This window comes from Sturnira hondurensis, unplaced genomic scaffold (assembly GCF_014824575.4).
Source record: "Sturnira hondurensis isolate 20B ecotype Veracruz unplaced genomic scaffold, ASM1482457v3 Scaffold0009125, whole genome shotgun sequence".
Classification (NCBI taxonomy): Eukaryota; Metazoa; Chordata; class Mammalia; order Chiroptera; family Phyllostomidae; genus Sturnira; species Sturnira hondurensis.
This window is the reverse complement of record NW_028081756.1, coordinates 453,852-525,940: the sequence shown is the minus strand read 5'-3', so window position 1 is coordinate 525,940 and position 72,089 is coordinate 453,852. Positions and strand designations below refer to the sequence as shown.

The 72,089-nt window shown below is 42.6% G+C and overlaps 2 protein-coding genes across 3 annotated transcripts; one reads left to right on the top strand and one right to left on the bottom strand.

Annotated features, from left to right (window-relative positions):
* Window positions 1-20,707: 20,707 nt before the first annotated feature.
* Window positions 20,708-31,788, top strand: RBP3 (retinol binding protein 3). The gene is made up of 4 exons (XM_037056658.1): window positions 20,708-23,884; window positions 26,012-26,202; window positions 28,003-28,145; window positions 29,790-31,788. The coding sequence occupies exons 1-4, from the start codon at window positions 20,780-20,782 to the stop codon at window positions 30,206-30,208; spliced, it is 3,858 nt and encodes a 1,285-aa protein (XP_036912553.1). The 5' UTR covers window positions 20,708-20,779; the 3' UTR covers window positions 30,209-31,788.
* Window positions 31,789-37,959: 6,171 nt separating this feature from the next.
* Window positions 37,960-41,917, bottom strand: ZNF488 (zinc finger protein 488). Of its 2 annotated transcripts, none has more exons than XM_037056659.1 (2): window positions 41,898-41,917; window positions 37,960-39,307 (listed from the first exon to the last, which is right to left on the bottom strand). In XM_037056659.1, exon 2 carries the CDS (start codon window positions 39,152-39,154, stop codon window positions 38,165-38,167), a length of 990 nt encoding a protein of 329 aa, XP_036912554.1. In that variant the 5' UTR covers window positions 39,155-39,307; window positions 41,898-41,917; the 3' UTR covers window positions 37,960-38,164. The 2 variants fall into 2 exon arrangements, with proteins under 2 accessions (XP_036912554.1, XP_036912555.1); XM_037056660.1 differs by lacking the exon at window positions 41,898-41,917 and adding an exon at window positions 41,830-41,844.
* Window positions 41,918-72,089: the final 30,172 nt, after the last annotated feature.

Genomic DNA, 72,089 nt, shown 5'->3' with positions numbered 1-72,089 from the left:
CAGGTTGCGTAGTTCTAAGAAATTTTTGGATATATACGCGCAGAGTCCTAGAGCTATTAGAGGAGCCTGAGCTCTCCTAGGCATGGGCCTGCATTGTATCCCTGCTGGGTTCAGTCATTGGCTGGTAGCAAGGGTATTTTCTCTTCCATTTGGAGTGGATTGTGGTGGTGGCTGGTGGGCCCACAGCAGTCTCCCCTTCAATTACACTCCCTATTGTTAAAGAGATCTAAGTAGTACGTTTTCATGGTCCCCACAATGTAAATGGGCTTGACTTACAAGATAAAGACAGAATTTGTCAAGTTTGTTTGTTTTTAATTTTAGCTATATGTTTTTTAAAGGAGAAACATCTAATACATAAGAACGCAAATAATTTGACTGCAAAAGAATGAAAATACATATGCTAGAGATGCTGAGCAACCCAAAAGAAGTCTGAAGTCTACAACACGTGAAAAACAGTATTAGGGTTAAAGAGAGTAAATTCTTAAATAATAGTTTTATTTTCCAGAAAGCTACCAAAAATTTAAATTGGCATGCGCTTAATAAACCAAAAATAATAAACAAAAATGAGACATAAATTAGGAGAAATTTGTCAAACTCATTATTACAGTGAAAACTTTCAATACTCATTTGTCAAGAAGATAAAATATTACTTAAAACATGGATTTGAACAATAAAGTAAACACTTTAATTGGTTTTTAAATAATCCTCCACCAGAGAAATAGTACCCCACAGTGATGTGGACCCCGGCTTGTGGGGTCCACCACATTGTGGATGAGATGAGAAATTCACACGGACTACCGAGTCCTGTGGAGGAAAAGGAACAGCATGGCTTCTCTCTCAAGGGGAGAAAAAGCCTCCACCCTTGTCTTGACCAGCCTTTATTTCTTTTCTGGGCACATTACATGATGGTCCTCATTTACTATGCAGGGATTTGCTTTAGGTGGTTACCTTTTACAGAAAACAAAGGAGCCAATGCAGCTAATCACATCCCAGAAGGGGGATATTTGCAAATGAAAAGGCAAAAGTGGTTGAACCGGTTACACTCATCCTTGGAAAGTTTAGCATGGTTTTTAGGAAGTTACTTCGCAGTAAATGTTTGCCACAAATCCGGGTGAGAGTTTTTAGCAAAAAGCAGGACTTAAAGTGGCCTAGGCATATTGTAGGCCTGATTCCCCATGGGAGAAACTATCCATGGGCATGGGTCCTGTGCATCTCCAAGTGGGATCTGGGTCCATGCCACGCAGAACAGTCTCCCACACCCCAGGGTTTAAGCAAGAAGACCACCATGCCATTCCCCTGTGCATGTTGAGGAGGCCCCGAGGCTTCTCTGATTTGTGACCAAAGGTAGCAACCTTGTTCATCTCTCAAAGGCTGGCCTATTCCATTCACATGGTAGCTCCTTGGGGGCAGGGGGGACCAGGTTCCTGGAAAAGTCAGGAGTAGCCTGATGTGAGGGGGTCTTGCTTTTCCCAGATTCACCTTAATGAGGAGCCTGGAGACTATAGACAGGCAGGGAGTATTACACACAGAGGGGCTCACAGTTAATCAAGATGAAGAAATTTTGGGGAACCTCTTTCCTGTTCAAATCAAAGCATCTGCCCAAGCAGAACTCTCACACTCTTGTCTTCAGTTTCCCTGAACCCTTCTCACACAGGTGAACACTATCCACAGAGGAAAGGTGTTTTATTAGTGGATGAGTCTGCTCACAGGGAAGATGTCCCTGAGCTGTGGCCAAAGTCTGCTTCTCTGTATCTCCCTTCTATGAGGTTTCTTCTGACTGGGTGTTCCCTTCCCTGATATACAAGCTGTCTCCACGGGGAGCTGCAGGATCTCTGCTGAGGCAGAAATGGCCAGCATGGGTCTATGAGGGTCCAGGGGCCTTCTTCAGTCTGGATCCAGTTCACTTCTTCAGTTCACTTCTTCAGTGAACAAAATTTGGCCAACAAAATATTTTGCAAAAGCCAAATGTAATTTGTGGGGTTTTCAAATATTCCCCCCTTTCTAAGGAAAGGATGGGGAGCACAGGTAACAGGTCTATAAAAATAATGTTTATCTTTGGAAAAATAAAATACTGACAACTCTGCATTGATTTTCATAATGATTTTTGATCAAGTATGAAATCCCATATCCCTGGATCCTCCTAGGTTTGGTTCCCATGCATTCACCTGGGAGTCCCACAGCCAGCTGTGCCTTTCAATGCCAACATATCTGTGAAAGGAACCAGTTCAACCTCTACCAATAGCTTGTCAACCTCTGGGCCAAGCTGCAGCCCTGGTCTCCAGAGTCCAACCAGATTTCCACTGTGCTCTCTCTGGCCTTCTTCTTCCATGCTGTGAGAACCCTTACCTTTGTACTTCTGCTCCCAGCATCTGCCCACCATAGACAAACATATGATGCCTACTTGCTCATTCTTCTGACGTCAACTGTGGCCTTCACTCTCAGATATGATTTGGGACATATCCTATGTGTCCTTACATGGCCAGGCTTGCCCTGCCTCCTACCCAGCCCATGGGACCCATACCAGCTCCCCACCTGTCTACCTGACTCCCTGCCAGGGAGAGAAATGAACAGGACCTGTGTCCAAAACTCCAGAAAAATACACATATCAACCAAATGCAGCAGGCAGGGCCAGGATCCACAATGACAGAGACACAAGGTCAATGGGGCAGAAAAGTAAGGCCAGAAACACTGAAGTGTCACCACCAGAAGAGGTTTAGGAAATGGTTCCTGGGCCCCCAATCTGGGTCTCTGAAGCTCAGGATTCGGGTACTGTGTAAGGCCTCAGTGAAGGTGGCTGTTAGCAATATCAAACAAAAGAATGCAGGTAAGAAATGGAAATTTCTGTAACAGAGGCTCACAATGCTCATACTCTTTGATACAGGAATCCTGATGTTGAGTCATCATATTGCTTTCTTTTAATTAATTTTTGTATTTAAGTGTAGTTGGTATACAGTCTTATATAGGTTACATGACTTTCAGGTGTACAATATAGTGATTTTATAAGTTTTAAGTGTATTTTATTGATTATGCTGTTACAGTTGTCCTAATTTTTCCCCTTTGCCCCCCTCCACCTGATACCCTCCCTTTCCTCCAGCAATCTCCCCCTTAGTTCATGTCCATGGGTCATGCATTTGGTTCTTTGCTCTCTCCATTCCCTACATTATTTTTTTAAAAATATATTTTATTTATTGTCCTGTTACAGTTGTCCCATTTTTTCTCCCCTTTATTCCCCTTCACCCTGTACCCCACTCTCACCATCATTTCCCTGCCTCAGTTTCTGTCCATGGATCATACATATATGTTCTTTGGCTTCTCCATTTCCCACACTATTTTTAACCTCCGCCTGTCTGTTTTATACCTACCATTTATGCCTTTTATTCCCTGCACCTTTCCCCCCATTCTCTCGCCTCCCCATCCCCACTGGTAACCCTCCATGTGATCTCTATTTCTGTTCTTCTTCTAGTTTGTTGGCTTAGTTCATTCTTGTTTTTGTTTTTTTTAGGTTCAGTTGTTGATAGTTGTGAGTCTGTTGCCATTTTACTGTTCACAGTTTTTTATCTTCTTTTTCTTAGGTGTGTCCCTTTAACATTTCATGTGATAATGGCTTGGTGATGATGAATTCCTTTAACCTGACCTTATCTGGGAAGCACTTTATCTGCTCTTCTGTTCCAAATGATATCTTTGCTAGATAGGGCAATCTTGGATATAGGTCCTTGCCTTTCACGATCTGGAATACTTCTTTCCAGCCACTTCTTGCCTGCAAGCTTTCTTTTGAGAAATCAGCTGATAGTCTAACGGTAACTCCTTTATAGGTAACTGTGTCCTTTTCTCTTGCTCCTTTTAAGATTCTCTCTTTATCTTTAATCTTGGGTAATGTAATTTTGATGTGCCTTCGTGTGTGCTTCCTTGGGTCCAACTTCTTTGGAACTCTCTGAGCTTCCTGGACTTCCTGGAAGTCTATTGCCTTTGCCAGATTGGGGGAGTTCTCTTTCATTATGTTTTCAAGTAAGTTTTCAATTCCTCGCTCTATCTCTTCTCCTCCTGGCAACCCTATGATTCGGAATGTTTAAAGTTTTCCTAGAGGTTCCTAAGCCTCTCCTCATTTTTAAAAATTCTTGTTTCTTCATTTTGTTCTGGTTGAATGTTTATTTCTTCCTTCTAATCCAAATTACTGATTTGAGTCCCAGTTTCCTTCCTGTCACTGTTAGCCTCCCATACATTTTCCTTTATTTCACTTTTCATAGCCTTCTCTTTTTCCACTATTTGTAACTATTATACTCAACCATTTTTGTAACTATCCTGATTGCCAGTGTTTTGAACTCTGCATCTGATAGGTTGGATAGCTCTTCTTCGCTTAGTGGTTTGTTTGTTTTTTCTGGAGCTTTGATCTGTTTTTTCATTTGGGTCATATTTTTTTTATCTCGGCAAACCTGTTATGCAGTAAGGGGAAGAGACTTAGATGTTCACCAGGGTGGGACAACCCACATGGATGTGTTGTGGTGCTGTATGTGGGGCAGGGGTCTGAGAGGGAACCATGCTGCTTGCTCAGCTCTCCACCAGCTTTCAGTCACTTCCTCCACTACCCACAAGCAAATTGGGACTATTTGGTGCTGATTCTTGGGTAGGTGAGTTTATGTACATTCTAGGACGCTGTGGGTCTCTCTATTGAACTCTCCTGTAAGGCTGGGAGTTTCTCCTGCCACCTCAGCCCCCCACAGGTTTTTTTCAGTCATAGGTTTGGAGGCTTTATTTCCCCACAGTGGAACCCTGGGGTGCACAGTCTGTCTTGCTTCCGAGTTGTTTCTCCCAGTTTATCTGCATGCAAATGTGGGACCAGCTAGTCCTCCAGCGGCTGCCCTACCATGAATCCTGTCTGCCCCAGCTGCCCTGCTCTGCTCCTCCTACTGGTCTGGATGAATGTTTCTTCTTTAACTCCTTGGTTGTCAGACTTCCATACAGTTAAATTTTCTGGCAGTTCTGGTTTTGTTTTTGTTTTCTTTTATATTGTTGTGTAAGGAGGCAAAGTGTATCTATCTACGCCTCCATCTTACTCAGAAGTGTGATTTGACGTTTTTGTACCTTACAATGTGATCATGCCACTAGTTTCAATAATCATCTGTCACGGTGTAAACTTATCACAATATTATTGACTATATTCCCCTTCACCTTTTCATTCATCCTCCTAACCCCTCCCTTCTAGTAGCCATCCCTTTGGTTTGTTTCTATGGATTTATTTTTGTTTTATTTGTTTTTTGTTTGTTTTCTTTTGTTGTTAGATTTTACATATAAGTGAAATAATACATTTGTCTTATTTGTCTTTCTCGGCCTGACTAATTTCACTTAGCACAATACCCTTTAGATCTATCCATATCATCTCAAATGGAAAGATTTCATTCTTTTTACTACTGTGAAGTATTTCATTTTGTATGCATATATCATATCTTCTTTTTATTTTATTTTTTATTTTTAGAGAGAGGAAGGGAAAGGAGAAAAAGGGGGAGAGAAACACTGATGTGTGAGAGAAACATCTACCAGTTGTCTCTTGCATGCCCCCAACCTGGGACCTGGCCTACAACCCAGGCATGTACCCTGACTGGGAATTGAACTGGTGACCTTTAGGTTTGTGGGACAACATCCAACCCACACCAGCCAGGATTATATCATATCTTCTTTGTCCCTTCTTTATTGATGGATACTTAGGTTGCTTCCATATCTTGGCTATTGTAAATAATGCTGCAATGAATATAGGAGCGCATGTATCTTTTTAAATTAACTTTCTCATTTGCTTTAGGTAAATACTCAGAAGTAGAATTGCTGGGTAATGCCATGCTATTTTTATTTTTGTGTGTGTGTGGAATGTAAATACTGTTTCCATACTGGCTGTACCAGTTTGCAGTCACACCAACAGTACACAAGGGTTCCCTTTTCTCCACATTCTTGCCAACATGTTTTATTTGTCAACCAGTTAGCCATTCTAACTGGTATGAAGTGGTATCTCATTGTGGTTTTGATTTTTATTTCCCTGATGATTAGTGATGTTGAGCATCTTTTCATGTGTATTGGCCATCTGTATGTCCTCTTTGGAGAAATATATTTTCATGTTCTCTGCTCATTTTCAATTAGATTTTGTTTTTGTTATTGAGTTGTATGAATTTCTTGAAAATAATCCCATTCACTATTGCATCAAAAAGAATAAAATACTTTGGAATAAACTTAACCAAGTAGGTGAAACACTTCTACCCTAAAAAGTATAAAACATTAAAGAAAGAAATTGAAGAAGATGCAAATAAATGGAAAGCTGTACTGTGCTCATGGATAGTAAAGATTAATAGTGTTAAAATGATCACACTAGCCAAAGCAAATTACAGATTCAATGCAATTCCTACCAAATATCAATGTCATTCTTCTCAGAACTAGGACAAATATTTCTAAAATTTATATGGAACCAAAAAAGACCCTGAATAGCCAAAGCAATCTTGAGACAGAAAACAAAGTTGGAGGTATTATGCTATCTGATATCAAACTATGATACAAAGCTATAATAATCAAAACAGTTTGGTACTGGCACAAAAACAGACACATACATCAATGAAACAGAATAGAGAGCTTAGAAATAAACCCTCACTTGTGTGGTCAAGTAATCTATGACAAAGGAGGTAAACATACACACTGAAGTAATGATAATCTTTTCAGAAAGTGATGTTAGGAAAGTTGGACAGATACATGCAAAAAAAAATGAAACTAGACCACTCTCTTGTACCATATACAAAAATAAGCTAAAAATGAGTTAGAGACTTAAATGGAAGACACAAAACCATAAAAGTCCTAGAAGAAAACACAGGAAGTAAACTATTTGACGTTAGTCTGAGTAATATAGTTTTGGACACATCCCCTTCAGCAACAAAAACAAAAGAAAAACAAACAAATGGGACTACATCAAACTCAAAAACTTCAGCCCAGCAAATGAAACCATCAACCAAACGAGAGTCAACCTATTGAATAGGAGAATGCATTTCTAAATGATATATCCAACAAGGGGTTGGTATCCAAAATATGAGTTTCCATCTTTAAATCTATTAAATACAGAGAAATCTTTGAACATTGCCTTGCATAGTGAAAAACAGGAAACTAACTTAATGAACTATGATTACTTCTTTTTTTCCCCTCTTCTTTCCTGGGCCTGATTCATGGTTAGGATAGAGAACATCAGGTTTTTCTCCATTAGTTGCTGGAGCAATAGCTAAGAGGCAACAGGAAGACAACTGCCTTACTGCTGAGCTTAGAAAAAAAAATATGGCAGAGTGTTTAGTCTCAGGTCACCACTAGAAAGCCAGACTCTGTTTAAGCTTAAAATGACACAGGTTTGAGTTCAAGCAGAGCCAGACAAGGAGTGGTACCCCTCACCCACACCCACCCAGTGCCCATGGATGGATATGTGGGCACACATGTATATGTGCACACCACATGTACACACCCTCATATAACATACTACACCCATGTGCACATCACACTGGTATACACACACACACACACTCACATACATGTGTGCCTTTGATACAAAAATAAGCAAAATCACCATGAATTGCTGATGCATTTGGCAACTTCTGAAACTACAAAATGGTCCAGAGGAGGCACCCCTTCTTAGGTGAACAGAGAAGGGCAGAGAGGGAGGAAAGAAGGCATGAGGATAGTCCAGTTTATAGTCAGAGGTAAAGTATGATATAAATGATATACAACCAACAGTTTTGGGTGTTCAGTCTTATTCATAATCATGGAAATGATAATGCAATTCCATCCTGTATATACTCATTAGATATGCATGAATGGAACCATGTGTGGTCATAACAAGTGGATACTGGCAAGGGGGACAATGATCACTGTTATAGGTGGCTGGAGAGACTGCCAGAGGGTTTGGACTCCCTGGGTTCCAATTCAGCAGCATCAGTTAGAGCTGAAAGATTCAGAAATTTTATTACTTCAAATCCACTCTAAGAAAGGCACAAGAGCAGAGAGGCACACTCATAGATAGCATTGCAACATCGTGTTAACTATGAAAAACTGGCAATGGCCTTGCAGTGGGTGTGGAGCACACACCCAGTTCTCCCGTCAGGACTGTCTGTTGACAGCTCACACTTGGCTCTCCTTAAAAATTGACCCCAGCTGCCTACAGGGATTAAGTTGCTCAGGCTATGCCACCTCTCTATGGACAGCCTCTATTCAATGACTGGTTGTGTGGGGTAACAGGGCCTGGTCCCTGGCTTCATTTTGGGGTAATTCCCAAGGGTCTTCCTGCTTCAGAGCTCCCTTTGAATTGGCTGAGGCCCTTGTCGCAGCTCTATCACACTCAGCTTCTCCCTCTGTCCAGTTCAATTTGTTCTCTCTCTGTCAGAGCAGCTTCTGGAGCACTGCCTGTGAGCTTCCAATCCCAGCTCAATCTGTTCCCCTGGGACCTGTGTTGGACCACATATCCAACAGTGGGAGAATAGCTGATGAAAGGGTAGTACATGCATTTAGTGGAATAATGTTGATGTGCAGCAGTATGTCTAAATATCAAAAATATAATGTTGAGTGAAAAAAGCAAGTAGCAGAAAAAAATGCATAGTGTTAGTTACATAAATAAAAACATCACACAAAGTCCACATGTATCCTTGGGATATGCTCACATATAAAGAAGTATTTTATAAAAATACTAGAAAGACACACAATAGCAGGAAGATGAGGAATGTCAAAAAGTCATTTTGCACACAGGAAAAATGGCGGCGGAGTAGGACAGAGCGACTCCAGTTCTTGTACCCCTGGGAGAAAATCCTGGTAGATCTACTGAGGAACAGCGCAATCAATTCCCCAACCAACAATTCTCCAGCATTTATGAAAATAAGAGACCAGAGATAGTGACGGACCAGACAGCTACAGGTCGGTGGGGTCTCAGGGACGTGAGTGAGGACGGAGGTGGCAGGGCCTGCAGCCCTGGGCTGGCGCATAACGGCCTCAGAGCCTCCACTGCCACAGTGGTCAGGGCCCAGAGGCTTCCATCTGCTCCCAGCGACAGGGGCATCTGCCACAGAGGGCTCATTGGGAGCCTGGAACCTGGCACCTGGCGGAGCTTTGGGCTGGCTGCGGGGTCCTTGGAAGAGAGCTGGCTCCCTCCCTCCCCATCTAGGCAGGGCTGGGCGGCACCAGGCAGAGTCCTGTCTGCCTAGGTTTGCAGGGAGGGTGGCAAGGACAGGGGGCTGTGCCTGGGATCTACTGGCCAACCCTAGCTGCAACAGAGGTTTCAAATGAAAAACTCCATTTCCACATCCTCTGTGATAATAAGAAACCAAGGGAAAGGAGATGGGCATGATCACTAGGGTCTTCATCCAAGAGAAGTTGCAACAGTACACACACACATTATCTATGGCCCAGATCCAGGTCTACAGCTCTGTCAATCCTCTCATTATTCCTGCTCTCTGCTCCTAGAAGGGAGTGCCCATTAGGCCTTCCACAGAGTCTCCATAGCATTCTGCAGCATCTCCATAATCATCCTTGCAATAATTTCTTGGTATATTTGTCCTCCCACTTGTGGGCTTGATTTGTCTCTGGGTCCCCAGCACTGAGCCCAGGTGGGGGAAACCAGCATATAGCTAGATAAAAGTCCATTACATCTGCCCTTTGCCTGTCCACACTGTGCATGTGTCTACCCATGACTCTTCCTCACCTGTCAACACTATGAGACTGACTAGCCAGATAAGTGGGGAAGACAGATTTCAAAGTTGGGTTAAACTTCTAGTCTCTAGGTGTCTAAACTCCCCTGCACACATTGCCTACTCTTCTTGGTGCCTAGGACAATTGGAGGCATCAGCACTTGGAAAACAAAGGCTACCATTGCCCAGGCCAAACTGGACTTTGCATCTCTGACTCACAGCAGTGAGCACAAAAGAGAAGTTGAGACCCACTTCTAGGAAGCATGAAACTGCAAACATAGCTCATATCACTGACAACATCCAAGGTGAAACCTCCCTGTGGGAGCTGGATTGCATTCCTGGGTCTTCAGATCTAGACAATGAGTGTGTGACCTCTGCTTTCTCAGGATCCCAGTGTCACACTCACTTTGTGGAGGCCACACTGGGTGCCACCCTCCAGAGACATCAGGGTCATCCATGTTAGTGCCTGAACTATACTTCTTTTTCCTGGACAATGTTTCTGCTGTGCAGTGCTTAATAAGCCTCTTCCTCTGACTTAGTGACCATCATCTTGGTTTTCCAGGGATGGTCATGCTTTATGCCTGGTGTTCCTGTGTAATTAATATGAGGGCTCTTGTTTGGACAATGTGTTATGGTGTGTCCAGTGTCAGAGATATCTCAGAAGCAAATAGTGGAGGTCAGTTGGGAACAGCAAGCTCGTGGAAAGGGCATGGGGTGTGGGGTCATGTTCCTGGTTCATGTTCCTGTCAAGGAAACAGTCTTATTGAGTCTTGATGTCTCTGCTTATCACCCCTAAATGACACAGAAATGCTTCCCAGTTACTTAGGACAAGTGCATTTGGGCCCTCCCTTGTTCCATGTAGTGCTTAGGGAAATGTCAGAGCCATTTCACTGCCTTCTATTACACTCTTTTATTCTGAAACCTTCATTTCTATATCCTTATTATCCTTTTTACCTCCAATTCTTCATTTTGTCTCACTGTACCTGGCGTGCAAGTGAGGGTGTGGCTTGCCAACATGTGCCCTCCCCACGAGGGGTGCACCAGAGGTCGTCTTCCATATATTTAGCACCCAGACTGAAAACCTGGAGCCCACAGAGACACTCTCCACTAGCCTGATTTGCCTGGGTCCAGGGACCTCACAAAGAAGGTTCAGACATGTACAAATATGTCTGATGGATCTGGGAGAAATGGAAGAAAATACAATAATAATGGCTGAGTCTTAGGGAGAATACATCATAAATAAAGATGGAGTCTTGGGGAGTCTTGGGGAGAAATCATCATAAATGAAGATGGCAGGCAGGCCCTTCTAAGCAGCAGGGTGTTGGTGACTCAACATACAGAGTAAGGTCACACCAGATGAGACAAGACAGTCTGGGAAAAAGATGACTATGGGTAAACCAAGCTGAAGAGAACCATTGAGAACATTGAGAGGGGAAGTTGGTAGAGTTATAGCAGAAGGGGCACTAGTTTTTAATATTGCAGAAGAGGAATGGGCACTAGAAAAGCATATCTTTGCTTAGTGGAGAGAGAGAGAAGAAGAGAGAGAGAGAAGCAGATGTTCAAGGGACATCAGGTTAAGTCTTAATGACCTTTTATTTGGCAAAGAGTTCTTAAGTATAAAATCAAAGAAAGACCAACATGATAGAAACTACATTAAGATAACCTTGTGCTTCAAAGAACACCATCAAGAAAATGAAGAGATAACCCACAGAATGGGAAGGAAACATTTGCAAATTATATATCTGATAAGGGACTTACATCTAGAATATATAAAGAACTTTTACAGCTCAATAATAAAATGACAAATGACTCAAATTAAAAATAAATAAAAGATCTGAATAGGTGCTTATCCAGGGAAGATATATAAATGGTTAATGAGTACATGAAAGATGCTTGATATGTTTAGTTATTAGAAAACTACAAATCAGAAGCATTTTATATTCACTAGAATGACTAGAATCAAGCAGAGAAATGATAATGAGTGTTGGCAAGGATGTAGAAAAATTGAGACCCTCATACACTGATGGTGAGAATGTGAAATGGTGCAACTGTTTTGGAAAACAGTGTGGCAGTTCCTCAAAAAGTTAAACACAGGCTACCATATGATGTAACAATTCCACTCCTAGGCATATACCCAAGAGAAATGAAAATGCATGTCCACACAAAAACCATATATCAATGTTTATAGCAGCATAATTTGTAATAGCCAAAAGATAGAAACAACTCAAATGCTCATCATAAGATAAATGGTTAAACAAAATATGGTATAAACAGACAGTGGAATATTATTCAGGCGTTAAAAAGAATGAAGTACTAGCACACGCTAAAACATGGATCAATCTTGAAAACATTATGCTAAGTAAAAGAAGCCAGTCTCAGACTACATGTTATATGACTCCACACATATGAAAGTACAGAACAGTGAAATCTGTAGTGACAGAAAGTAGAATGACTTCTTAGGGCTAGGAGGAAGACGTGGGGGACGACAGGGGGTAACAGCTAAAGGGTGAAGGGTTTCTTTCTGAGGGGATGAAAATATTATGATAATGGTTGTACATTTATTTGAATATATTAAAAACACTTAATTGTGCAGCTTAAGTGGGTGAATTGTATGCATGTGAATTATATCTTAATAAAGCTGTTTTTAAAGTAAGGATTAAATAGGACCATGTTCATAAAAGTGAGACAACATGGTATAAATGAATGATTATTTTTCAAATTCATTCTGCCTTCAAAAGCCATTTCCCTCTATCTCCTGCACCTTTATCTTCTCAGGATGCTAAGCATTTCCTCCACCCCTCCTGATTAGGACCCCCTCAGAACCTCAAGCCAGGCTGTCCTTCTCAGAGCCAGGCCCGAATTCCCCCAACAGGAACCAGATTCTCCCACAGAACAAGCCCTCTCTGCAACCTGGCTCAGAACACACAACCCAGGTGTCTCTAGTATAGGAATCTGCACTCAGCCACCAGAAGCTCATGGGCCTGCTTGATGGAGAAGCACTCATGGGAGGAAGAAGACTCAGGAGTGCTCACTCAAGACTGGCTTGTTTTAGTCTATCCTTAGCTCCTGAACCAGCATTCCCACCTCTCAGGATCAATTGTACGACTTGGACAAGAGATGTAGAAGGACTTGCCTCCTGGCCTGGTCCCTGCCCTTCTCTGCTCCCTACCCCTCTTCCATGTCCCAGAGCCAGTCTTCATATTGAGCCTGCATCCTGGTGAGCAGTCCCAGCCTCACTTCCTGGATCTGAGGCATCCTTAGGCCCCAGGCCCCTCAGGGTCTGCCACTACCTGTTCCCAGGCTTTCCAAGTGGCCCCTGCTCTTAGATTTCCAAGACTGATCCACTAACCACTCCCACAATTCTCAGTCACTCTCCCAACCTATGTCATCCTGTCTTATGGCCTGGATTCTCAGAAGGCAGGGGACAGTGGTTTCACCCTAGCATCAAGCAGACTCAAAATCATTCTGAGTTATCAGAGACCTGACATTGCTGTGGTTACTAGTCCTCACTCATGCTGCCTCCTCCACAACTGCAATTTCATGTCTGTACTTGACAGATAGGAACTACAGACCAAATAGGTAGGTGCAGAGTCCCTAGAGGGTGATGATATGCTTCCTTCCTTCAGCCAGTCCCTGGATCCTCAGCCCCGTGATCTTGGGCAAGTTCTGTGAATTCCCCTAGTGTCAGCTTCCTTATCCACAAAGCAGGAGAAACAGTAGCATAGGAGAAATCACCTTAGGTGAAGAGTGTGAATGAGGCCTATCACTGAAGGCATCACCCAAGAACAAATATTGTACACGGTCCTGTGGATCTGGGGCAGCAGGAAATGGCTAGAGCTTGGTTACTATACTTACTGTGCTGCCTGCCTGTTAAAAATGATTTCTTAGGCATGAATTTTCTCCAGATTCAAAAAGTCTTCCTATTTACTTGTGAAAATCATGTGTTCCAGAACTTCCACAGGACCTGCATTCCTGTGCTTCATCTCATGGGTGTTTCTGGACACAATTTAATCTCATTGTCTATAAACTTGAATTTGTGCCCCAGTACAAAGAAATAGTTTGGTGCAGGGAAGAGGCAAAACAACCATGTTCTTCAAAGAAGTTTTCATCCTGCAGAGAAAGCATGTGGGCCATGTTCCCACTGATCATAGTACCTTGACTACAATTCTGAGTCTGAGCTCCTGACATACTTCAGAACTGATCTGAGTTATAGGGCACCTGACAGCATCAGGCTCACTGCCTGACATACAATGCACCCTGGAGGGAACTGCTCCTGCAGTTGCTCCAGTTCCCTTCTCCCTTCATACTAGGCGAATGATGACATCTTAGGGGCTGTGAACACTATCTAATATGAATGATTAACAGCAGGAATAATATATATTCTAGGACTTCAGTTATTCTTTAATAACAGAACCAGCCCTCCTTTCTTGCCTAGATCAGTACTTCTCAGCTCCTCAAATAATTGAAATAATATTAATTCTGCATAAACTGTTCCATAAAATAGAAAAATGAAGGAAAGAATAGGGAGATGATGAAATATTTCCCAATTCTTCTTATGAGTTCAGCATTGCCTTGATATCAAAGTCAAAATCAAATGAAACCTCAGGTCTCCCTCATGAGCACTTAGCTAAATGCTAGTCAACCAAATCCAACAACATGTAAAAAAGATAATGCACATGACCAAGTAAAATTTATACCACAAATGCAAGGCTGGCTGAAAATTAGAAAACTGGTGTGATCAACCACATTAACAAGCTAAAGAAGAGAAAGTCAGGGCACATGCCTGGGTTGCAGGCCAGTTCCCAGAAGGGGACGCATGAGAGGCAACTATACATTGATATTTCTCTCCCTCTCTCCTTCCCTTCCCCTCTAAAAATAAATAAATAAATTCTTTAAAAAAAGAATAAGAAATGAAGTCTGTATTTGGGAAATAAAGAAATACAACCTGAATGCACACTTAGAAAATTTCAAGGAATCTCCAACAACATGCTAGGGTGAATAAATAAAATTCTTATGCCCTGTTGCAGGCATAAGATTAATACAAAATTAATTACTGGAAATGAAAACTTAAAGAAAAACTATCATTTACAATAGTGCCCAAAATAACAAGAAATACTTAGGTATCAATTTAACAAAATATCTATATGATCTGTAGACTGAAACCATGCAACACTGATAAAATAAATCAAAGAAGACGAGATATACCATATTTATGAATTGGAAAACAATTTATGAATTCTTCTCCAAAATACAACTCAATCTCAATCAATTGTTTGATTATAAAATTAATTCTTTGAATCTAAAATTTGTATGGATAATCAAAAGAACTATAAAGGTCAAAATGATTTTGATGAAGAATAACAAATTTGGAAGACTCACACTATATAATTTCAAGATGTACTGGGTTGGCCCAAAACCCATTATGTTTTTTCCATAAAATAAAAGGCACATTTTACATTTTCACCAATAACTTTATTGATTTGGATATTTTAAGTATGTCAGCTCTCTCCTGCTACTGGCTTCTAGTGAGTAGATGCCAGGAGTGTTGCTAAATATCTTTCAATGCATAAGACAGCCCCACAGGAACAAATTATTTGACTAAAATGTCAATAGTACCGAGAAACTTCACACACCACTTTTGACATGTTTGATCAGTCATAGCACTTTTTCCATACATGACACAAATCTTTTTTTTGTATTTCAGTTGCATTTTTACCTTTCATGAAATAATAAAGCATAAGACACCAAGAATGTTGCATATTTTCTTCCATCTTAAATATTAAGATGCATAAAAATTCACTAATTTTGAAGCTTTTAAAAAATGCATGCTGATATGACAACTGTCACAATACAATCTAATGAAATTGTTTCAAAGGAAGATAAAAACAACTAAGTACTGCTAGAGCCATTGTATGGAAAAAAACATAATGGACTTTTTGGCCAACCCAATACTATAACTACAGTAACCAAGACAGTGTGGTATTGATGAAGAGACAGACAAATGAATGACTATAACAGAACAGAGTGTACACAGAACAGAGTGTACACAAATAGACCCACACATATGTGGTTGATCACATTTTGGCCAAGTGCCAAGGCAATTCAATGGAGATCTTTTCAACAATTAGTGCTAGATCAACTGGGTATTCACATGGGGGAAAAATGGACCTTGACCCCTTACTTCACACTATACACAAAAATTAACTCAAAATGGATTATAGATGTGAAATCTAAAACTATAGAACTTGTAGAACTAAACATTAAGGACACGTTTTGTGACCTTGAGATAGTCAAAGATTTCTTAGATATGGCACAAATAATAAATCACAAAAGAAAAATTGATAAATTGGAATTTATCAAAATTAAAAAGAATTAAATGTATTTTAAGAGCATGAAAAGACAAGCCACAAATTGATACACATGCAATACATGTATTAGGCAAAAGGCTCATATCCAGAATACAAAAATAACTTATTTTATTAACAATAAAACAGAAACTTCCACTCTCTTTTCACTCCTAAAAATGAGCAAAAGATTTAAATATTTTACCATAGGATATATACAAATGGCTAATAAACATATGAAAAGATGCTCAACATCATAAGTCATCAAGGAAATACAAATCAAAATCACAGAGAGAAGTTACTATATGAATAGCTAAAATTTAGAAAAATATGACTATACCTATTGTTGGTATTCATGTTAGAGAATTGAAAGCCTCACATATAGCTGGTAGAAATTCAAATTTTTAGAAAGCAGGTAGCCTCTTAAGATATTAAACATGTATACCTGTTTTACCAAAAATAAAAACATGTCCACAAAAAGACTTAGAGTCAAACTTTCAGAGCAGCTTTATTGTATGAGTCGTACATTGGAAGTAATCTATGTCTATCAAATTGTGAGTGGATAACAAATCGTGGTATAGCTATAGATTGGACTACAACTCAGCAATAAAATGAGTGGATTAATCGTACACTCAACAATATGGGTGAATCTCAAAATCATTTAAGTAAAATAAGTGAGTAAAAGAAGACAGAAATAGTACATATGCTATAATTCCATTTATATTAAATTCTAGAAAATACAAACTAATCTATAGTGTTTGGAGATGAAGAGCATGAGGAAAATTTGGGGTTGACGACAACATATGTTATCTTTTTAAAAATATTTTATTTATTTATCTTTAGAGATGAAGGGAAGGAGAGAGGAAGAGAAACATCAATGTATGGTTGCTTCTCGTGCATCCCCTGCTGGGAACTGGCCCCTGCCGGGAACCGGCCTGCAACCCAGGCATGTGCCCTGACTGGGAATCAAACCGGGATCCTCTGGTTCACAGGTCCGCGCTCAATCCACTGAGTTACACCAGCCAGGGCCATATGTTACCTTGATTGTGGCAATAGTTTCATAGGTGTATACTTACATCAAAACTTACCACATTCTACACTTCAAATATGCACAGCTTATTGTACATCACGTTGTAAGAAAAACAGAAAATTATATACATTTGTTAGATAATTTAGAAGTCACTGAAAAATATAATATAGAAAAACAATCAAATAAATAAGTGCACATTCCCTTTGATTCAGCAAGCCCAGGTTTGAAATTTTATTCTATAGAAACAGAAGCACCAATGAGTTAGAGGACAATTATAACAAGGTTGTTTATAGAATCAAAAACATAAACAACTTAAAATACTCCTCATTAGGGGAAAAGATTAGTAAGCCATCAAGGATTATTACACAGTCATTAAAAGAATAACTTTATGCATATGCTTCAACTTGGAAGGATGTTTCTGCAGTATGTTTAAGTGAAAGACAAAACACATATATATTACTGTTCATATTATTATGAAATGGCATGGGATAGATGGACAGGTGGATAGGTATCTATAGATGGATGGACAGGTAGATTGTCTACATATGTGCTTCCATGTATGAACATATTAAATTTTTGTGACTGGCTGGGCTAGACAGTATTTGAAGAAAGATTTTTTACCCATTTATGAATTATTTAACTTGTAAAAATAAGTATGTTTTACTTTTATTCTTTAAAAGTAAAAAATTAAAATTAAAATAAAATAAAGAGAAGATTCAACATGCTTTGAAATGCATCCAAAAATTTGTTGGGTTTGAGGGTTAGAGAGGGGGCCAAAGAGAGAGAAGTTAGGTAAAGAAAGGATAATGAAATGTCAGTGGCAGAACTGAGGTAGATAGTACATGAATATTTGCTGTACCACTTGAAAATGTGCTCCATGACCTTTGAGAAAAAACTAACTTGAGGTGATGATGATGATGATAGATAGATAGATAGATAGATAGATAGACAGATGACAGATATAGATAGATGTGGATGAGTGGGTGGGTGAGTGGATAAATAACCAGACCAGGCCTCTGACCACAGCAAAAAGGGAATTCATAATGTGACAGGTGACTTGTTTCTTCCTGCATTGATCAAGCTCCAGGCATGCTTTTTTTGACCATCCCAACAGCACACCTATGTATTGCGTCATTTAATCTTATGCTGGGGCCACTGCAGGGTGTGCTCTAGAGTGAATTCTAAGACTGGGCAATGCATAGATCTACGAAAGGTTTGGGGCCTCAGAAGCACCTGGTATCCCAGGGTGGTAAGGGCAACCCCTGCCTCTTGGAGTATCTCTTCCCAATCCACAGAGGAGCCCTGATCACAGGCCACCACTCACCAATTCCTATAGAGTTCTCAGATTTTTCATTACCCGCTACCACTGTTGCAACAATACTGTGAGGTTTTTCTCCTTTTAAGAAAGCCAAGGCACAGAGTGGTCATGTCACCTAATTTGGGTCTCTACCCTAGAAAGCAGTAGAGTTTCAGTTCCACACTCCTAAGCTCACACTCTTGACACTCTGCCCATGTGGCTGTTTGTATAGGTGAGGGGGAGGCAGGAGTTCTGTCTCCATCCCAACTCCAAACTCAACCTCACAGATCACACTGGAACTCTCTGTAGCCCCTGGGCCAATGGCCAGCAGGGCCAATTGGAAGATGGACAGAGCCACTTGGATCCCAGTCTGGGACTTGCACAGAACACGCTCTCCTCAGCTGCTGCCTCCTGGGGGCCAGGAAAACCTAGCTCCTGGAAAGTATAGAGCACTCTGGGGGCAGAATTTTCTCCCACTAAACCCAGACCACACCCAAGGAGGACGAGTTGCTGCTCATTGCAGACACTATCTAACTTAGGCAACCCAGTGACTCATAACAAACTCCAGTTCGGGGGCTCCTCCATGAGGCTCTGGGCCATTCACATCAATCAAAGCACAGCAATAGTTCCAGGCATCTCATCCTGAGACTGTATTTTAATTAAGAGTCCAGGGGAAACACATTCCTCCAAAAGAGACTTGTTTCAGTTAACCTTCACAGCTACCTTTCCTGATCCACAGGCTCTGCCTGGGGCCAAGCAGTGTTGGGAAAGTATCCTCAGAAGACCAGAATGCTCAGAGCTGTGATTACTCATATGAAGTGGAGCAGAAGGACCAGTTTTGCAGTGGGGACTAAGGAGGCTTATTATTATTATTATAAATCAGGCTCATTTCATTGGCTGCAAAAGGTGGAGTGATGTGACCATATGTCACTTGGGCATTAAACAAATCCTAATGAGCTAAAAATATGTTTCTTTTAGCTAATTGACCTCTTTGGCCTTCATAAACCACTTGGTAAACATTCTCAGATAATGATTTCCAGAGAGCAGATTGTGGCTCTCAAGTATGCTGTGAAAGACTTCCACCTTCGTCTCCTAGGCCACCTCCTCTGGCTGCCTGCTGAGGCACACATGTTGCCTGCCTGCTGTCTGTACACCATACGAAGTGTGTGTTGGAGGTGACAGAGAGAAGTGAGAGGAACAGATCCAAGCCACTTTCCTGGTTCTGTCCTAGGGCACTTTCCCAAATGTGTGATTGTGATTTGAGTGGTAGTTGTCTCTGAGCCATAGTTGTCTCATCTGTTAAGGGGATGTTAAGTGAAGGAAACGCCCAACCCTGGAGGGATAACAGAGAAAACAAAGGGCTTCTAAGCTGTAGGCAGGACCCACATCACCTCTGTGTGAAGGAGTAGAGACTGGGAACATGAGGGTGCAGCAGTTGATTCAGCAGTTGATGCATGTGCTTCATGCAGGTGAGGAGAGTGATCTAGATACCAGTGAGGCCTGGGACCACAGGGACCCAAGCCCTCTACTCAGTTCTCCCTGTGAGCAGTGGACAGTGGACCAAGCTCTCAACTAATATAAGGATGGATGCTCCTCAGGTCCAAACTAACTTCATCTGACCTGGAATCACTGGATCCATGATGTCCTCACTCACCAAACCCCCCACTGAGGGTTTGGACTAGACATGTCATTCCTATCATTTGAAAACTGTTGGGAGGACCACTTTTGTTCTGTGGAGGCATTAACAGGACATAGGAATAAACTTCAAGCCCCGAAGTTCATGGGGCCCTAGGACTCAACCTCTGCACTATCTGAGGAGATGACCTTACAGGCTTCTTCTCTCCACCCCTACATCCTCCCACTTACTAAACTGTTTCTTCAGCTGTAAAACAGAGTTAATATCTAATAGGGAGACTGTATCAGTAATTGAGTGCTTCCTTCTTGCTTGATGTTGTGAAGAACTTTACACATGTTTTCTCACTTAATTACACGATAAGTGATTCCTAAGTCCACAGAGCAGAGAGTGGCAGAACCAGACCTCCAACAAATTCTCCCTAATTCCAGAGGCATGAATTACCCAGTGCAGTGGGCAAATGATATTTACTTGCAAGTTAATAACTTCACTTTGCAAGGAATACTGTCAACCTATAAAGTGTGGAGCACAGTGCCTGCCTATGGCAGAAACCCAAAATAAATGGTAGTTATTCAAATTATTGGGCACAGAAGTGACACAATGAGATTCAATATAGCTTCTGGGTCAAACCACCCCTTCTGCCCAGCCCTCAAGGCTGATGAGCTTGAATTAGACAGGATTAAAGGCTTACTGGAGGTGGAAGCTGCACCTCAACTCCCACATTTAGCCTCAGGCCTTCTGTCTGACAGCTGAGAAGGACAAGGAAGGAAGGCAGCCACACAGGGCAGTGCTATGGCCTTGCCCATGGTCAAGGGACCTTTGTGCAGGAGCCAGCCCTCCTGGTTTCCCATGAAGAGAGAATGGGCTCTGCTCTTGACCACGCTGCTCTTTGGCCTGGCTGGCCCCACACGTCTCTTCCAGCCGAGCCTGGTACTGGATATGGCCAAGGTCCTCTTAGATAACTACTGCTTCCCGGAGAACCTGATGGGGATGCAGGAAGCCATCGAGCAGGCCATCAAAAGTGGTGAGATCCTGGGCATCTCAGACCCTCAGACACTGGCCCGTGTTCTGACAGTCGGGGTGCAGAGCTCCTTGAACGACCCTCATCTGGTTATCTCCTATGAGCCCAGTGCCCTCACAGCTCCTGAGAAAATCTCAGCACTCACCAACCTCACACAAGAGGAACTGCTAGCCCAGTTGCAAAAGGGCATCCACCATGATGTTCTGGAGAGCAACGTGGGCTACTTGCGGGTGGATGACATACCAAGCCAGGAGGTGGTAAGCAAACTTGGGGACTTCCTGGTGGCCAATATCTGGAGAAAGCTCCTGGACACCTCCGCCTTGGTGCTAGACCTCCGACACTGTACTGGAGGCCATGTTTCTGGCATCCCCTATGTCATCTCCTACTTGCACCCAGGAAACAAGGTCCTGCATGTGGACACCATCTATGACCGTCCCTCCAATACGACCACTGAGATCTGGACCCTGCCCCAGGTCCTGGGAGAGAGGTACAGTGCTGACAAGGATGTTGTGGTCCTCACCAGTGGCCACACTGGAGGAGTGGCTGAGGACATTGCTTACATCCTCAAACAGATGCGCAGGGCCACCATCGTGGGTGAACGGACCATGGGGGGTGCCCTGGACCTCCAGAAGCTGAGGATAGGCCACTCTGATTTTTTCCTCACTGTACCTGTGTCCAGATCCTTGGGGCCTCTTGGTGGGGGCAGCCAGATGTGGGAGGGCAGTGGTGTGCTTCCTTGTGTGGGGATACCAGCTGAGCAGGCCCTAGAGAAGGCCCTGGCCATTCTCACGCTGCGCAGGGCCCTGCCAGAAGTCATGCGACACCTGCAGGAGGCCCTGCAGGACTACTACACCCTGGTGGATCGTGTGCCTGCCCTCCTGCACCACCTGGCCAGCATGGACTTCAACACGGTGGTCTCTGAGGAGGATCTGATCACAAAGCTCAATGCTGGTCTGCAGGCTGTGTCTGAGGACCCTAGGCTCCTGGTACGGCCCATCAGGCCCAAAGAAACCTCTTCTGGACCTGAGGCTGGAGCCGATGACCTACCAGAGGTGGCCCCAGCAGTACCAGAGGATGAGGTTGCCCGGCAGGCCCTGGTGGACTCTGTGTTCCAGGTGTCGGTGCTGCCAGGCAATGTGGGCTACCTGCGCTTTGACAGATTTGCTGATGCCTCTGTGCTGGGGGCACTGAGCCCATACATCCTACGCCAGGTGTGGGAGCCTCTGCAGGACACAGAACACCTCATCCTGGACCTGCGCCAGAACACTGGGGGGCCATCCTCTGCTGTGCCCCTGCTGCTGTCCTACTTTCAGGGCCCTGAGGCCAGCCCTGTACGCCTCTTTACCACCTACGATCGCCGCACCAATGTCACCCAGGAGCACTTCAGCTGCACGGAGCTGCTGGGCCAGCGCTACGGCTTTCATCGCGGGGTGTACCTGCTCACCAGCCACCGCACCGCCACAGCTGCTGAGGAACTGGCCTTCCTCATGCAGTCACTAGGCTGGGCCACGCTGGTGGGTGAGATCACTGCAGGCAGCTTGCTTCACACCCACACGGTGCCCCTGCTGGAAACCCCAGAGGGTGGCCTGGCACTCACAGTACCTGTGCTCACCTTCATTGACAACCATGGTGAGTGCTGGCTTGGAGGTGGCGTGGTGCCTGATGCCATTGTGCTGGCTGAGGAGGCCCTGGACAAAGCACAGGAGGTTCTGGAGTTCCACCGCAGCCTGGGAGCCTTGGTAGAGGGCACAGGACGCCTGTTGGAGGCCCACTACGCACGGCCAGAGGTTGTTGGGCGGACAGGAGACCTGCTACGAGCCAAGCTGGCCCAGGGGGCCTACCGCACAGCTGTGGATCTGGAGTCACTGGCCTCCCAGCTCACAGCTGACCTGCAGGAGATGTCTGGGGACCACCGTCTGTTGGTCTTCCACAGCCCAGGTGAATTGGCAGCAGAGGAGTTGCCCCCACCACCCCCTGCCATTTTCTCTCCAGAGGAGCTCTCCTATCTCATTGAGGCCCTGTTCAAGACAGAAGTGCTGCCTGGCCCACTGGGCTACTTGCGTTTTGATGCCATGGCTGAGCTGGAGACAGTAAAAGCCATTGGGCCACAGCTGGTGCAGCTGGTGTGGCAGAGGCTGGTGGACACGGCTGCTCTGGTTGTTGATCTGCGCTACAACCCTGGCAGCTACTCCACGGCTGTGCCCCTGCTGTGCTCGTACTTTTTTGAGGCAGAGCCCCTCCAGCACCTCTACTCTGTCTTTGACAGGGCCACCTCGACAGTCACGGAGGTATGGACCCTGCCCCAGTTGGCAGGTCAGCGCTATAGCTCCCACAAGGACCTCTACATCCTGATGAGCCACACCAGTGGGTCGGCAGCTGAGGCTTTTGCTCACACCATGCAGGACCTGCAGCGGGCCACAGTCATCGGGGAGCCCACTGCTGGAGGGGCACTTTCTGTGGGCATCTACCAGGTGGGCAGCAGTCCCTTATATGCCTCCATGCCCACACAGATAGCCCTGAGTGCCAGCACAGGCAAGGCCTGGGACCTGGCAGGGGTAGAGCCTGACATCACAGTGCCCATGAGTGAAGCCCTCTCCACAGCCCAGGACATAGTGGCCTTGCGTTTGAAGGTGCCCACTGTGCTACAGACAACCGGGAAGCTGGTTGCTGATAACTATGCCTCCCCTGATCTGGGGGCCAAGATGGCTGCCAAACTGAGCCATCTGCAGAGCCGCTACTCCAGAGTGACCTCTGAAGGGGCCTTGGCTGAGATGCTGGGAGCTGATCTGCAGGTGCTTTCTGGGGATCCACACTTGAAGGCAACCCATATCCCTGAGGACGCCAAGGATCGCATTCCTGGGATTGTGCCCATGCAGGTGAGATACAAGGGAGACACTTGGCCCAGCACAGTTCCAGGAGGGAGTTGACAAGTTGTCTGTATATTCAGGGTTCTGTGTATAGTACAAGACAAAGGCTTCTGGATTTTTATGTTTAAGTTTTTATCAGTCTCATCTTTCTCTCTCTCTTACTCTGTCGTCTCATCCACTCCCATGCTCATGGGGTCCCACAGGAACTCAGTTTGAAAACCCCTGTTACAGAAGGAGCTACACTCCTATCAGGGTATTTTCAGGGTTTCTCATTGTCAGTGGTGGAGAAAGAGGTCAGTAAGTCACATGAGATCCCAGTTTCCACCTCTGGAAATGTGGCCTTTCTGTTAATACCACCTGCTTGCCTCAGGGGTCTGCAATGTGTGGATGAATCAAGGGGATGGAGACAGGGAAGCAAAGCAGGCCCTGGCCTCACAATGCTTTGGAACTAAAGCATGGAGCCTGGACAGACCCTGGCTTGATCAGGGGTGGCAGGGCACAATCAGGGGTGGCTGGGCACAGCTCAGAGAACCACAGGAATGAGTTTTCTTGGTTAGGTACTGATTGTCTTCTTCTCCCCTTCGATGAGGCAAAGCACTGCACCCTGAAGGAGCTGTACACGGTGGGCATGTGGCCAGATCCAAGGGCCAACTGAATGGGAAATTCTGAGCGAAGCTGTGTGGTCATAATATTTTAAGTTTTGGGAAACACTGAAAAGGTGAATCAGTGCTGAGGAGTTTTTTGGCTGCTGCTGGGTGGTTGAGGGCAAGTTCTCCAGACCAGTGGCTAAGGGAAGCCATTAAGACTCACCAAACACTCCCATCAGGTGAAAGCTCCATCCAAAGCAGGATGTTCAACATCTCCCCACACCTTTTACCGTCTGTGATTTCACTGCATAGTCAGGGAAGTTGGTCTCTTGAGTTCCCTTAAAAGCAGGGCCTAAGACCAGAGTTTGAGGATAGGCAATTTACATGGAAGGTAGTCACTGCAGCAGGAGTGAAGGAGCAGGTAGAGTGGGAGCAAAGGAGGACAGCTGCCAAGCAGGTACATTATTTGTTCCATAGGACTTGGACAAGTGTGAGGAATGCCTCCCAGAGCCACCCTCTGCAGCACATGTCCTCCATTGGCTGAGGGCTCTCCTGGGGCACATGATTGCTCTGAAACTCTAAGGAAGCTTGGAGAAAGTTCTGAAGTGGAGAGTAGAAAAACACAGGGGTGTGCTGGAGGCAGGGCCTTGTCAGATGGGGTCCAGTTGCCACTGAAATCAGAGGAGGGCTGAGGGCACAAAAAGCATCTACTGTGGAATTAGTCTTCTATTTTACAAAAACAGAAACTGAGGTCTAGAAAGGTACAGAGGACAGTGGTCGGTGATCAAATAGCTTGTTACTGAGGCTGTGTGTCCCAGGTAACAGTGGTATCCTGATGGCTCCTTGCCCTCAGTCCAGCTCACAGAGTCTGCAGCCTTCTAGCAACCCTGGAGAAAAAGGAGGAGGCCCAGGCGTGTAGGGAGAGCCTAGAGCTGCCAGGACAGCACTAGGCTCACAGTGCCTCCATATTCAAATTGGGGGCTAACTCCTTTCCAGTCTAGTCAGAGTTCACAGTTTGATGTCACATGTGGATTCAGATTCTGTCTCTACCACTTGGCTATGTGACCTTGGAAAAATTTATTGAATTGCTCTATGTTTCAGTTCCTCATTAAAAATATGGGGATTAATCGACTCCTCTACCTTCAGGGTGGCCATGAGGCTGATGGTAAGTGCTGCAAAGTGCTTAGTACAGGGCCAGGCTCAATAGCTAATGTTGTTTTTCCCTGTCCTGAGGTGAGGGGGTATGAGGGCTCAGGGACATCAAGAAGTATCTGGCAAGGTCAGGGGACACAGAGTGGAGACAATGCCTGGACCTTTCAACTCTAGACACCAGGGCACAAGGATGGTACACATGAGTGTTCTTGTAAGGAGCCTGCTGACCATGTGTGGGACTATTAGAAAAGGTTCTGGTACCTACCACCTCCCTCAGAATTCCTTTTGCATACTCTTATTATTTCTCTCAATATGAAATAAATCTTTGGTGTCCACTTTCCCAAGCTTTAAATTCTTCTCCTCTCCTGACTCTCAGCTGGATCTCTCAATCTTTCAGATCCCTTCCCCTGAAGTCTTTGAAGACCTGATCAAGTTTTCCTTCCACACTAACGTGCTTGAGGATAACATTGGCTACTTGAGGTTTGACATGTTTGGAGACTGTGAACTGCTCACCCAGGTGTCAGAGCTGCTGGTGGAGCATGTGTGGAAGAAGATTGTGCACACAGATGCCATGGTTATTGACATGAGGTCAGTGGGCCAACCATCCGTGGTTCTTGGCCTGGCCAGGGTAGCTGCTGAAAGACAGTCAAAGTTAAGGGCCTAGTAGAGAAGAAAAAGGACCCTGGGATACAGGATAGGATTTGAAAGGACTAGGTCATTTGGCTATCAGGGGTTCTGGTTTAATTGGCTGGGTGGGACCCCAGCACTGATAGATTTTTAAAGTTCCCCCAATGGTTGCAATGTCCAGGATGAGAATTACTGAGCTAATTCAGTGGTCCCCAAATGTGCCTGATTGTAGGACTCCTTGGAGAGGGAGAGGGAAGGAAGACATGAAGAACACTGATTCCAGTGCCCCACCCTAGCCTTACTGAGTACAAAACTCCAGGGGTGAGGCCCAGTGGTCTATATATTTGAAATGAATCATCCAGGTCTTTCTGATGATCAGTCATGTTTGGGACAATTAGGTCTCCACCTGTGGTTGTGGCTCACATTATACAGAATCAATCTATGACCAACCTGATCATAAGAATCATAAAGCCAGAGTCCCAGAGAGAGTTTACAAGTTAGCCTCTACTGTTGGGAAAAGAATTCTTTGCCTTACAAAATTATTTTTGGAGGGATGTTTTCAGCTAGTCACCTCCTTCCTGCTTCTGTAAAGGTGTGCCTGGTAAGTGTGTTTCCCTCCTAGAATAGGATCATGCTTCTCAGGCTTGATCAGGCTTGCCTGGGAACCCTCCATGGCAAGGGGAAGGTCAGGCTACCAGACAGATACTGCTGGAACTGGTTAAGATGGAGCGTCCAGCTCTGGTGGTTGGCTCGCAACATCCCCAGGGTTCTTAGTCATGGCTAGGTTGCTTTGAATCTCGGCAGCTGGTTCTCCTCCTTGGCGGGGAAAAAAACTGTTTCCAAGGCCCTAGTGTATGTGCCCAGAACTTGAGCTTAGGGGCTCCTGTGTGACCTCTGATTTCTTCATTCTTCAAATGCTCTATTAAACATCTGAACAAACTGCATGCTAAGTCCCTATCTGCTTAATTGTGCCATGCACATTTTTTTTTTTAAAGGAGGCCCAGCCTACAGGTGTACTTTGTTTAAAGACCCTTCCAATCTGAGGTTTAGAAGTTCAGATGCTGAGATCATGGGCCCCGAACCCAGCCAAGTCATCCCAGACCATCAACCAGAAGAGGCTCCTAACACACTGCCAGCCCTGCACTCTTTGTTTCCCAGTTGAAAAGACAGGGGTCCAAAAGGATGGTGACATGGGGCATATCTAAATGGCCTAGGATTGGTGCAGTCTTTTTCACTTCTGATGCAGTTTCACAACCCTGAGCACTTGGCCACATTAATCGCCTCGTTAGGACACCTCATCTAAGACACCTAGTGGGTTTTGTGAAAATATTTAGAATGCAGCTGGGAGGACAGTGTTCCCAGGATGCGTTCCATTCACAGAAAGCATGGGTACAGGGGAGCAGTCCATGGTCAGTAAGTAGGAAAATTTATCAAGAAGTTCCTGACGGTAGGACTTGTCAGAGCCTTTAATGTAATGTATACAGTTAGTATCATACATTTTATTACTCTGTGATCAGAAGAGGTAGGTTTGGTCTGCAGTATATTCTAAATGAGTTTGACCACAAAGTCTCTTTCCTTCAAGAGACTGTACTATATTCTAGGGAACTCCATCCAAGGAACCCTGTAGGATGAGGAAAGGGCACTAGACTGAGGCTGTCTGGAATTAGAACCCTCCACAGGACAAAGATATAGACCTCCCAGGGGGCACCAAGGACCTCAGTGTGAGCTGTCTTCTCAGAGGCCTCCATTCCCTTCCCTCAGGTTCAACATTGGCGGCCCCACATCCTCCATTTCTGCCCTGTGCTCTTACTTCTTTGACAAAGGCCCTCCCATTCTGTTGGACAAAATCTACAGCCGGCCCAATGACTCTGTCAGTGAGCTCTGGACACACACCCAGCTAGCAGGTGGGTGCAAAAGTCTTTTCCTTCCTGTTCTCACTTTAGAAGTTTCTGGAGAACTAAAGAAAGACAGCTTGGGTTCAGGTAAAAGTAATAGTAAAAGGAATATAAAGTCTCTATCCTATGCCATGCACTTTGCACATATGATTCTTTTTTAAACCTGTGCACTCTCTTTTTTCCCTTTCTTTTCTTAAAGATTTTTTGTATTTAGTTTTAGAGAGAGGGGAAGGGAAAGATAAAGAGAGGGAGAGAAGAATCAATGTCTACTGAGTAGAATATCCTGCCTAATATCATTCAACTAATAAGTGAAAGTGCCAAAATGTAAACACTGGTTTGTCTAAAACCAAATGCCTCCATTCTTCCCACTACAACCATCTACCTATAAGACAGATGCAGAACCAGAAGAATCCCCTTGCCAATCACCAGATCCCATAGGGTTTCTAGTGTTCCTCTAACCTGAACTCTCAGCAACAGCTCAGCGCACCTACCTAAATTAAGTTCTGATGCTGACAGGGCTTCTGTTACCTGCCCTAGACCCAAAACAGGGACCAGAGGAGCAGGGAAGGCCCCTGTGCTTTACAGAGCCATGGCCTCCCAGTTTTGTTGCTAGTGGATAGCCTCATTGCATCCCACTTGCCCAGTATCCCAAACCAAGGAATTTGCTCTCCCATCAAAAACAGGAAGTTGGGAGGCAAATAGGGGTGCACATATAACCAGAAAAGCACCCTGAAATTTTCACTTGTACAGTTCCTTATCACATTTGGAACTTCCAGCACACATGTTCAACAATATTGCAAAATGTAAATAAAAATCAGAAGCAGGTGAATTCTAAATTCAAATAGACATTTAAGACCAGGAGTTAAAAATAGACTCAGATCTTCAGATCATTGGGTCCTAGAACTTTGACGTTCCATATGGGAGCCTCTGAGCATGGAAATGTGGCTCATAAGATTTGTGATATGTAAAGTATAAAGTGAATGCCAGATTTTGAAGACATTTTATGAAGGAAAAGAATTTAAACTATGTCATCAATAATTTTATTAACTACATTTTTGAGATAAACATATATTTGATATATTTAGTCAAATAAAATTTATTAAAATCATTTCATATGTGTCTTTTTACCTGTTTAATGTGGCCACTAGGAAACTTAAAATGACAACTGTGGCTTGAATTCTGGCTCATGTTTCACTTCTTTGGATATCATTTTCCTGCAGGATTGTTGTCAAGTCACAGATTTGGCTCTTTTGAGGGCTCAAGGTGAAAAGATATTTTGGTCTGGTTAATTTTTGTTATTAATTTCTTTTTATTTTATAATTAATAAAAAATATTAATAACAAAGAGAAAATGTACAATTTTTCTTTCCTGAAAAAAAAATCAAGCCTTTTCCCATTATTTGGTGAAAAAAGAATCTGCATAGAGGTAGGTGGGCTGGGAAGTACTTCCTGCTCAAGATTAGGCACAAGCTCTTAACCCCATTTTACAGATGCAGAAACTGAGGCTCAGGAAGGTGAAGTGACTTGCAGGTGGGTGCAAGGATGCGGAACTAAATGTCAGGCCCTCTTCTCTGTGGGTCCAGGCAATATAGAGAAGACAGGTCTCCCATGGGATGACTTGACAACCTATCTTGAAGTGTCTTCTCATTTGCAGGTGAACGCTATGGCTCCAAGAAGAGAGTGGTCATTCTTACCAGCAGTTTAACGGCCGGCGCGGCGGAGGAATTCACCTATATCATGAAGAGGCTGGGCCGAGCTTTGGTCATTGGGGAGGTGACCAGTGGGGGCTGCCAGCCTCCACAGACCTACCATGTGGATGACACACACCTTTATATCACCATTCCCACAGCCCGTTCAGTGGGGGCTACGGATGGCAGCTCCTGGGAAGGGGTGGGCGTGGTGCCTCATGTGGCTGTTCCTGCGGAGGCAGCCCTCACCAGGGCCAAGGAGATGCTCCAGCACACTTTGATGAGAGCGAGTTGGGGACCCGGCCTTCAGGGCCCCCCAGAGGGCGTCCATGGGCAGAGCACTGTGGTAGGTGGGACCTCTGGGCCACACACCAAGGGAGCTTAGGTCGTTGGTTTTGCCTGAGGACCCAGGGTGCAGAAAAGGGGCCTGCTGAGCTCCAGTTAGGCTTAGAATTGTAAGTACCCTTGGAGCTCATCCACCTGGTCTTATCACCACTGTCATCATCCTCTCTGTTTGGACACCTGGGGAGCTGACATTCTCAGTAATAATTGTTTTGCAGCGGTGCAGTCCAGATCTACCCCCAGCCATGCTTCTTAATCACCAGTCCCTGGTCCTCATGCTGTCAGCTAGAAATCACAGCTCTATCCAACCGAGTTCTATGGTGAGTCACAGATGCCAGGACCATGTGTCAATTTACATTTTTCATAGCCACATTTAGAAAAATAAAAAGATGCAAGTGAATTAATTTCAATCATATATCTTATTTAACCCATTATATTCACAGCAGTATCATTTCAACACATACTCAATATAAAAATTATTACAAATGAGATGTTTTTGTACAAAGTCTTTGAAATCTTACAGCACATTCCCATTCTCGCGTGCTACATGTCTAGTGCTCAGTGACCATGCATAACTGGCGGCTACCGTGTGAGACAGCACAGATCCAAAGGGCCCACCACTCCCCTAGAACACTGTCCTCTAACACTCCTCTCACTCTTCCCTTCCTGCACCTGCACCTCCCTTGTTAGAACAACTCTCCCACTCTGTCCCAGACCATGTCTGTCTCCACCATGCAGACATGGTGCCTGGTGCCAGTGGCCTATGCCTGTGAACACAAGTGGGTATCAGGCTGCAAGTCTTCATCTTCCTCAGGTGGCAGCCCTCAAACACTCGAAGAAAAGTCCAGGTTCACTTAGAATCCTCTCTTCCCTGTCCCAGCCCCTTCTAATTCAGTTCTACACAGCAAGTCTACCTTTCCTTCACATGTACCTCCCATGCCCTTATTCTCCATCTCTGCCAACCCTCCAAAAGCTCAGGTGCCATGCAGCATCCTGGCATGCTAGGTTGCTGCTGAGGCGAAAGCAGCCCTGGGAAATGGTCTGAGCACCTGGCCTGTTCATCCAACTACAGCCTGTTACTGCTATCTCTGGTGACCAGGCCCACTCCTAGCAGGATGAGAAGCTTTTAGCATGTAGACCTCAATACCTCCTCCAAAGGGGCAACCTAGGGGAATGAGGTGCCTGGATGTCCCAGGTGTCCTGGGAGTCATGTAACCTTGCTCCACTGGAGTCACTAGAGACCCAAAAGTGATAGACCTTTAGGACCCTTCCCAAAGTCATGGTGGGAGTGAGGCCGGAAGAGCAGGGTGGACCCCAGCTCCAATATGTCTGATTGAGGATGAGTACTGGTGCCTTCTGGCCTTCCTGCATGTTGAATCCAGGCAGCATCTACCATAAACCACTTCCCCCAGGGCACTGGGCTGACTTTACTACACAATTTTGACCTCCCTGGACCAAAGAGAGTTGTGGAATCTGGGCACACTGCTGGGCTACCAACAATACCAAGGACTTTTGACACTGGAAAACGGAAACATCTCAGTCCAAACAGGACAGCCCAAATGGAAGGCAAGATTTTACCTCTTTTTCTTCTGCTAAATTGAAATAAGTTTAAGTGCATGACTGGATTTTAGTACTATTGTATACTGTGATCTCACCTTTTTCTTCATTAATGTTCAGGCAAATATGTGGCCCCTGATAGGCTTACATTCTTGGGTTCTATCTTTTCCCACCTCTCTTCTTCCTTCTCTCTCTCTCTCTCTCTCTCACACACACACACACACACACTCACACACACATACAAAATGCAGACACACAAGATAGAGATCTGGGCCATTACTTGGTGATCTGGGCCACTTCTGACTTTCTCCTCTCAGCTCCCTGTCTACCTACCCTGTACCCACACAATCATCAGGACCCAAGAAAAGTTATCTGAATTAATAGCCCTCTGTTCTAGTCCCACTTGCAATCTGTCTCCCTTGTCTTGGGGTCCTGGATCTATGTGTAAATCCCCACCACAGCCTCTTGTCTCATCTCTGTGCTTCAGCCTCCAGCCAGGGCTTCTGCTCTACCATGCAACCTTTTCATGCCTCCCCCTGCTTGAGTACTCCTCAAGGGTCCCACGGCCCAAGAGTGAGAGGGGCTGGGCCAGGCCATTGTCTGCCTCCTGTCCCCCAAACCTAGCAAAGGGCTTGTGATGTGTCAGGTTTTCCATCCTCTCTAGCACCCCCTTGCTCCCCAGAACCTGCTCTGATGTCACCTGGTCAGATGAAGGTCTTGATTTCTCTGTGTACTTCCAGTCCCCTGAACACCTCTGCCAGAGTGCTTGTCTCTCTTGTATCATTAGTATTCCCAACTGTTCTGTGGGGCACTCAGGGATAGAAACTTAGCTTGCTTGTATCTGCTCCTCCAAGCCCAAACAAGCTTGGCACCTGGCAGGAAAGCTCAGCATAAATTGAATGAATGAATGGATGGGTGGATGGATGCATGGATGGACAAACAAACAAATGAACAAATGAATGAATGGGGCCCCTCTTTACTGAAAAGGCATTATTATGTGATGCAGGTATTCAAGGGGTTTTATTTCTCTGGCCCTCCTGGAAACATGGTAAGGAGGGAGGTCAACCAAGAGCAAGAAATGAGGGCTGAGGTTGGCCCTTTCTCTCTCCACCCATTGGTACTGGAGTGGCTGTAGAACTCCAGATGGGCTGTGTTGCAACAATAGCAACTCAGACCACATTCTGGGCAGCCAAACCATGGGGTCATTATATGGATAAAGAATCACATGGCATGCTGAGTCCATCTCTCCCTTGTGCACCATCCTAGTCATATCCCAAGTGGGTCAGGCCAGTCACAGCAAGTGGTGGAGGCACAGAAGATATGGGACCAGATGTGAGCAGCAGAGGATGGGGATGGGGCACAAGGCTAGGGTGAGTGGGATAAAGGGAAGTGCCTCAGAGTTCCAGGGACCCACATCAAAATATTTCCTAACAGGAGCAAGCCACACCTGTGCCAGGATCTGTGTAAGTGGAATAGTAAAGGAATGGTGACTTTCACCATCAGGACCCTTGCTAGATACCTGACTCACTCTCACCCTAGGAAGCCGGGGCCAGACACCTACCCAGGAAGGAGTGTGAAGGGGTCCCACCTGCCAGATCCCATAGGTCTTTTCTTTTCAGGGAGGGCTGGAGCACCAGAGGAGGGGATCAGTTCTTCTCCCATTTTACTCTCCTGCATCTGCCCACATGTTTGTGGGCCTCAGTTATCTACACAGCTTTAGTGCAAGGAGAGGACACAGCTCAAAAAGAAAAATGATGCAGTCCAAATTACACTGGTAGACAAGGAAACCTTCCCCTCGAAGTCCCCACTCTATGGTGTCCATCTTGCATTTCCTGGCCCCTGAGGATTAATGCCACTTGGCCTAAGGACCTATTTATTGCCTTACTGAATAAGACAGCTGGTGCTAAAAATAGACTCCTAATCCAAGCAGCTTAGAATAGCAAGGGTATCAGAGGCCACTGGCTTCCTGTCTCTTGCCCTGGAAAAACACAGTATGGCTGGGAAAGAAAAAATTGAATTTAGTGAACCCCAACCCTCTTCCCAGCATGCACTATCTCCTCATTCCACATTCAATACTGGTTTCCAAAAATTATTTTCTCTTAAGAAGTGGCACAAATCAAAACATGTAGGAAAAGTGAGTTTATTTTCTATAGGATTTATAGCCTGCTATGTAATCTTAGACTTCCTACATGATTTTGACTACAAAAATAAAAAATAAAAAAAAAAACATCATGCAAATAGCCAGAATGAGTTAACCATTTTTCTGAAAAGAAATGGCCTGCAGGAGAGGCCTGCTACCTCTAAGGGATGCAAGCACCTTCCAAAATAAGGAAGGATGCATGGTCCACCTTGAGACAACTGCTGGGTTGTCTTTCACCCTAAGGAGAATTCTCTTCCTGTGCCCAGAGGGATAGGGCTGTATGGATGAGGTTATATGGTGCCAGGCCCAGCACCTGGCCTGTTTGAAGACTGGGATCATAATAGAGTTAAGGATATCCAGCTGGTGATTCCTGCCTCTCCTCATCACCACCATCATTAATATGCTTCCTTAAGTCTATGCATTTCATTTTGGCCACCAGTCCCTGAGTGGCCAAAGACCCAATACCATGGGAGAGGTAGATGAGAGGACAGAGCCTGTAGGAAAATAGTGGTAAAGACAGCAAGGTAGCATGGGTTCCCTTGATGTTAAGAGGCTACCTTCTTAGGTGTGGATTGCTCGGGAGCTTTCACTGAACTTGGGAGGCAGGAAGGAAATTTCCAAAAGACAAGTTGCATATCAAAGCCAAAGAATTGGAGTGCAAAGAAAATTAAATATGATATAAAGAAGTTAAGGAATGTGACAATTTTTAGCCAAGAAATGTAGAAGAAAATTCATACCTGCTGATGTGATGTTTTGTGGCAACACCACCAGCCAACCCTTAAATGGAATAGAAGGTGACAGAGAGAGGGCAAAGTCATGATTAAAAGTGACTACTCTTCAGTAGAGAAAAGGAGGGCAGGAGAAAAGAGTGAATTAACACAGGATTCAACTGCCAAGAAGACTTTGGGAAATCAGTAGTGACAAGTAGTAACTGTCACATCAATAAGTTGCAAAGCATCACCTCTATAAGTCATCTTTCAGTTTGTCAATTTAAATGTCTTCAAAGCAAGTTGCATTTACCTCAGTTTTTACCAAAATAAACTCCATTATCAAAATCAATTTTTATCAAACTAAATGCCATCTTAAAAATCAAGTTGGGTAAAGATGTTTTGTTATGCTTCTTCATAACTTGAATGAATTTAGTTAGCTTAAATTTATTTATTTTTCATAACATCTCCCTTGGTTTTGAATGCTGTGGTTCCTTGAGGAGTGCAGCAGGCCAAGAAGACTCACAGACTGAGCTCTCATAGGAATTTCAGGAATCTTGACCTTGACCTCACCACCACTTGCCCTATGACACTCTATGTCCAGCTTATCAGTGGACATAAATGCTTACTGCTCTAAAGTGAGGGAATGGACTAGAATTCTACAGTCTCAATTCTAAATTTCTATTTTTGTCTTAGCATAATGCATTTATGCCTCTCAAAATGATTTCAAAGAAATTATGAACCAATTCAATAAGCCAGAGGAGGATGGCCATGCACACAGTTTGACAGATCTCAAAACTCCTGTGAGAAGTTGATTTGAGGTTTGTCAGGAGCAAGGCTGGAACCAGGCATTTCATTCATTCCTTCAACAAATGAGAAAAAGAAGATGATCAAAACTATGAGCAGTAAAATGACTACAAACTCACAACTATCAACAACCGAACCTAAAAACAAAAACAAAACAAACTAAGCAGAAAACTAGAAGAGGAACAGAATTACAGAAATGGAGATCACATGGAGAGTTATCAGTGAGGAGGCAGAGGGAGGAGAATGAAGGAAACGGTACAGGAAATAAGAAGCTTAATTGGTAGATACAAAATAGACAGGGGGAGGTTAAGAATAGTATAGGAAATGGAGAAGCCAAAGAACTTATATGTATGACCCATGGACATGAACTAAGGGGCAGGGGAATGCTGGCAGGAGGGGGGTGCAGGGAAGAGGGAAGTAAAGGGGAGAAAAAATCAGACAACTGCAATAGCATAATCAATAAAATATACTAAAACAAACAAAAAATGCCTATTGAACAACTGCTATGTGCCTACATTGTTCTAGCTGCTGAGGATACAGCAGTGCACAAAGCAGCAAAAATTCCCCACAAAACTTACATTCCATTGATGGAAGACACAGTAAACAACATAGTACTCAAGATAATAAAAAATCCTAAAGAGAAAGGCAAAAGAAATGTATGTGTGTGGTGGGGAGGTAGGGTGCAAGTTGAAATCAGTACCTGGTCCTAGTTTTCAAACCATTCATGATGACACATGAACACACTGAGGAGATGCGTAGTAGGTTAGAAAGAATATGAGCTCAAAATGAGGAAGGAGATCCTAGGGTCTTGTTTTTGTACCCACGGTCTTAGGAAAGTCAGTTAACCTCTTGGAGTTTAGTTTCTTCTGCAGTAAAATGAAAATTAAATGTCTACCTGCTGGGTATGACATGTGGATTAAATGGTGTATGTCAATGCATACTGTGGAGCCTCAGGTTCAAACCTTTTCTGCTCCACAGGGCACAGCAGAGGAGGGAGGTTCCTTGCAGCTTCAGACTGATTTGGGCACAGCATCCCTGTGGGCAAATTCTGCCCCCACAAAGCTCCCAAAGGGGCTGGCCTGCAGATGATTCCTAATGTCTCTCAGGGAGAGGGATCCTCCAAGATTCCCTGTGAGAATGGAGGTGCTCTGTTGGTGCCTGTGGGGTAAAGGACCTTGGGACCATAAACCACTTAGGAGACAAACCTTATCTTCCTTGTAGGGGGACCACCTCTGCCCCCTTTCTCTTCACTCTGCTTGCCCCCCCCCGCCCCCCCGCCGCCGGTGGATGACTAGTTAGCCAATGACAGTAAGATTCCTCAAAAGAGGGATGACCTAAGATGAGCATGGTCAGAAAGGGGCCCTCCAGGAAGGACTTGGGGGACAATAGAAAAAGGGAGTGATGGACCCTTGCCCCTTGGCTTTGACATGGCCTGAGTACCCATTCTGTCAGCAAGAAGTCTCCTAATACCTTGGCTGCTTTACTTTCCCTGCCTGACTTAAGCCTGAAACAATGCTTTAAGCCCAAAACAATGCTGGAGGTGGGTGAGGCCCTGTGCTGGACAGGGTGGGTTCCCTAGGGCAATTAGGCCTAAGAAAGAATGCATAAAATCCTATGAAACCTACTTTGCTAATACCATCAATTTAAATGATAAGCATCCAAGAAGGAAGTGAGTTTGTTCCCCAAAGTTTTACAACCCTTTAACTATCTGACCCTGACTCAGAACAAGCCCTCATAGTTCTTTGAATTTTATTAATTAATTATTTATTAATCATTTCTGCCTGACAATGATTGATGAACTTTACATTTACACCCTGTATTCCTGTGCAAATTGAACCCAATAAAAGCCTGTCAAGGCAAGGGTCAGAGTGCTCTCCTCTTGAGAAGCCACACCATCCCTTTTCCTCCACAGAACTCAGTAGTCCATGTGAATTTGTCTCATCCCATCCATAACGCCTTGTACCCTAGGAGCCAGGATCTGCATCAAGACTGAGACGTGTTTGTGTATTAGGACTCGCCCTCTAGTGCTTTAGCATAACCATGAGGGTAGAATGAACTGCATAGCCCATCAGTTCCAGAGAAAAAGAGCATGGACCTAACTATGTGACCTGGAGCCAAGCCAGCAAAAACCAAGTCAACCACAGCTGACCCACAGATCCCTTGGTAAGAAGTAGGTACTCCACGTTACTTGCCACCTAGATTTTGTTTTGTAACAAATCTGGATCATTATAATACATGTTATTTACACAGTGCTCTAGGCACTGTGCTGGCCATTTTCCTTACATCTTTCCATATAACCCCCTAAAATGTCTCCCAAAACACAGGTGTCATAAACTACATTTTACAGATGAGAAAACTGGGGCTCAGACAATTAAAGCAATTCGTTCAAGGTCAGGTCTAGTGTTTAAAAGGGCTAAAACTCAGATCCAGGTTTGTCTGCACCCAAAGCCCATGCTCTGTGCCACACTTGGCTCCATAAGGAGCAAAAGGAATGGAGAGAGGAGCAGGACCCCCAATTCTTGAAGCTATTAGAGATACTTTCTGCCTAGTAGCCCCAATATCCTGGGTTAGCAAAACACACCATTTTATATAATTACTTTATTTATTTCAAAGCATAACACAGACACTTTTGCTAATTATGACCAAGCTGTTCATCTAGGCAGTCCATTGCAGACAACTTCACAGACAACTGCAAATTGTCTTTTCAAAGGAAGCCCTGGCAAACCATTTCTTTGTCCTTGCCAAATGATCGACACTGCACTTAGAGGTTTGTTCCACAGCCAACCTGTTAACTGTGAGAAGTCATGTGCCGAGAGAGATGGTGGCGCTCCCAGAAATACTCATGACAAATGGGGCATGTGAGTGCCTCTTCTGTCAGCTTCTTAGAATGTAGGTCAGGCCCTGCATGTTTCTTTTTGTGGTGGGACCGCATATGAAAAACCAGGTCTGAGGTCATGTGAAAGGAGAGGTTGCACTTTGCACACCAGTTCTGGGTGGATAAGCCTTGGGAAGGGAACATGGGTGGCAGGAGGGCCCAAGAGGCAGGGGAAGGTGGTGACAAGAGTGTGGGTATCTGGGCCATGGCATGGGTAAGCCACAGTGTAGGGGTACCCAGTAGAGCACTACAGAGGTGAGTGTTCTGTGGCAGCATTTGGAGGTTCCAGAAATCACCCACCAAAAGCTTAGAACTGGAAAGCTGACCCCAACAGGGAAAATCTCCCATCTTGATGAGTCCCAACAGCTCCCCCATGGCATCTGCAGGTCTGCTTGCATGGAAAAGAGAGGCTGACCCAGGTCTCCCTGATAGATACCTGGCTGGTTTGCTGAAGGCACTTCTCTGCTCCTGTGGGGCTCTGCTGGGCCATGCAGAGAAGACTGTACTGCCAGCTGGTTGGCAGTACATCCCCGTCCTGGGGATGTCCTGGGTTAGCTGCTGAGGGGCAGGCTGGCCTGTGAGGGCACCATCCTCCCTATCTTTGACTTGTCTGCCCTGTAGCCTTTCCTTGAGCTGAGAGACCTCCATGAAGGTGCTCTGCTCCTGTTTCCAGCACACCTTCTGGGCCAATGACTTTCCCAGTCTAACCTTCCCTGGGGGTGTTACCAGTGCCAGCTCCACACTGGTCTCAACCTGGCCACTCCTGCTGATGGCACCCTCGGAGCCCGGGAAGTTTGCTTTCTTCAGCTGCATTGGCTTGCAGCCCTCACTTTGCTTGGGTTCACTAAGCCACTGACTATTTTCAGATAAAAGGCTATGCAGAATCCCCTTCTGAGCAGCCATGTTGATTAGCAGGGCCTGGGGCAGCTGAGCAAGGCGTACACTCCAATTGTCATCTTCAGGGCTTTGGTATTCTAGAGGGCTTGGCCCGGGTAGGAGCTGCAAGATTGGAGAGCCCCCTGCTGGTTGGGCCAGTAACACTTGAACCACAGGACTCTGCAGAGAAAGGAAGCAGCAGGCAGTGAGAGAGGTGCTCTTCACTTGTTGTTTGCATTCAAAGAACCCTGACTACTATAGATGCCACAACTCACCCTGTCCCAGAGTTCTATGCCACATGCTTTCACCTCCAGGACTCCAACCAGGAGGAATGACTGCACTGTGCAATGCTGCCACCCAGAGGCGTGGCTCACTACTCTCTCCACACCTGTCAACACCCAGGCAGCAGCTGCTGTATTAATGGAGCACACATCAACCAGCCAGTTCTGATTCTGTTGACAGCTCTAACATGTTTGGACGCTAATTTAGGGAAGTTTGCATTCCTCGCTACACAGCATGCCAATTTCTTCCCTGAATCTTTAGAAGTGCCAAGAACTTTAGGCACCTGGGGACAGGAGCCCCTTCAGGTAAACATGTGTGGAGAGATGGAAGCTGAAGCAATAAATATCCAGGCATGACAGGGTGGGTCTGGGGCTGTGCCTGGCTGCCCCCTATACCCCATACCTGGGGCACGGGGTACAGAAGGCAGCCACCTCTCTACTTGGCCCTACCCCAGGAACAAGTGAGGGTCTCTCCTGTCTTTGCTTGCTGGAAGTGAAAACACTTGGTTATCCTCACACACTATTCCACTTTATTTCTTTCTGCTCACCTGGCAACTGTCAACTGTCCTCTGTGCCCACCTGCTGGACATACTAAGGTAACAAAGCTTCCATTTTTCTCTTGAGGCTTCAAGGAGAGATATATAGTGGCCGTTTGCAAGGGTGGCACCAAGGGGGAGAGGGTGGCACCAAGGGGGAGAGGGTGGCACCAAGGGGGAGAGGGTGCCATCAGCCTTGCTGGGGAGGCATTCATTCTCACCTTTCTGTAATCAGATCCATCGGCAAGTTTTAGAAATTGGGAAACCCATTTTCAAGCACCCCACCTCAGCTGGTGAGTAATACTGCTAGGCCACAGTTGACTGAGTGCTGCAAGCTTTCATCATTAGAAAATATTTATTCCCAGGCCCATAAAGACCCTAAGAAGTAGGTGGCTGAGCTTCTTCATAGACGCCTCCATGGGCTTTTTATGCATAAATACCATGTGTGCTCATATCAGCTCTTTCTTCTAGCCCTGCCGCCTGCCCCACATAGAAAGGAAGCCCAGACACTCTACCTTCCCTCTATCTCAGTGGCAGGAGTCTGTGATGGGTATTTTGTATATGTCACCTCCTTCCATCTTTGCCCTTTTTCACAAATGGCCATGCACACAGTTTGACAGATCTCATCTTTGCCCTTTTTCAGGGAGGACACGAGTTTTGGAAAGCTACACACCCTGGTCAATGTCCCCTGCCAGTAGGAGGTGCAGCAGGGGTTGGAACCTATAGGGAACTGATCTGCCTGGCAATGGCAAATGTAGCCCAGCCCTATTGGAAAACCCATAGGAATGTGGTGGCACACAGGACACCAAACCCACGGATCAGCCTTCCCATGGGAAATCAGGTCTGCATTGTACCTGGGCTGCTTTGAAACTTGCTCTTGCTAAAACTCCCTCACCCTGAGCTGAAGCAGCAAATGCTTACTGCATATCTTTAAAGTAACTTCCTGAAGTCTGTGCTAATTCTCCCAAGGATTGAAGTATAACCAGAGCAATTACTCTTATTGTTCCCTTGCATTTGCAACATTTTTTCCTTGTTAAGCTGTAGGACATAATCAATAACATCCTTTCCTCTGTTATCTGTAAAAATTAATTACCTAAAGCAAACCTAAGCATAATGAATGAAAGCCTTCTTTCATGTATGCTATTAGAAAGCCAACAAAAGCTTGTCAAGGCAAGGGTCGAGGTGCTCTCTCCTTGAGAGAGTGTCCAAGTCATCCCTTTTCCTCCACAGGACTTTGGCAGTCCATGTGAATTTGTTTCATCTCATCCACAACACCGTGGACACTGCTGGCCAGAGTCCACATCAGAAACCCTAAAGTGTGTCCCCAAAGCCTGATTTAATTGAACTACCCATGTCACCCTCACAGTGCCCTGGTGATAAGCACCAGGTCCAAACTGTGCTTCCAGTAGGATCTGAGACTTTCTTAACATACCTTCCAAACTAATTCTTCAAAAAGAATGAGGGTGAGATAATCAGAGATTATCACTGGCCAATGTTCAAAAAGAGTGAGGGTGAGATAATCAGAGATTATCGCTGGCCAATGTTTCTTGAAGAGGCAGAGGCAGCCATATCAGAGCATTACTGAGTTCCCCTGAACTGACTATCCACCTCTCTCAGCCTCAATTTCTCATCTACAAACTAGGGTCGAGCTAAATTATCTCCACAATCTTTTTCAAATCTATGAGTGCATGACTCTAATTGGGGTGAAGTCAAGTCTCTCCATTTCTCAAAAAGTAACTGATAGGCTTGAAGCTCTATTGCTGTGCTTCCATGAGCTCTACAAAGAAACACATGCCCAGGCCCTGGCAGAGTGGGTCATTTTAGTTGGAGCATCATTTCAAGCACCAAAATGATTGCAGGTTCTATTGCCAGTCAGGGCACATACCTAGGTTGTGGGTTCAACCCCCCACTGGGGTATGTATGAAAGGCAACTAATCAATGTTTCTCTCTCACCTCAATATTTTTCTCTCTCTTTCTCTTTTCAGCCCTCTCTCTCTAAAATCAATAAAAAATATCCTTGGGTGAGAATTAAACGAAATAAAACAAAAAAACACATACTCATGTATACTCATACCCTCACACATACACATACACACATTTACATACACTCACACTCATACATTCACATATACACAGACACTCATACTCAAATACACATATAATACACACACACATCTCTGCATCCCCTTCTCTCTCTTTCCCTCAGGTAGTTCTCTAGATGATATTTTAAAACTATCATCTAGATATATTTCCCAAGCCTGGACAAGAGCCTCCCTGCTGGACAGGTGCTTATCACCTGGTGCTTATCACCTGGTCATGCTGCACCCCAACATCCCTCTGTAGAGAGCCCCAGTGGGCTGCCTTCACAACTCAGACAATCTTTGCCAACCACAGCTGTGTGGACACTGTTGCCAGGACTGTACAGAGTGCCCTGAGCCACAGATGCGACCCTCTTTTCATCACTGAACTTTTGGATATGTAGTCTTACTACAGGATGGAATATTTGTTACCAAGCTCCTTTATGATCTAAGAATAGAAATCACTGTTTATTGACTACTTAAGTATCTACATGCCTTAGGCTTAATCACCTTACTTCATGGCATTTTCACAAGACCCATATGAGGAAAGTTGCATGTCTCAACCCAAGTGCCATCATCCTCAATCTGCCAAATACCATGTTGCTAAACTCAGCACTGCATTTCAGCTTTTCAAGACACTGTGGATCTGGATTCTGCTAACTACTGTGTTAGATATCCATCCAACGTCATCCTCCATCAATGCTGCAAGACAAATTTCAATAATGATAAGGGGAAGAAAGAAGACAAGGAAATGATATAATATAAAGTAATAATGAGGAGGAGAAGGAGGAAGAGCAGGAAAAAAGGAGAAGAAAAGGAGCAAATAAAGATACTGACTTTTGGAACTAAGAAGGGTGGAAATGGGAGGGAGGGGGAACACAGGGGGTGGGATGGGATGGGAGTAATAGACAGAAAACTACTTGAAAAATAATTAAATAATTTTTTTAAAAACTGACTTTTGGCATGACTCCCAATCTTCCTGAGGGTCACTAACTCTCACTCGCTCTCACAGTAGTGCATCATCACTACTGGGGTAAAGTTACCCTGGCAAGTGCAAAAAATATCCTACAAAACTCTGTCTGCAGTCCCATCTAATCTCAGTCCACTCTGTCTGCAACGATCACCAGATCCAAGCTTCTCAAAACAGAAAATGGTGTGAGTCTGACATGGCTTCTCCCCAGTGAGCCCCTGACAACTTCTGATGCTCAACTCTTCTTGCTGATAGACTCTGAGGCTCTTTTCCAAGGTCAGCATCAGACTTGGAGTTTCATCCAGCTCCAGGCTACCTCTATCATGTACCCAGAAGACCTCTGCAGATATGTGATGCCATCACATATCTGGGGTCACTCCATGCCCTGGCCAGTGAGGTCAGGGACAGAAGACCAAATGCACAGGCCACACACACTGTCTCACTTCTTCTTTCCTACCTATACCTACCAGTGTCCTTTGAAGCTAGGGGATGGTTCTCTGTCCTGGGGCAAAGCAAAGCTGCTCCTTCCTCTTTCACCTTCCACAGACACCAGCTGCCCTGGCAGCCAGTGGATCTATGCAGCCATTGTTCTCCTTGCCCTCTACAAATATTAATGAATACCTTGTTGTCCTCTGCTCTCTTCAATAAGATCAGTTTATTCTAGGATCTCAACCTGTAATATTATTTATGGTCCTCATCACTCTCTATCCTGTGTGTCCTGAGAGGGGGTTTTTCTTGCTCTCCTCAATTCTTTTAGTCTGAACTCAGTAACACATTCTTTGAGCCACACAGACATCTTTCAGTACCACCTATGTTGTTCCAATGAAAAGAAACTGATCTCAATCACTTATCTTACCTTATCTCAACTTCAATCTCAAACTCTTCAACAATTCCTGAGCCTTTAGATCATGGGATTACTAAGTGATGATCTCTGAAACTGAGCTCCCAAGTCCACAAGGTGTCTGACTACATCCAGCCTTCCCCACAATGGGAATGCTTCTCCCTCAGGCTCCCAAAGTTACTGAGCCACCAACCAGGATTCTACTGACCAACAGGGGAAGTGCTACATTATATGAAATGAAGCCTCACCCACTCCATGGTGTTAAAAGCACATGTTTCTTTATTCGTTACCTATTCTCAAGGTATTGACTGAAGATTTGGATCATTCCTTCATCTGGGAAGCATTTGCACATTCTCTCATACTACCTTCCTTTTCATGCCATAACCAGGCTGTCCTATGTAATCATCAAGCCTTATATTACATAGAAGTGCACAAGCTCTTGGGTCAGACGCTTGCTCTGCTCTTACCAAACTGGTCACCCTGGGCTAGATGCTGATCTTCTCTCTGCCTGAGTTTCCCACTTTCAAAAAAGGATCACCTTGGTGCCCACTTTTTTAGACAGTTATAAAAAGTAGATGGATTAATATAACCAAGTGCTAAAGAGCCTAGCTCAGTCAATAGATGTTAGGTAGTATCAATTAATTAATCATCATGCTGGTGCAAAGGGTCAAAGTCATGGCACCTTCCCTCTACTCCTGTGCACCCAGGGACTAGTGCACAGTGGTGTTTAATGAGTGACCAAATGCCTGGCACTTTCCTTGTCCTATACTCCATTTACAGAAAAAAGGTCTCGTAGCAAATAACTGGATGACCTCAGTTTTCCTGAGATCTGTATAGATACTCTCCACCCTGAGTCAGCTAACTAGCCTTCAGTAGTTCCAAGCTGCAGCTCAGAAACTAGATTCTACTCACTGACACTATCTACATGGCCCTGCGGTGCCTTCCTGTGTTTGCCTTCATTTTCAGCTAAAACAAATGAGCACAGAAAATATCTGCTGTGCTACTTGGGTTCCCTAAACTCTGAAACTTTGGTTCTAACTATGGATTATGAGATTCTGGGTTTTCCTGAGATGAGAAACACACATGTTTTCTAGGCATCTTCTTAACACTAGAACCCTGAGAAAATTAAAAACCAAAGAGTTATCCAGGCTCCCTGAAGGCTGACTGGTGGTGCCATGGAGCTGGGGGAGAGGAAGACTTCCAGGCCAGCTCCCACAGGCTCCATGTCCAGCTATGTCTATACCCCTCCAGCATCAATGCCTGCTGTGTTCAAGTAAAACTAAATGCAGCATTCCCAGGATGCAGCCAACTATCAGACCCATAAAAAGGTCAGCCAGAGACCTAACTTGGCCATGAGGGCCAATTTCAGTGTCTGCCTTCAGGGGAAAAATCCATGGCTGTACATCAGATTTCCCAGCCAGCCTCTACCCGATGCCAACAATAGTGTCATCTACTAAAAAGGATAATTACAGCCTACTTAAAGAAAAAAAATTAAAGCATTTCAGTTTAAAGACTTAATCCTGATTTTTTTTTAAAAATGGTGTAGTTATCTGTTTTAAAGAAAAGTTGTCACCTCATGGGTTTCTGAAAGAGAAATCTAAGCAAAGCACACATGATAATCTAAATAATTTGAGAGCCATCCATTTCACCCATCCCATGTTGAGAGCAGGAAAAGTGGAACCAGCCCCATGAGGCTTATGAGATGGAAAATAGTAACCTTTGTTACAAAAGTGTGAGGAAACAGAACAAGAAGTATGAGATAAGGTTAAGCAAACATTCTGTGTTAGGCAAGCATCCTGTTCTCTCTAGGGTAAGATAAGTGATTGAAATGTGCTTAGTGTTTGAAAAGTTTTTTTTTTCCTCTGGCTAGGCGCCAAACTGCTAACCGCCATGTCAGCTTCTGTGTAACGCTTGCTTGCTGCCATATAAGGACTTAGCTAGGCTTGTTTGTTCGCCTCTATATAAACCCTTAGATGTAAGCGCTGGGCGCGACTCTCGTTTGCAGCCCCTGCGGGCACCGTGTCTCCAGACACTTTGAGAGTTCGCCCCTGCACAGGTTAAACTTGGCCAATAAAGTAACATCTTTGAAACCCTGAAAGTCTCCGACATTTGTTCTGGTGGTTGGTGGATGCAACACCCCACACCAGAATTCTAACACACTGTAAATCAGTGGTTAAAACAACTTAGAAGACAAATTGACTGTCCAATCAATAAAATAGTCTTCCAAATCAAAGTTCCATACATATACCTATGAATTTGCTCAACATTCTTTGATCTAAAATGAAAGCTTCTTTCAATAAAGATACTTCAATCCTCTTTTACTATATTTAATTTCTGCTCACTTCCATGTGACTTATCTACTAATAGATTTTCTTACCTATATCAACTAAAGTTAAATAGCTGAATTATTATTAAAAATAACAATAAACTAAAAAGACAAGTTCTATTATTTATAAAAACCCAAATCTTCAAATGTTACATGGCAATTAATAGCTTTAAAACAAACAATTTTTCTCCTTACAGTTTAGTGTATATACACACATAAGTAGTTTAACTATACATGTGTTTGAACATATGTTATAAAAATATTATTAAATAATTGAATCATGTCTCTTTGATAAAATTAAATTTTTAACAAAAAGCAAAAAATGTTTTGATATTCAATACTTCTGTTTTATTCTTTAAAATGACTCAGATTTACTAATCTAGATTTCTTCACTTAGAAAGTATCTAGGACAATATATGATGTTAAGAAATACTTTCAATAGGTAGGAAGATGGCGACAGAGTAGGGTGGAGCAGATTCCATTTCCCCGTACACATGGGAGAAAATCCTGGCTGATCGGCAGAACAACACAAACAGCCAACAGTTCCCCAGCATATATGAAAATAAGACACCAGAAATTGCAATGGATACTGAAAAACCAGACAGTAAGGAGACAGCTGCAGGACAGTAGGGTCTCAGGGACCAGAGCAAAGACAGGAGCATCAGCAGCCTCACCCAGTGCCCAGAGCTCAGCACCTGGCGCCTGGTGCTTTTACCACAGGTACTTTGGGAGCCCCAGGCCTGCTGAAGGGTCCTTGGGAGAGGGCTGGGACATCAGCTCCCTCTGTCCCCAGCCAAGCAAGGTTGGGCAACACCTGGGAGAGACCTGTTTGCTTGAGTTTACAGAGAGGGTGATAAGGACAAAGGGCCTTGATCAACCGAGGACTCTGTGGTGGCCAGCTTGGGAGAATAGAGAGGCACAGTGTCAGGACCTGACTTTGATAGTCACTGGTCTGGCTGGGGGATTAGGCTGTGCTAAGAGGCAGGCTTTCTTAAGGAGAAATTTTTTGGAAAGTAAACTGAAGGATTCTCTTGTGACGGCTGCCTGGCCTGCTCCCCACCCAGCCTGACAGCAATCCAGAGGCTGAGCGGAAGCCCTTTCATTCCCCCACAGAACTGGGAAGGGTCTGCGCCCGATCCCTAGGGACCCAGGAAGCCTGGCTGGTGTGCGTGCACCTGCACCCCAGCCCACAGTGATGACCCCAGGGAAAGTGCTCTGAAGAGGACCTAGATAGATCCCCTTCGTGGGGCACTGGGGAGAGGCGCCAGATTAGCTCTTGGAAGAGCACTCACAGAAAGACCACACAAATAGCCTCTCAGCCTGCTGCAGCCAGCGAGACCAGAAAAACTGGTTTGGCCAGTTTGAAACCAATAAGAGATGTTTTGTTTTCTTTTTTTAAGTAATCTTTTTATCTTTTTAATTTTATTATTGTTTTATCTTTCAATACTTTTGCCCTCTCTTTTCTTCTTTCCTGTTTTATTCCTTCTTCCTTTCTTTCCAAAATTATCGCTTCTTCCTCCCTTCTCCTGTCTTTTTTTTCTTTTACCCACAAGTGACAGAAACAACTTGGAAATGTGAAAAGACCAGAGTTGGACCCAAAGAGGGGGCATCCCAACAGTAGAGACAGAGAGACAAATTTCACTTTGCTATAGCAGAGTAGCCATAAGTTGCTGCATATTTGTATTATTATTTTTTTTCATTATTCTCACTTCTTTTATATTTTAATACTATCTTTGTATTCCTCCTCTTTCTGTATAAGCTTCTTTGCCTTGGCTGGATATACTGTATCATTTGACAGGGTTCCCCTGTTTTCTCCTCCACAGTGCCTTGCTAATTTTCTATACTTCACTCCACTTGTTTTCCTTTAGCACACTACCTAAAGTTCTATACCCCCTATTCATATTATCTAGATCGCATAGAGTCTGTCATATGATTGTTGCTCTGATATTATTGTAAATAATAGCTGTTCTATACAACTGTAAATACTTCACAACACCCCTCCCAGATCTTAGCCCACATCAGTTTCCTGAACTCTATTACTATAGTGGTTAACTGTATTCTCTCACATGCTCTATCTCTTTCCTATCCTTTACTCTCACCTTACCTCAGAATCTGAACTCCCATAACCTCACTGCTTTCTAGATCCAACTCACAAGTCTTCCCTCTCCAACAATAGACTTATCTTCTGTCCATCCTTTCTTAAAAGTGACAAGTTGGGTTGAAGATTATGGTTAACACTATACATAGCCTAAAGATGTTTTATCTCTTCTCTAAGAAGAGGGAAGAAGAGAGGCTGTGACTGTAAATATCATAAAACACTCTCCTGCCATTATAAATCATTTTGGTTCCCCCTCCAACTGCTCACAAAAAAAAAAGAGTAGGTGGAAGTGGAGAACACCAGGATACCCGAAGGAAACTGCACCACTGAATTTCACAGTTATTCTACCACAGAAGTTCACACCATAAACCCAGGGAGTCAGAACAGATCAATTTAAGAAGCTGAGACTAACAAGAAGAGTCTCACTAACAATGGGAAGACAAAGAAACTATCTCCCAATGAAAGAAAAGGAGGAAGCCTCAGAAAGAATGTTAGATGAAATAGAGGCAAGTCAACTATCAGATATTGAATTCAAAGCACTGGTTATCAGGAAGTTCAAAGAGCTCACAATGACCTATCAAAAACTACAGGGAGCTACAATGAACTGACTGCAAACTATATCAACGTGAAAAAGGAAATAGAAACAATCAGCAAAGTCCAAGAGGAAATGAAGAATATAATTTCTGAACTGAGAACACAGTAGAAGGAATCACGAGCAGGATCAATGAAGCAAATGATTATAGCAGTGAACTGGAGGAAAAAGTAGAATAAAATACCCAGAAAGAGCAAGAAAAGGAAAAGAGTCTCAGAAAGAATGAAGAGGGATTAAGAGAAATGCAAGACAATATGAAACTTAATAATACCCAAATAATAGGGATACCAGAAGGAGAAGAAGAAGAACAAGGGATAGAAAACCTATTTGAAAGAGTAATGATGGAAAATTTTCCTAATTTGATGAGAGAAAAATTCATACAAATCCAGGAATCACAGAGAGTCCCAATCAAGAGGAGCTCAAAGAGGCCCACTTCAAGACACATCAGAATAAAAATGGCAAAATTCCAAGATAAAGAGAGAATCTTAAAGGCAGCAAGGGAGAAACAAAATGTAACATACAAGGGAGCCCCAATAAGGTTAGCTACTGACTTTTCAATGGAAACGCTCCACACCAGAAGAGAACAGCAAGAAATATTTCAAGTAATGAGAACCAGAGGCCTGCAACCAAGGCTTCTCTAACCAGCAAGGCTCTCAATCAAGATAAAAGGCCAAATAAAGAGCTTCCAAGAAAAAAGAAGTCTAAAAGAATATACCTCCACCAAACCAGCTCTGCAAGACATGCTAAAAGGACCCAGAGCAAGTAGAAGGAAGGAAATAACCAAGATCAGAGCAGAATTTAAAGACATAGAGACTAAAAGTACAATTCTAAGGATTAATTAATTCAGGAGCTGGTTTTTTGAAAAGATAAACAAAATTGACAAGCCTTGAAGTAGGCTCATGAAGAAAAGAAGAGAGAGGACACAAATAAACACAATCAGAAATGAAAGAGGAGAGATTACAACTGACTATGAACAACCATATGACAAGAAATCTGAAAACCTAGGTGAAATGGACAAATTTCTAGAAAAATAAAATCTTCCAAAACTCAATGAAGAAGAAGCACAAAGCTTGAACAGACCAATAATAGCAGATGAAATTGAACTGGTAATTAAAAAACTCCTGTCACACAAAAGCCCCGCACCAGATGGTTTCACAGGAGAATCCTACAAAGCATTTAAAGAAGAGCTAACCCCTATTCTTCACAGACTACACCAAAAAGTCCAAATTGATGGAAGAGTCCCAAACTCTTTTTATGAAGCCAGCATCATCCTAATCCCCAAACTAGATAAAGACACAACAAAGAAAGAAAACTTCAGGCCAATATTGCTGATGAACATAGATGCTAAAATCCTCAATAAAATATTGGCAAACTGCATCCAACAATACATTAAAAAGATCATACACCATGACCAAGTGGGATTCATTCTAGGGATGCAAGGATGGTTCAATATTTGCAAATCAATAAATGTAATATACTACATAAACAAAAGCAAAGACAAAAATCACATGATCATATCAATAGATGTGGGAAAAACTTTTGATAAGGTACAACACCCATTTATGATAAAAATATTCAGCAAATACTGGGAATAGAGGGACCATTCCTCAATATAATAAAGAACATATGTGAGAGACCTATAGCCAACATCATGCTCAATGGGCAAAAACTAAAATCTTTTCCACTAAGATCTGGAACAAGACAAGGTTGTCCACTTTCACCACTTCTATTCAATATAGTATTGGAAGTTTTAGCCACAGCAATCAGACAAAAAAGGAAATAAAAGGCATCCAAATTGAAAAGGAGGAAACAAAACTGTCATTGCTTGCAGATGACGTGATAGTGTACATGGAAAATCCTATAGACTCTACCAAAAAACTGCTTGAACTAATAAATGAATTTGGCAAAACAGTAGGATACAAAGTCAATATCAAGAAATCAAAGGCATTTTTGTATACTAACAATGAAACACCAGAAGCAGAAATCAAGAAAAAATCACACTCAATACAGCAAAAACAAAAATGAAATATCTGGGAATAAACCTAGACAAGGAGGTAAAAGACCTGTATGCAGAAAACTACACAACACTGAAGAAAGAAATCAAGGACGACACAAACAAATGGAAACATATACTGTGTTCATGGATTGGAAGAATTAACATCATCAAAATGTCCATTCTACCCAAAGCAATTTACAGATTTAATGCAATACCTATTAAAGTGTCAATGGCATATTTCACAGACATAGAACAAACACTTCAAAAATTTATATGGAACCATAAAAGACCCCGAATAGCAGCTGCAATTTTGAGAAAGAAGAACAAAGTGGGAGGGATCACAATACCTGATATCAAACTGCATTACAGGGCCACTGTAATCAAAACAGCCTGGTACTGGCATAAAAACAGGCACATAGACCAATGGAATAGAACAGAGAACCCAGAAATAAACCCAACTCTCTACAGTCAATTAATAGTCGACAAAGGGGGCAGTAACATAAAATGGAGTAAAGATAGCCCCTTCAACAAATGGTGTTGGGAGAACTGGACAGCTACATGCAAAAAAATGAAACTTGAGCACCAACTTACACCATACACCAAAATAAATTCAAGTTGGATAAAAGACTTAAATATAAGCCGTGACACCATTAAAGTCCTAGAGGAGAACATAGGCAGGAAAATCTCAGATATTTCATGCAGCAACATTTTTACTGATATGTCCCCTAGAGCAAGGGACATAGAGGAAAGAATAAACAAATGGGATCTCATCAAATTAAAAAGCTTCTGCATGGCTAAACAAAACAGTATTAAGATAAAAAGAGAACCTACTGTATGGGAAAACACATGTGCCAATGATACCTCAGACAAAGGTTTAATCTCCAAAATATACAAAGCATTTACACGACTCCACTCTAAGAAGACAAGCCACCCAATTAAAAAATAGGAAAAGGACTTGAACAGACAATTCTCCAAGGAGGACATACAGAGGATCCAGAGACACATGAAAAGATGCTCAATATCTCTTGCTATCAGAGAGATGCAAATTAAAACCACAATGAGTTACCACTTTACACTGGTCAAAATGGCCATCCTAAACAAAGCAACAAACAACAAATGTTGGAGAGGTTGTGGGGAAAAGAGGACCCTACTTCACTGTTGGTGGGATTGCAGACTGGGACAACCATTATAGAAAACAGTATGGAATTTTCTAAAAAAACTAAAAATTAATCTCCTTTTGACCCAGCAATTCCACTGCTAGGAGTATATCCTAAGAACCCTGAAACAGCAGTCCGTAAGAACCTATGCACCCCAATGTTCATAGCAGCACAATTTACAATAGACAAGAGTTGGAAGCAACCTAGGTGCCGGTCAGTAAATGAATGGATCAAAAAACTATGGTACGTATACACAATGGAATTCTATGCCACAGAAAGAAAGGAGCTCCTATCCTTTGGAACAGTGTTGTATTCGAATGGCGAGAAACCAAATGTCCAGGCACTTAGAGCTCGTGATGTTATTTATTGGCCAAAAGCTTTACCTGCGCAGGGGCGAACTTCCCCAACTGTGACCGGAGTCACGTAGCTCCTCAGAGCTGCAATATGGAAGTCACGCCTGGCTTACAGACTACAGGGGTTTTATAGAGCGCAGCAAGCAAGCAGTATCCAGAAGCAGATGTGGCTGTTAGCAATTGGTGCAATTGAACACAGCTTTTTCTTTTGATTGGCGGGGTTACTCGTTGGCGGGCAGATTCTGGCGGTCTGCCTTGCTCCACATATTTACCTTATTTGGCTATTTACTTGGCTAACCACTCATCCCATCTTCCTGGAACATTCTGGGGGCGGGGAGTACAGCCTTAAGCAATAACATCCTGCTTTACACCTTGTTGCATTTTCCATTTTGTCGTAACCTTACAATAGCATGGATCGAACTGGAAAGCATCATGCTGAGTAAAATAAGCCAGGTGTTGAAGGACAAATACCATATGATCTCACCTTTAACAGGAAGCTAAACAACAAAACAAACAAGCAAGCAAAATATAACCAAAGTCACTGAAATAGAGAACAGGTTGACAGGGATCAGAGGGGAGAGGGGAGGGAATTTCAGGGGAAAAGGGGAAGGATTCGCAGGAATAAGTATAAAGGACACACGGGCAAAAACTAAGGGGGGTGGAAATGTGAGGGAGGTGGGGATCATTGGAGGGGGGCCTGGGATGGGAGTAAAAGACAGAAAACTGTACTTGACCAATAATTAAATTAAAAAAGGAATTTTTAATAAAGACATATTTTCACCATGGTCCTATCTAATGTACACAAAACAGTAATTTCAAATGCCATAATAATTGCTATAAAAATATCTGTCTCAGTCAACATTAATTATGTAACTTAATTTCTGCACATCAGCAGCACTGACAAGTATATATTTTGAAAATATACAGTGAATTCCTTATTTCTACTTTCACCCAAATATTTCACATGCAAAGCCCTGGCTTCACTATTGTATCTCTCCAACTGAGCTCTGAATCCAACTCCTCCCTCCTCACCTGCTTGGCCTTGTACAGCCTCCACACAAAGATGGTGTGAGTGTCAATGTCCCCTAAATGTTCATGCAAGTTTTAGTTTAGTGAGGTGTGGTTGTCTGTGCCTATTACTAAAGGAAATATCAAGAAAAGGATTAAATCAATTCCTTGTCTTTGAAGCCAAGTATTTCTTTAAGCTAACCTTGAAAATTCAGAGATTTATAACTAGATAACTTGTGTATTTTCCCCACAATAGGCACTGAACAAGTTCCATGCCCAGACCTTTGGAAGAAATCTGTTGGAGAAAGGACCACAAGCCCTGGATGAGAATAAGAGAGCAACACAGGATGAGTGAGTGGATGGATGGATGGATGACTGAAAAGAATTGTGGCCCGAAAAGTCAACCTAGGGAAAAAAAAAATTCAAGGCGGACTTGAATTTTTTCAAGGGATAGTGGAAGAAGGGCGGAGGAGAAAGGACGAGAGAAAGAGGCAGGGAGAAAAAGGGGTACGACGGGAAATTTGTAGCAAAGGAGAGATAGATCAGAAGAACTGAGATCGATGAGAGAGAAAAACAGGACGAGACTAGGAAATAAAAGAATATAGAGGCAGAGGGGCAGGATAGGTTGGCTCTTAGAGAAATAGGAGAGAAAGACAGTGACAGAGGGAAGGGAAGAACCCGACAGTCAAAGGCACAGCTAAATCTCCCTGGGAAAAGGCCAGAGGAAGTTGAGAGGAATCTCCACCCCCACTCTCACACGTAGTTCGGTCCCAAGGTGGCGGGGGTTGGACGGCGGTCTCACCTGGGCTCTTCTTCGGTGCCGGGCTCTGAGGACACGCCCGTAGGCCGGCTACCTCCAGATCCAGTGCCGCGCCGGGCAGGCGGGACCTTGGGGTCCGCCTTCAAGGTGGGGCCTTGGGCCAGGCGCACCGCGAGCCACCCCCCCCACCCCCCCGCCCGCGCTTCCCCCGGCTTTCTCCAAGGGACCTACGTAGCTCTTGAACCTGCCAAGAGCGGTGCCAAGTAGACCCGCTTCCCGATAACTGCTGACCCGTGCTCTGGACTTCCAGCGCACGCCTGCTCCCTGGCTACCGGTGGAGCCCAGTCCTTCCAGGGATTCAGCTCCGCAACTCCGCCCCGACGCCCCAGCTGCCTGTGCCTGTAGGATTGGGGAGGCATCCTAGCTCCATTCCTGTCCGAGGTGCATTCACCGCCTCCCACCCCACCCCACCCCCTGCTGCCTCCAGACGTGGCCCAGGGCCACTGCTGAGGCTTCGCCTGCCACTGTTCACTCGCCTTGTGCTTCGTGACTTCTCTTTTGGGTCTGTGGGATCCAGGGGACAGCCCGGATATTAATACAGATGGTCCACGGCTTGCGGCTGCGGATACTCTGTTCTGCTCAGAGACCCGGTCAGTGCTCAGGACTTTCCTCCCACGGTCCTTGCTGCATTTTTGTGGTGCCCTGAGAACCTCCCAGATTTCACTGGAGCCTACTTTACCCTCTGCCTCTCAAGAGAATCCTCAGCTGTGAAATGATAGATTGTGCCAGATAACCCTTAAATTCTGAGACCTCATAGAATGCAGAGGTGTTGAGAAGTTAACTACCTAGGGAGGGTGGGACAGGCTAGGACTGAAAAGGGGGAGGAATAGCTTCTGAGTGTGACATTCCAGGACTTAAACTCCCTTGAGCTTTGTCCTATAGTGACAGGTGATAGGAGATAGGAATAGTCTTAGGAAATCGGAATGGTTGCAATTGCAGCCAGGTGCGGTGGTCACATTACTTGAGCCTGGGTAGGGCGGGCCGGGGGGGGGTGCATATTAGATTGGTGAAGGCTTGATGGACTGAAAGGAAGTTCTGCTCTGAGTCCCTGCTCCTTCCTTCATTAGGTCAATAAATGTTCTGGATGTCTGTGGGAGGAAGAGGTGCAGAAACATGAGGTTACAGGTTCTCTGCTTTCCATAAGGTTTTGGAGCAGCTATTAACAAAGATTAATCAGATTGTAAAGGACAAATATGATAAATCTGAGGTGGGAAAAGAAGGATTCAGAACACGCATTAGAAATTTGGGGGATGACCTCCAAAGCAAAGTTTTTCTTTTTTGAAGAGACATCATTGATGAAGATGGAAACGAGGCATCAAATCTCAAATTTGAGTACTGACACAGCTTTAGTGAAATTGCATAACATCCAGGGAAACCTTGAAAATAATCTCTGCACTTAGAATTCTGTCTCTAACTTAACTGCTATTTCAGAGTGAGCACCTGCCAGGTGGGTTCTAGACGTATTAGGGTGGCGCCCAGGAACAGGGACCGGAAGGCTATCAGCCCAGGCTATCAGGTTGTGGTCAATATACCAATGTGGGTGGAATGCTTGCAACAGCCCAGGTAAGGGCCGACGACCCCCTCTGCTTTTCGGAGGGCGTAGGGTGTGTTGTATTTTAGGGGAAAAGGGTATTTTTCTAAGGTCGCTCTCTCTGCAACCTCACTTTCTTTAGTAAGCAGAAGCTTTGCTCTCCAACCAGGTTTAGGCTTGGGAAAGAGAGCAATGAACTTTCCTTTCAATTAGCTTTTTTTTTTTACAAGAGTCTCTGTATGTTCTTTCTTTAAAACCTACTTTTTGCAGCCCTTTTGATTATGCCTTTTCTCTCTGCCTGCCTGTAAACAGAAAAGCAGATAGTAAATGAGTATTTTGGCTTCAACCGGATTCCGAAGATTGCTTTGAGAACTCAGAGTTAGTTAACAGGATTGTTTATGAGTGTCTCAGACATCAAAGGGGCAAATCCTCCCTCTGGCTTGAGATCTCAAGCGTTCCTATGTGAGTAGGGGCCTTGCAGAGGTGTCTGGGGTTAACCCCTGTGACGTGTAGGGGCCGCATAGGGACTTCCAGTCACAATAATTTAACTCTGGGTCAGTCAGGGAGCGCGATATAAAGGTTGGTCACCTGGCACTTCGAGCCCTCCCTCGCAGTCTTAGAGGCATGGGAAAAACCTGAAACCCATAAACGGGGTTAGGGTACCCTGGATACCAGGCAGTCCTCCATGACGGTTTTCACCAACATACATTTTTGACCCACCACACTATACTCCCCAATAGCTAATTAGCTAGGGTTTAATACGGACTGTGGAATCTGAAACGAGAAATCGAAAGTGAAAATGGAAACTTTATAACAACAAGTATAGGCTCTCTAAAGAATAAGAGCATTGTTTTATGCTAATTTGCAGGTTTTAAAAGCTGCTAAATATCTCCCTGATAAGGGATCTTTAGACTTAGTTATTTAGGAAAAGTTGGGAAGAAGTTGAAACAGCACCAGGTGGTGTGAGATAGAGACTAGTGTCTCACTCCCTCCTTTAGAGGATTTAATTTGAAAATACTGGTTTGCCTGAATTTTGTTTTTGTTTCTGTTTTTAAAAATAACATCTCAATCTCAAAATGTTTTAATAAATAGAATGAGATCTCTAATATTGTTACATCATAAAGATTCTACTCAGAAAGAATTTAAATTGATTATTAAAAAAGAAAAATATCTCACTTCCCTCAGACAGTAAAAAGCTCAGAAAGAAAAACAATGAGAAAATGTGTCTTTTAACTATTTTGAATCCTCTTTCTGAAGACCCAGGGACTGCTTCAGTCCTGGAAACAAGCTATGCTGAGCTTAATATCTTCCCTCCCTCTTCTTCAACCTCCCTAAAAATGTTCAAGGAGTCTAGATAATGAGGCAGCTCACTTTTGAGCACATTGCAAGAATGCAGTAATCACCAAGATTTTTTGTTATAAAACTAAACGCATTTGCCAGTAGAGAAAAACTGTTTCTAAAAGTTATGAATGTGTTCATAAATTTGTCAATCTAAAGCATACTATGAGTGGGATAGGAGGTGTGACATGTTAAAGAAATGTCAAGAATCTTCCTTGTTTGTGCCAGAGCTGTGACCCTTAATTGTAAAACTGAGACATAGGTGTACTGTCTCCCTGGGGGGACTAGCCCTTCTCCCTGGAAAACAAAGTACCATTTTTTAACTCAGTACCTGTAACACTAATCATTTCCTTGGGGAAGAACTGGCTATTCTATTCTCAAAGAAAAATGATTGGTCAATCAAGTCACAAAAGGCCTTTAGCGTGTAACCATTTTTCAAATTATTAAACAATGTCCTCATTGTGTAGGAGTTAATCCTCAAGGATTAAGTTCTCAAATAATTTGGCAAACAGATGTCACTCATTACACTCCCTTTGGAAAATTCATATATGTTCATATTTCTATGGATACTTCTTCTGGCACTTTACATGCATCTGCTTTAACAGGAGAATCTATAAAAAATATACAAGCCCATTGGCTTGAGGATGGCCTCAGCAAATTAAAACTGATAATGGCCCAGGATATCTTGCCCATTCTACTCAAGCCTTCCTTCAGCGTTGGAATATCCAACATAAAACAGGAATACCTTATAATCCAACTGGTCAGGCAATAGTTGAACGGGTGCATCATACCTTTAAAAATCTTCTTAAAAAACAAAAAAGGGGGAGTCAGGAGTCTACCCCCCAAAATTTGATTATGTTAACTATGTTTACCTATAATTTTCTAAACTATGATGAATCACTCTGTACTGCAATTAAGAAACATTTTCAGGCCAAACAACCAAAACCACCTTACCCTCAGGTCTTGTATAGAGATCCTCTGGGAGATGGTACTTGGCAGGGTCCTGTAGACCGCTTAACATGAGGAAGAGGGTGTGCATGTGTTTCCATCCCTACAGGTCCTGTCTGGCTTCCAGATAAAAGGGTGAAACCTTATCATAAACAAAACAGACATCAAGCTCTGCTACCTGGAGATGAAAACCGATCAGCTAGCAGACCAGGTGGCCCAGCTGACACTGGCCAACTAGAAGAAAACAAGCACTGGATTCTGGTGCCAAAAAATGCAATTTATGTTGCTAAGTATTTACTAATTTATTTTTATGTTCTTATTGACACTTTGTGTTTTCCTTTAAAGGAGCAACTTTATGCTGCAAGCAAAGAGCAATACAGTAATTACTATCAGTTTTCCATAGTAACTATAATTGGCCTGCATACCCAGGAGAGGATTTATCATACTCTCAATCCCTCTCCAATTCCTTCTTGTATTTTAGACAAGAGCCACAAAGACTCAGTCTCTTGGTCTTTGTGCAGAGGACCAAATGCTACTATTGCTTTTCTCCCCAAAAGTCCTTTTGTAGTCGAGAACTGGGGAGCTAATTGGAAAGTGCTGGCTAAATCTAACAAAAACAATAGTTTCGGCTCTGCCTGCAATCCCATATACTAGTATATGGTGGGAGGGGCCCGGTACTGGGGCACCTATAATCAGAATTGTTCCTCCCAATGACACTAGCCCTTGGCATTACAACTTATGGAAAATGTGCTTGTCTTTTATTATTAGAAAACACCTGTATACAAAATGTTTTAAAACTCTGTATCAGGATGACCCTTTAAAACAAGATTGGGTCATAGTTTGTACCTCTCACCCTTACTTGTTTTTGGCAATTCCAGGGACAACTCAAGTCTTTTATAACAAATTAGGAAAATTTATTCTTTGCCTGTTCTTGCAGGCTCCATATATGCCAGCTGTCTTACTCATCTCAATATTACTCAGTTAAGTCTCACTACAGTTTATATAGTTAGAAGACAAACTCACATATGGGTGCCAGTTAATGTGACCAGAGAATGGGAAGATCTCCATAGCATAACAGCGCTTAACAATGCTCTGGCCTCTTTAAGAGTCCGATGGTTTGTTGGCACTTTGATTGCATTTATTGTTTCTGCTATAGTTGTCACAGCTCCTGCAGCCACGGTAACTGCTGCCCTCATCGGGTCAGTTCAAACTGCTCATACTGTTGATGTTCTCTTAACCAATTCCACTTTAGAAATGCTTCAACAGTCCCAGACTGATCAAGAAATCCTGACTCAACTTTCTGCAGTTGAATCAGTGCTCAACTGGGTTGGTGGACACCAGGATGCTCTAGTGATCTATCAGCAGCTGACCTGTGATCCTGGTTTCTCCAAACTGTGTGTCACCCCACTATGATAGAACTCCAGCCAATATTCCTGGAGTGATATTCAACATCACCTAAGAGGATCTTTTTCTACTAATTTAAAGGAACAAATCAATAAATTGCAACTAGAGTTACACAGACAGCTGCAGGACATTCAATGCTTAATTAAACAGGAGATTCTTCAAAGCCTTAGTGATAATCTTGGCTCGTTAAACCCAAAACACTGGTTTGATGGACTCAACCTAAGATTGTGGGTCACTGGAGCCTCTGGTTGTTTACTGATTTTAATAATGTTTTATATATTACAATACATTTACAAATTATTTGCCCAGGTTTGCAAAAGAGACCAGCAAGTAGCAAGTCTTGTGGGATGTATCACCACAACAGCCTTAACAAAAAACAAAAAACAAAAAAAGAGGGGGGAATTATAGGGGACTGGTTTGTCTTGGACTGGCAAATATGACTCAGCTCTGTATGGAAAACGTACAGGTGCGAAGTGGTGGGCAGGAGCCAGACCTTCAAACCAAGGTTTCCCCTGGGAATCAGGCCTAGAAAATGCTTACAGATTGTTATGGCTTGCTCTTGCTAAAATGCCCTCACCCTGGTCTAAAGCAACAAATGTGTATTGTCTGTCTTCAAGGTAATTTCTAAAGCCTGTGTGAGCTCTCCCAAGGACAGAGCTAATCAGCTCATTGCCATCCCCCTCTGCATGTTATTTTTTATTTCCTTGATTGTACCTAGAATGCAGACAATAATATTCTATGTGATAGATAATAAATCTTTCTTTGATATAAGACCCAAGGAAAATAATAAAAGCCTGTCTAGGCAAGGGTTGGGGTGCTCCCCTCTTGAGGGAGTGGCCAAGGCATCCAGAGGCACTCTCCTCTTGGGGGACCAACCGTGCCATTCCCTTTTTCCACACAGGATTGTTGTTACCTGTGCATTGATTCTCGTAAGCCACAACAGGCAGACTCTGCTGGACAGGATCTGCCACATCAGGGGATCACTTTGTAAATGATATGAATGTCTAACCACTATGTTGTTCATGTGAAACTAATATAAAATAATATTGAATATCAAATGTACTTGAAAAATAAAAATTAAAAGAATTTAATATTTTTAGAAAAGAATGAACACAAAACATATTTTCAGATGTACAAAGTTTAAGGTTATGACCCACACAGCCTTGGTGGAGGAACTACTAAAGAAGGTGCTTCCGAATGAAGGAAACTGAACTCATATAAAAGAAAAGGATTTCAAGAAATAAGGAAGAGCAAAGCAGCTGAAAGAACCTGAGGTTTACTGGGAGTACCTAGATGCTGCAAATCACAGGGACAATCACCAACTTAGACAATTTTTTTAAAGGGTGAAGAAGATGGAATAGAGTTAGGTAGGTAGAGTCTCAGAGGGTAGAGAAGTTCTAAGAAATTTTTGGATATATACGCGCAGAGTCCTAGAGCTATTAGAGGAGCCTGAGCTCTCCTAGGCATGGGCCTGCATTGTATCCCTGCTGGGTTCAGTCATTGGCTGGTAGCAAGGGTATTTTCTCTTCCATTTGGAGTGGATTGTGGTGGTGGCTGGTGGGCCCACAGCAGTCTCCCCTTCAATTACACTCCCTATTGTTAAAGAGATCTAAGTAATATGTTTTCATGGCCCCCACAATGTAAATGGGCTTGACTTACAAGATAAAGACAGAATTTGTCAAGTTTGTTTGTTTTTAATTTTAGCTATATGTTTTTTAAAGGAGAAACATCTAATACATAAGAACGCAAATAATTTGACTGCAAAAGAATGAAAATACATATGCTAGAGATGCTGAGCAACCCAAAAGAAGTCTGAAGTCTACAACACGTGAAAAACAGTATTAGGGTTAAAGAGAGTAAATTCTTAAATAATAGTTTTATTTTCCAGAAAGCTACCAAAAATTTAAATTGGCATGCGCTTAATAAACCAAAAATAATAAACAAAAATGAGACATAAATTAGGAGAAATTTGTCAAACTCATTATTACAGTGAAAACTTTCAATACTCATTTGTCAAGAAGATAAAATATTACTTAAAACATGAATTTGAACAATAAAATAAACACTTTAATTGGGTTTTAAATAATCCTCCACCCAGTTATATATTGAAACAATTTTCTTTTTTGTTTTAATTTTTAAAATTATTTATTTATTTATCTTTAGAGGGGAACGGAAGGGGAGAGGGAGAGAAATATCAGTGTATGGTTGCCTCTGCTGGGGACACACAACGTATCGTGTGTCCCCTGCCAGGAACTGGCCTGCAACCCCGGCATGTGCCCTGACTGGGAATCGAACTGCAATTGTGTGGTTTGCAGACCCACGCTCAATCCACTGAGCTATACCAGCCAGGGCATCAATAAAATTCAGAGAAATAGTACTCCACAGTGATGTGGACCCCGGCTTGTGGGGTCTACCACATTGTGGATGAGATGAGAAATTCACACGGACTACCGAGTCCTGTGGAGGAAAAGGAACAGCGTGGCTTCTCTCTCAAGGGGAGTAAAAGCCTCCACCCTTGTCTTGACCAGCCTTTATTTCTTTTCTGGGCACATTACATGATGGTCCTCATTTACTATGCACGGATTTGCTTTAGGTGGTTACCTTTTACTGAAAACAAAGGAGACAATGCCACTGATCACATCACAGAAGAAGGATATTTGCAAATGCAAAGGGAAAAGTGGTTGAACTGGTTACACTCATCCAAGGAAGGTTACATCCTTCCCTGGAAGGAAGCTACAGTAAGCACTTTCTATCTCAATTCAGGGTAAGGGAGTTTTAGCAAAAGCAAGTCTCATAGCAATCTAGGTACAATGCAGGCCTGATTCCCCATGGGAGAACCTATCCATGGGTGTGGGTTCTGTGCTTCTGAGTGGGAGCTGGGCCCACACCACGCAGAATGGTTTCTTATACTACAGACCATGTATTCAGATCACAATGTAATTAGAGTAGATACTGATAAAAATAATTTTGGAAAATATGTCAGTTGAAAATTTCAAATGTTATGTGTAATAATGTATCAAAGAAAAAATCTGAAATAAAAATAAAATATACTTAAAATCAAGTGGTGATAAAATATGACATGAAAACTTATGAGATACAATGAAAGAGAAACTTAGAAGAAAATTTGTGACCCACCCAAAAGGCATATATTACAGAAAAAAGGTGAAAATAAATGATTAAATTATCTTCTAAAAATGTTAGAATAAGAATAGTAAAATAAATTCAATGAAAATGAAAAGGATAAGAAGATTTTAAAGAAAGAATAAGCCAAGTAAATACATTATAAAAATTAGAGTAAAAACAAACCAAAAATTAGTTTCAAAGTTTACTAATATAGATAACACTATAATGAAATTGATCATAAAATAAGACAGTGCTTCCAATGTTTAAAAAAATATATAACCTCCCCGAGAATCTATTAAATATACCATTTTCCTTGTGGTTACCTAGTGAAGTTACCACATACTTACTATGTATCTCTTTATGTATTCTGCTTTATAATTAAAATAGTAAGTCTAACTTTCACCCCTTTGTGGCAATATCCTCCCTGTTGTGAATGCATAGAATAAGAAAATAATAAAGTAATATAAAAGAAATTTAAAAGAAAATATAACTACAGATAGAACAGAAATATAAAAATCAAAAATATTCCGAACAACTTTCCCTAACATATGTGAATAAATGTCTAAATTCCTAGAAAAATGTTACCTAAAATGACTGATAAAAGCAATAAAATTATTAAATAATAATCCAATGTATTAGTTAGTCTTCTTGAACTTCCATAACAAAGACCATAGGCTGGGTGGCTTAAACCAGCAGAAATTTATTACCTCACAGTTCTGGAGGCTGGAAGTCCAAGATCAAGGTGTCAGCAGGGTTAATTTCTTCTGAGGCCTCTCTTCCTAGGTTACAGAAAACTGCCTTCTCACTGTGTCCTCACCTGACCTTTTCTCTATGTTTGCACAAAAGAGAGTTCTGATATCTCTCTCTTCTTATGAGGACACAAATCCTATAAGATTAAGGCCCAACTCTTATAACCTAATTTAACCTTAATCACCTCTTTAAAAGGTCTCATCTTCAAATATAGTCATATTGTGTGTTATGGCTTCAAAATATGAATCAGGGGTGCGGTACACAACTTAGTCCATAATATACATGATATACATGAATATTAAATAAATTCAGCAGTTTAAAGAGTTCCAACAAAGAAAATACTGGCCACAGATGATATCATAACAAATATTTAATAAGATTATTGGGGTCATGTTCAAAGTCTTTCTAAGGAAGAGAAAGAAAACTCTCAGCAAATTTTATGAGGCTATTACCTAATACCAAAACCAGTTAAGAACATTACAAAAATAGGAAATTACAGGCCAGCCCCCCTCATAATCATAGGTTTAAAAAAAATAAAGAAAACTAAAGCTAATAGAAAACTCAATCCATTGGCATTTAAAACATTATAATGGCCAACTTGGGTTTCATATAACATGTTAAAATTGGTTTTATATGCATTCATGTAATTAGTCATATTAATATGTCACTCAAGAAAAATAGATGTTCATCACAAATATACATAAAATAATTTAGATAAATTCAACACTCATTTGTAATTTGTAGCAAACCAAGAATAATAGGTATTTGATTGCAGAAGATGGTAGAATAGGAAGACTCAGAGCTCACCTCCTTCCACAGACAAACTAGATGTATACATATAGAGAAATTCCTCCTGGAAAACAGCTGAGGACTGATTTAACAGCTTCTGCATAACTAACAAGAGAGGGAATACATAGAGAAGGGTAGCAGAGTGAGAGAATGTGGTAACCATGGGAACCCTACCCTGACAAGGCACCTACAGTAGGAGGGACATAACTGAGAGGCCCATAATCAGATTCGCCTGCCCTGGGGCACTGCTATAAATGAGCAATTTAAACGGTACCTAGCCTATACATAAAAAATCCTAAGGCACCTGTCAAATGTGTGGAGAACTGCAGGAACATGCTGGTGAGTGTCAGTTTTATGTTTCTTCACTACCTAGATAGCACATGCTGGAAGTTGCTCCAACTCTCTAGTCAGCCTTATACAGCCACCACAATGCATGTTGGCCCTCCCTGGCCAACGCCTACCACAGGCAATCAGTCAATCAGGGCATTCCTAGACACACATTCTAGGAATGTACCCTGGGTACAATGTACCCTACCGCCAGAGTACCCTGACCTGTGTCTGCCACTGACCAGGCCAACCAGCCCACCAGAGCATCCAGGAACTGCTCATGGCCAAAGCCACCATATATACACAGTCTATATGAAGATTATGTTTCATCTAATTTATAGAAACCAACACAGAAAGTTAAACTGAGGGGACAAATGAATGCATTCAAATGAAAGAACAAGACCTCCCTGTCCCCCAAAACCCTTATGAAACAGAGATAAGTAATTTTCCTGATAAAGAATTCAAAGTAATGCTTTGAATGCTTACCAGACTTGGGAGAGGAATAAAGGAGCACAGTGAAAACTGTAACAAAGAGTTAAAAAAATCAGAACTGAAGAATATAACTGAAATGAAAAGTACAATAAAGGGAATCAACAACAGATTAGATATTACAGAAGAATGGGTTGACAATTTGGAAGATTGAATAATGGAAATCACTCAATAAAAAAATAATTATAAAATCATAGGATAGTTTAAGAGACATTTGGGACAACTTCTTGCATACTGACATTCACAGTATAAGGAGTTCCAGAAGCAGAAGAGAGATAAAGGAGCAGAAAACATATTTAAAGAAATAGCCCTGGCTGGTGTAGCTCAATGGATTGAGCACAGGCTGCGAACCAATGCATCACCAGTTCAATTCCCAGTCAGGGCACATGCCTGGGTTGCAGGCCAGGTCCCCAGTGGGGGCCACATGAGAGGCAACCAGACATTGATTTCTCTCTCTCTCTCTTTCACCTTTCTAAAAATAAATCAATAAAATCAATAAAATTTTTAAAAAAGAAACAATGGCTGACAACTTTTGTAACCTTGGGAAAGAAATAGATATTCAGGTCACAGAAATACAGAGAGTCCCAAATAAAATGAACCTGCAGAGAAGCGAGGCACGTAATAATGAACACAGCAAATGTTGAAGATAAAGAGAATCTTGAAGGAAGCAAGAGGAAAATAACTACTCACAAGCAAAGAAAGCTTTGTAAGTCTATCAGCTGATTTCTCAGTAGAAACTTTGAAGAGCAGAGTGAGTGGTAGAATATACTTAATGTGCTCAAAGGAAAGAATCCACAAACTGGAATACTCTACCCTGCACGGTTATTATTCAGAAAGGAGAACAAAAAAAAAAAAACCCTAAACAAAAACTTTAAACCCACTGCTGTACTGGCTTCACAAGAAATGTTAAAGGTTGTTCTTTAAGCACAGAAGAAAAAGCCATAACAGGAATAATAAAGTAAATGAAAGAAAAAAATCACACTAGTAAAATCAATTATACAGTAATGGCAGTAGATCAGCCAAATAAAAAGCTAGTATGAAGGTAAAAGACAAAAAAATAGCAAATAAATTATAGCTACAATAAGTAGTTAGGGAATACACAAAACAAAAATATCTAAAATATGACATCAAAAACATAAACCATGGAGGAGAAAGTAAAAATGTAGAATGTATAGGAACTTAAGTAGTTATCAATTTAAAATAGGCTACTATATAAATAGGTCAATATATATGAACCTCATGGTAACCACAAACCAAAAACCTACAAGTTACATACACACAAAAAAATGAAGAGCAAGGAACCCAAACATAACACTAATAAAAACCATCAAACCAAAAGGGAAGAGACTAAGGGAAGAAGAAGGGAACAGAGAACTACAAATAAACCGAAAAACAAAATGTCAATAAGAACATACCTGTTGATAATTTTTTTAAATGTAAATGGACTAACTGCTCCAATTTGAAAAGACATAGGATAGCTGAATATTTTTTAGAAATAAGACCCATTTTTATATTTCCTGCATGATTTATTTATTTATTTATTTATTTATTATTTTAATTGTTGTTCAAGTACAGTTTTCTGTCTTTTACTCCCATCCCAGCCCACCCACCCAGCCCACCCACCCAGCCCTCCCATTTCCACCCCCTCTAGTTTTTTTCCATGTGTCTTTTATACTTGTTCCTATAAACCCTTCCCTCTTTCTCCTGACATTTCTTTTTTTAATACTGTGTACATGAGACTTCAGATCTAAAGATACATATAAACTGAAAGAGAAGGGATGGAAAAGATGTTCCATGCAAATAGAAACAAAAAAATCTGGGGTATCAATCCTCATATCAGACAAAATAAACTTTAAAACTAAAGCTATAAAAAGACCTGGCTGGTTTAGCTCAGTGGATTCAGTGTGGGCCTGCAAACCAAAGAATCTCTGGTTCAATTTCCAGTCAGGGCACATGCCTGAGTTGTGAGCCAGGTGCCTAGTAGGGGGTGCATGAGAGGCAATGACATATTAATATTTCTCTTCCTCTCTTTCTCTCTCCCTTCCCCTTTCTCTAAAAGTAAATAAAATCTTTTAAAAGAGACAAAGAGGTACACTACATAACAATAAAGGAGTCAATCCAAGAAGAGGGTATAATATTCATAAATATTTATGTACCCAACACAGAAGCAGCTAAATATATTAAAGAAAATATGATCATACAAAAAAGGAGAGTTTACAATAACAGTAGAGGACTTTAATACCCCACTTACATCAATGGATAGATCATCCAAACAAAATCAAAAAGGAAACATTGGCCTTAATGACACATAAGACCATCTGCACTTAGTAGATATATACAGAACATTACATCCCAAACCAGCAGAATACACATTCCTTTCAGGTGCACATGAAATATTCTCCAGGACAGATCACATGATAGGCTACAAAACAAGTCTCAATACATTTAAGATTGAAATCTTATCAACCATTTTTTCCTGACCACGATGCTATCAAACAAAAAAATTAGTTACAAGAAGATAACTAAGAAAAACACAAACATGTGGAGACTGAACAATATGCTACTAAACAACCAATGGGTTAATGAAGAAATCAGAGAAAATTAAAAAATACCTTGAGACAAATGAAAATGGAAATACATCTTTCCCAATTTCATGTGATGCAGCAAAAGCAGCTCTGAGAGGGAAGTTCATAGGGATACAGTCCTACCTCCTACCTCAAGAAAAAAGAAAATTTCTAAACAAACAATCTAGCACTACAACTAATGTAACTTCCAAATAAATAATCTAACATTGTAGCTAAAAAAACTATAAAAAGAATAAAAACAAAATCAGAGTAGAAGGAAGGAAATAATAAAGATCAGATTGGAAATTAACAATATAATGGTTAAAAATAATTAAAAAGGCTAATGAATCTAAGACCTGTTTCTTTGAAAAGATAAGCAACATTAATGAACATTTATCCAGACATGTCAAGAAAAAAAAGTGAGAGAACCCAAAGAAATAAAATCAGAAGTAAAACAGAGATTATAATTGACACCACAGAATTACAAAGAATCATAAAAGAATACTGTGAACAATTATACACCATCAAATTGTACAATCTAGAATATCCCACTCCTAAAAAAATACAATCTTCCAAGTCTTACCCAGGAAGAAACTGAAATACTAAGCAGAGTGTTTACTAGTAACAACATTGAATCAGTAATTGAAAAATTTCCAACAAACAAAATTCCAATAGCAGACAACTTCACAGGTGAATGCTACCAAATACTGAAAAAAAATAATTAAAAATTATCCTTCTCAAGATACTCCAAAAAATTGAAGAGGAAAAAATGCTTCTAAACATTTGCTTAGAAGCATTTAAAAATGCTTCTAAAAATGCTTCTAAACACACTCTAAAAGTTCAGTGTTACCTTAATACCAGAACCAGATGAAGACACTACAAAAGAAAGAAAAGAAAGGAGAGAAAGAAAATTAAAAAATTAAAAGCCAATACCCCAGATTAAAATAGATATAAAAATTCTCAACAAAATACAGTTCTGTTTTACTTAAGAACAGACATAGTCTAAGAAATTCTTCATTAGGTAAATTTGTTATTGAGCAAACATGATAGAGTACACTTACACAAAACTAGGTGGTATAGTCTATTATAATTGTATGAGCTATACTTTTATGCAACTGGCAGTAAAGTAGGTTTGTTTACATCAGTGTAGCCACAAACACCTGAATAATTCATTGCACTATAATGTCAAGATGGCTATGATGTCATAGGTGATAGAAATATTTCCACTATAATCTTATGAGACCATTGTTGTATACGTGGCCCATCAGCGACTAAAATCTTGTTGTAAGAAGAATGACTGTATCAGTAAACTGAATTCAAGAATATATTAAGACACCACACACCATGACAGTAGGATTTATTGCAAGGATGCAAGAATGCTTTAATATCTGCAAATTAGTCGATGTGATATAATATACCACATTATCATCAAAGATAAAAATCATATGATCATCTCAACAGATGCAAAATAACCACTTGATAAAACTCAACATTTATTTATGATTTAAAAAACCCTCTCAGTGAAGTGTGTATAGAAGAAACATACCTCAACATAATAAAGGCTTTTTATGATAAACCCATAGAGAACATCATGTTCAACAGTAAAAAGCTGAAACCTTTCCCTCTAAGATAAGGAAGAAAACATGGATGCTTACCCTCACCACTTTTATTTAATATAGTATTGGAAGTTCTAGCCTCAGCAATCGGACAAGTAAGAGAAGTTTTTTTAAACATCCAAAAAATTGGAAGATGGCAACAGGGTAGGTGGGAGCAGATTCCACTTGCCCCTACACATGGAAGAAAAACCTAGCCGATCTATGGAGCAAAACAGCCAACAGTACCCCAGCATATGTGAAAATAAGAGACCAAAAATTGTAGCAGACACTGAAAAAACAGACGGTAAGGAGAGTGCTTCAGGACGATGAGGTCCCCAGCTTGGGGACCAGGGTGGACGTAGCACCAGACCTGGCACCCACCACCAGTCTTCCATAGAGTCCCTGGGAGAGAGCCGGGTCAACTGCTCCCTCCCTCCCTGCCTCCCTGGACAAACAGGATTTAAGCAGCACCAGCAGAGACCTGGTTGCTTGAAGTCCAGAGAGGAGAATAAGGACAAAGGCAAACATTCAGGGGCTGTGATCACCCTCGGAGTCTGCAGTCTCTGGCATGGGAGAGTTGAGAGTCACGCAGTGATGGGCACTGACCCCAACAGTCAATGGCCTGGCTGGAGAATTGGGCTGTGGGAAGGGCCAGGCCACTGTATGGAGCTGCAGGCTTGAGTAGGAGGAATCTCTCAAAAACAAAAAGTCAAAAGAGAGACACTGTTTGGGGAATTCTCCTGCAGCAATTGCTCTGGCCTCCCAGCCACCCAACTGGGCAGCAATCCTGAGGTTGCACAGAAGGTTGTGCGAAATACCCTGCACATCCCCATAGCACTGGGAAGAGTGCAAAAGAGACCTAGGAAAACTGGCCAAGAACACATGCGCACGCGCACCCGCACCCGCACCCCACCCCACAGTGGTAACCTCGGGGAAAGTCCATGCTCCAGAAGGCCTGGATCCCACAACCAAGGTGATGGGGAGAGCAGGAAGGCTGAGTGCATATCAGGAAGGAAGAAAAGCCATAACAGTTGCCCCTCAGCCAGCAAGACCAGAAAAACCAGTCTGGGCACTTTGAAACCAAGAGGCTTTTCATTATTGAGACAAAAAAAAAAAAAGAACAAACCTGGAACTGTGAAAAGATCAGAGTTGGACCCAAACAAAGGGCATCACAACAGCTGAGAATGTGAGACAAATTTCACTTTGCTATTATAGAGAACCTACAAGATATTGCATATGTGTATTATTATTATTTTTTATTATTCTTACATCTTTTAATTTAATAGTATTTTTGTATTGCTCTTCTTTCTGTATGGTCTGCTTTGCTTGGCTGGTTATATTGTGTCATTTGACAGGTTTCCCCTGATCTCTTTTTCACAGTGTATTGCTAATTTACTGTCCTTCACTTCACTTGTGTTCCATTAGCACACTACTCAAGGTTATATACTTCCCATTCTTGTTATTCAGATCACATAGATTCTCTCATGATTGTAGCTCTAATATTATTATAAATAATAGCTGTTACATATAATTGTAAATACTTCACAACACCCCTCCCAGATCTTAGCCCACTTCATGGTTTCCTGAATTCTGTTACTGTAGAGGTTATCTCTATTCTCTCACACACTACACCTATTTACTACCCTTTACTCTCACCTTACCTCAGAATCTGACCTCCCACAACCTCACTGCTTGCTAGATCCAGCTCACAATCCTTCCCTCTCCAACAAGAGTCTTATCTTCTTTCCATCCTTTCTGAAAAGTGGCTAGTTGGATGGAATATCACTATTAACACTATACATAGCCAAAGGATCACCTATCTCTTCTCTACCAGCTGCTACTGTAAATATCATAGAATACTCTCTTGCTGTCTTAAACCATTTTGCCTTCCTTTCCAACTGATCACAAAAAGAGAATAAGTGGAAGTGGTGAACACCAGGATACTGACTGGAAGAGAACACCCAACAACAAAGGAACCACCAACAGATAACCACAGAAGAAGCTGAGGAGGGAGTGGAAACCACACAAACATCAATCTAGGACCTACCTGGAAATACAACTAAATAATGGAGGAACTACCCAGTAAAAAAGACTGAACAAAAGCAAGGCAGAATCCTCAAAACCTACACAAGGAACAACCAGCTTCAACACAACCTGCCCACACCAGCAAAATAAAATACAAGAGGTGGTAGACAGAGTGACCCTCAGTTAACCAGCTGGTGGAAAGAACCCACCAAAGAAAAACCCGACAACAATCAAAACACAAACACAAACACAGAGCCAACCTAAAGGACAGCCCAAGACCAGTGAACTTGGCAGATCAAAGAGACCACACCACCAAATCTCACAGGTATTATACCAGAGTAGTTCACATTATAAACCCAGAAAGCCAGAACAAATCAATTTTAAGAAGCTGAAGCTAACAATAAGAGTCTCACAAACATTGGGAAGACAAAGAAACAATCTCAAATGAAAGAAAAGGAGGAAGCCTCATGAAGAATGCTAGATGAAATAGAAGCAAGTCAGCTATCAGATATTGGGTTCAAACCAATGGTTATCAGTAAGCTCAATGAGCTCACAAGGAGCTACCAGAAACTACAGGGAAACTACAATGAACTCACTGAAAACTGTATCAACGTGAAAAAGGAAATAGAAGTTACCAACAAGGGCCAAGAGGAAATGAAGAACACAATTTCTGAACTGAAGAATACACCTGAAGGAATCAAAATCAGGATCAGTAAAACAGAAGATCGGATCAGTGAGCTAGAGGACAAAGTACATAAATACATCCAGAAAGAGCAAGAAAAGGAAAAGAGACTCAGAAATAATGAAGAGGGATTAAGAGAAATGCAAGACAATATGAAACATAATAAGATCCATATTATAGGGATACCAGAAGGAGAAGAAGAACAAGGGATAAAAAACCTATTTGAAAAAGTAATGATGGAAAACATCCCTAATTTAATGAGAGAAATTGTCTTACAAATCCAGAAAACACAAAGAGTCCCAATCAAGAGGAACCAAAGAGGTCCACTTCAGGACACATCA

Bases quoted from the DNA above. Each gene is read 5' to 3' on its own strand.
- ZNF488 (XM_037056659.1), bottom strand. From the start codon at position 39,154: ATGGCTGCTCAGAAGGGGATTCTGCATAGCCTTTTATCTGAAAATAGT.
- RBP3 (XM_037056658.1), top strand. From the start codon at position 20,780: ATGGCCTTGCCCATGGTCAAGGGACCTTTGTGCAGGAGCCAGCCCTCC. The intron at 23,885-26,011 runs GTGAGATACAAG...TCAATCTTTCAG, and splicing joins CTGGGATTGTGCCCATGCAG to ATCCCTTCCCCTGAAGTCTT. The intron at 26,203-28,002 runs GTCAGTGGGCCA...CCCTTCCCTCAG, and splicing joins GCCATGGTTATTGACATGAG to GTTCAACATTGGCGGCCCCA.